Source organism: Antechinus flavipes, chromosome 1 (genome assembly GCF_016432865.1).
Source record: "Antechinus flavipes isolate AdamAnt ecotype Samford, QLD, Australia chromosome 1, AdamAnt_v2, whole genome shotgun sequence".
NCBI classification, from domain to species: domain Eukaryota; kingdom Metazoa; phylum Chordata; class Mammalia; order Dasyuromorphia; family Dasyuridae; genus Antechinus; species Antechinus flavipes.
This window is the reverse complement of record NC_067398.1, coordinates 606,918,746-606,990,834: the sequence shown is the minus strand read 5'-3', so window position 1 is coordinate 606,990,834 and position 72,089 is coordinate 606,918,746.

The following is a 72,089-nucleotide window of genomic DNA, read 5'->3' as shown; positions in this document are numbered from 1 at the left end:
AGAACCAGGAGATAATTATACACTTCGACAACGATATTGTATGAGGACATATTTTGATGGAAGTGGATTTCTTTGACAAAGAGACCTGAGTTTCAATTGATAAATGATGGACAGAAGCAGCTACACCCAAAGAAAGAACACTGGGAAACGAATGTGAACTATCTGCATTTTTGTTTTTCTTCCCGGGTTATTTATACCTTCTGAATCCAATTCTCCCTGTGCAACAAAAGAACTGTTCGGTTCTGCAAACATATATTGTATCTAGGATATACTGCAACATATCCAACATATATAGGACTGCTTGCCATCTAGGGGAGGGGGTGGAAGGAGGGAGGGGAAAAATCGGAACAGAAATGAGTGCAAGGGATAATGTTGTAAAAAAATTACCCTGGCATGGATTCTGTCAACATAAAGTAATTATTAAATAAAAACTTAAAAAAAAAAAGAAACACATCAGTTTCCTTTTTCTCCTCTCTAGAGCATGTGCCTGATCTTTGCTAGTTAGAAATATTTTAATGTTTCTTTAAAAAAATTGTCTACCTTTCTATTTATTTTGTCTCAAGGTTATAATTGTGCCATGATTAACATTAATATTGTTAATCCATGCCTTTGAATTTTTAATCTGTCATTTTTTTTTGGAGTACTGAAGAGAGGGACAATTGCAGAAAAAAAATTAAAACAGTATCTCTTTGTCTCTGTCTCTGTATTTGTCTCTCTGTCTCTCTGCCTCTCGCTCTGTGTCTCTTTTTCTCTTGAGAACTCTCTCTGACTGGAGGCTTAGCACAATAAGAGAAAAAACAATAACAAAAACCCCACTCTCTATCAATTCAATTTAAAACTACCCAGGATAGAGAGATTATTTATATAGGAATCCTTCTCCTCAATGAATAAATGCACTGACTGAGGAGGCCTAACTTAGCAAGGGAGGAGGGGATTTTGCCATTTTTTTCCCGTTCCATTTTTTTCCCTTAGCTTTGTTTGAAAACAAATTAGTTCTCCAATTATCTAGGGTCTAAAGAAGTGGTTGGAGACAGCTCTTGTGCATTTTAACCTGAGAATTCATCAAACTACAAGTTAGAGCTTGATTTATTGTTTCGGTGATTAGTTAGACTTAAGAAAGTGATGGAAAAAAACATTAATAATGGAGATAAAACTTAAAAGTATGTCATGCACCTCAGAAAAATGGTTGTTAACTATTTACCAGTAAACTCCCGAAGGCGTCACACTTGTATTGACTGCCATGATGGTGATTGTTGTTGACTGGCATCACAATTGTTAATGATGTTGTTTTTCTTCTTGGATTTAGGTAATTAAAGAAGATTTAATATCATTTGGTTATTTTTTTTTCACCAAAGAAATATGCTACCAGACAATCCTTGCCTTGGGTTCCCTTCTGGTTTAATTTCCTCTTTGTTTCTATTTTAAAGGAACTAAACAGGGAGAAAAATAACCATATATTATACTTTACAAAATATTGTCTTCTATTTTGTGTTTGTGTGTTTGTGTGTGTGTGTGTGTGTGTGTGTGTGTGTGTGTGTAAATGTATGTTGAATCAAGGAAGGAGAATGAAGAAAATGTAATAACAATTGACATTTATATTGTGCTTACCAACACTGTGCTAAGTGCTTTACAATTATCACCTGATTTTTATCCTCACATCTACTCTGAAAGATTGATGCTGTGTATTATTCCCATTTTACAAATAAAGAATTAGGATTGACAGAAGTGATTTGCCCAGTGTCACAGAGTTATCATATGTCTGGAGTTGGATTTGAATCCAGATCTTTCAGTCTCCATGTTTAGCACATTATCTACTGTGGCATCTAGCTGCTTTTATCCAGTATTCTTCAGTATTCCATGTCTAAAGGTAGATTTGCCTAGTCCTTCTTAAGAGAACAGTCTGCCAGTGTTGTTAGCCCAGAAAAGGAAAGTAAAGCCCTTCTTCTACATTTTTTGTAATTTTAAATTACTTCTGGGAACTTTTTAGTAAGAAAAAATAGCATATGTGGTCCTCTAAGAAATGGACTAGATGTAGTCTAAGGATTTTTTTTTCTTTTTAGCTGAAAGCCTCAGTATAACTCAATTTGATTTTGTACTCCTGGAAGACTCATGCTATAAGAATTCTACACTGGAAAATCTGTTTTACTTAAATCAATACTTAATACAGCACCCCAGTGGAATGAATGTCACATTTTCTGCCTGAGAGGCAGTGTTGTATAGTAGAGGGCGCTATGGACCAGTAAAATGAAGAAGACTTGGCTTTCATTCCCCAAATGATCATTGATCAAAAGAATGTGACTGGGCAATTTTCATAGGAAGAAATCCAATTATCTATCAATAGTCATATGAAAAAATGCTCTCATAATTAGAAAAAAGCAAATTAAAATAGTTCTGAGAGTTCACCTCAGAACATTTAGAATGGCAAAATTGATGACAAAAAAGGAGAATGACAAATGCTAGAGTGGCTATGGGAAAACAGATATATTTATGCACTGTTGATGGAACTGTAAACTGGGCTAGCTATTCTGCTAAATAATTTGGAACTGTTCAAAAAGCTTTTAAACTAGACATAGGTTTTGCCCTAACAATACTACTAGTATGTAATGGGCTGAGGCTTGAGTTGATGCACTGAGGTCCCAAGCACATGAGGCTAAATAGTAATTGGACCATACTCTATTAATATGTAAGCTTGGAGAAAGAATGGCCCCCACCCACTCTTTGTGCAAGTCCTGATGTGTTGTATAGGAAATGACGATTTTGGTGGGTGGAGGCAGGGGAGTGGAAAATGAAGGGGAGGAGAGACTGCTTGCTTTTGCCATTGCGATGACCTTTCTGTTTGTTTGATGTAATGGACTGAGGCTTGAGTTGATGCACTGAGGTCCCAAGCACATGAGGCTAAATAGTAATTGGACCATACTCTATTAATATGTAAGCTTGGAGAAAGAATGGCCCCCACCCACTCTTTGTGCAAGTCCTGATGTGTTGTATAGGAAATGACGATTTTGGTGGGTGGAGGCAGGGGAGTGGAAAAGGAAGGGGAGGAGAGACTTTTTTGGGATTTTCCTTTTCCACTCCCCTGCCTCCACCCACCAAAATCGTCATTTCCTATACAACACATCAGGACTTTCACAAAGAGTGGGTGGGGGCCATTCTTTCTCCAAGCTTATATATTAATAGAGTATGGTCCAATTACTATTTAGCCTCATGTGCTTGGGACCTCAGTGCATCAACTCAAGCCTCAGCCCATTACACTAGTAGATTTATTCTCCAAAGAGAAAAGAAAGATGAAAAGTACCTCTATGTATAAAAATTATTTATAACTCTTTTTGAGATGTCAAAGTTGGTATTTATGAAATGGTGTCCATCATTCAGAGGATGACTGAACAAGTTATTATATATAAATGTGATGAGATATTATTATACTGAAAGAAATGCTGAAAGGCATAATTTCAGAGAAACCTGGGAAGACTTGAACAAACTAATGCAGAGTGAACAAAATCAGAACAATGTATACAATAACAACAAAGACCATCAATTTTGAAAAACTTAGAAAATGAAACCTTTATCAAAGAAACTTTCTACAGGATCCACTCCCTCCCCATTAATTTTTTTTTTCCTCATTTAATCTTAGTTTTATTAGATTTGTTTTGCAAAACCTTTTAAAATCTATGTAATCAAAATTATCCATTTTCCCTTTGGTGAACCTCCCTATTAGTTATTAACTCTTTTCTTTTTCCTTTTCTTTTTTTTTATTATAGCCTTTTATTTACAAGATATACGCATGGGTAATTTTTCAGCATTGATAATTGCAAAATATTTTGTTCCATTTTTTCTCCTCCTACCCCTTACCCCTTCCCCCAAATGGTAGGTTGACCAATACATGTAAAATATGTTAAAGTATAAGTTAAATACAATATATGTATACATGTCCATACAGTTATTTTGCTGTATAAAAAGAATCAAATTGGACTTTAAATAGTGTACAATTAACCTATGAAGGAAATCAAAAATGCAGGCAAACAAAATTAGAAGGATTGGGAATTCTATGTAGTGGTTCATAGTCATCTCCCAGAGTTCTTTTGCTTGGTGTAGCTGGTTCAATTCATTACTGCTCTATTGGAACTGATTTGGTTCATCTCATTGTTGAAGAGGGCCACATCTATCAGAATTGATCATCATATAATATTGTTTTTGAAGTATATGATGATCTCCTGGTCCTGCTCATTTCACTAAGCATAAGCTCATGCAAGTCTCTCTAGACCTTTCTGAAATCATCCTGCTGGTCATTTCTTATAGAACAATAATATTCCATAATATTCATATACCACAACTTATTCAGCCATTCTCTAATTGATGGGCATCCACTCTGTTTCCAGTTTCTGGTCACTACAAAGAGGATTGCCACAAACATTCTTGTACATAGAAGTCCCTTTCCCTTCTTTAAGATCTCTTTGGGATATAAGCCCAGTAGTAACACTGCTGGATCAAAGGGTATGCACAGTTTGATAACTTTTTGAGCATAGTTCCAAATCGCTCTCCAGAATGGCTGGATGTATCCACAGTTCCACCAACAATGCATCAGTGTCCCAGTTTTCCCACATTCCCTCTAACATTTTACATTATCTTTTCCTGTTACTTTAGCCAATCTGACAGATGTGTAGTGGTATCTCAGAGCTTTCTTAATTTGCATTTCTCTGATTAATAATGACTTGGAGCATCTTTTCATATGGCTAGAAATAATTTCAATTTCTTCATCTGAGAATTGTCTGTTCATATCCGTTAACCATTTATCAATTGGAGAATGGCTTAGATTTCTTATAAATTAGAGTCAGTTCTCTATATATTTTGGAAATGAGGTCTTTATCAGAACCTTTGACTGTAAAAATGTTTTTCCAGTTTATTGCTTCCCTTCTAATCTTGTTTGCATTAGTTTTGTTTGTACAAAATCTTTTCAATTTGATATAATCAAATTTTTCTATTTTGTGATCAATAATGATCTCTAGTTTTTCTTTGGTCATAAATTCCTTCCTCTTCCACAGATCTGAGAGGTAAACTATCCTATGTTCTTCTAATTTATTTATAATCTTATTCTTTATGCCTATATCATGAGCCCATGTAGACCTTATCTTGGTATATGGTGTTAAGTATGGATCAATGCCTAGTTTCTGCAATACTAATTTCCAATTTTCCCAGCAGTTTTTGTCAAACAGTGAGTTCTTATCCCAAAAGCTGCAGTCTTTGGGTTTATCAAACCCTAGATTTTTAAAATTATTGACTGTTTTGTCCTTTGATCCTAACCTATTCCACTTATTAACTAGTCTATTTCTTAGCCAATACCAAATGATTTTGGTAACCATTGCTTTATAATATAATTTTAGATCTGGCATAGTTAGGCCACCTTCAATTTTTTTTTCATTAGTTCCCTTGAAATTCTTGATCTTTTGTTTTTCCATATGAACTTTGTTGTTATTTTTTCTAGGTCATTAAAATAATTTTTGGGAGTCTAATTGGTATAGTGCTAAATAAATAGATTAGTTTAGGTAGTATTGTCATCCTTATTATATTTGCTTGCCCTATCCAAGAGCATTTAATATTTTTCCAATTGGTTAGATCTGACTTTATTTATGTGGAAAGTGTTTTGTAGTTTTGCTCATATAGTTCCTGATTTTCCCTTGGCAGATAGATTCCTAAATATTTTATACTATCAGTAGTTACTTTAAATGGAGTCTCTCTTTGTAACTCTAACTGTTGGATTTTGTTAGTGATATATAAGAATGCCAATGACTTATGTGGGTTTATTTTGTATCCTGCAATTTTGCTAAAGATGTGTATTATTTCTAATAGCTTTTTAGTAGAATCTCTGGAGTTCTCTAAGTATACCATCATATCATCAGCAAAAGTGATAATTTGGTTTCCTCATTACCTACTCTAATTCCTTTAATCTCTTTCTTGACTCTTATTGCCAAAGCTAGCATTTCTAATACAATATTGAATAGTAATGGTTATAGTGGGCAACCTTGTTTTACTCCTGATTTTATTGGGAATAGTTCCAGTTTATCCCCATTACATATGATGCTTACTGATGGTTTTAAATAGATGCTACTGATTATTTTAAGGAAAAGACCATTGATTCCTATACTCTCAAGTGTTTTTAATAGGAATAAATGTTGAATTTTATCAACTGCTTTTTCTGATTCTATTGAGATGATCATATGTTTTTTGTTAATTTGGTTATTAATAGGGTCAGTTATACTAATAGTTTTCCCAATATTGAACCAGCCCTGCATTCCTGGTATGAATCCTACTTGATCACGATGAATTATTCTGGGGATGATTTTTCTGTAGTCTTTTTGCTAATATCTTATTTAAGATTTTTGCATCAATATTCATTAGGGAGAATGGTCTATAATTTTCTTTTTCTGTGTTCAACCTACCTGGTTTAGGTATCAGTACCATGTCTGTGTCATAAAAGGAATTTGGTGGAACTCCTTCATTCCCAATTTTTTCGAAAACTTTCTATAACATTGGGATTAATTGTTCTTTAAATATTTGGTAGAATTCACATGTAAATCCATCTGGTCCTGGGGATTTTTTCTTAGGGAGTTGATTAATAGCTTGTTCTATTTCTTTTTCTGAAATGGGATTATTTAAGCAATTTATTTCCTCTTCTGTTAATCTGTAAAGCCTATATTTTTGGAGGTAGTCATCCATTTCACTTAGGTTATCAAATTTATTGGCATAAAGTTGGACAATGTAATTCCTTATTATTGCTCTAATTTCCTCTTCATTTCCTTTTTATTTTTAAGACTAACAATTTGATTTTCCTCTTTCCTTTTTCTAATCAGATCTACCAAAGGTTTATCTATTTTTTTCCCACAAAATCAACTCTTATTTATTAATTCAATAGTTTTTTTTAACTTTCAATATTATTAATTTCTCCTTTTAATTTTAAAATTTCAAGTTTAGTATTTGATTAGAGGATTTTAATTTGGTCTTTTTCTACCTTTTTAAATTGCAAGCCCAATTCATTGATCTTCTCTTTCTCTATTTTATTCAAGTAAGCCTCTAAAGATATAAAATTTCCCCTTAGTACTGCTTTGCCTGCATCCCACAAATTTTGGTATGATGTCTCATTGTCATTATCTTGAGTGAAATTATTAATTGTGTCTATAATTTGCTGTTTTACCCAATTATTCTTTAAGATGAGATTATTTAATTTCAAATTAATTTTTGGTCTATTTACTCCTAACTTTTTGTTGAATGTAGTTTTTATTGCATCATGATCTGAAAAGAAAGCATTTACTATTTATGTCTTCCTGTATTTAATTTTGAGGCCTGTATGTCCTAATATATGGTAAATTTTTGTATAGGTTCCATGAACTGCTGAGAAGAAAGTATACTCCTTTCTGTCACAATTCAGTTTTTCCCAAAGATCTACCATATCTAATTTTTCTAATATTCTATTTACCTCTTTAATTTCTTTCTTTTTTGTTTTATGGTTTGATTTATCTAATTCTGAGAATACAAGGTTGAGATCTCCCACTATTATAGTTTTGCTGGCTATTTCTTCTTGCAACTCTCTTAACTTCTCCTTTAGGAAGTTAGATGCTATAACACTTGGTGCATATATGTTTAGTATTGATATTGCTTCATTGTCTATGCTATCCTTTAACAAGATATAGTTTCCTTCCTTGTCTCTTTTAATTAGATCAGTTTTTGTTTTTGCTTGATCTGAGATAAGGATGACTACCCCTGCTTTTTTTTTACTTCACTTGAAGCATAATAGATTCTGTTCCAGCCTTTTACCTTTACTCTGTATGTATCTCCCTGCTTTAAATGTGTTTCCTGTAAACAACATATTGTAGGGTTCTGACTTTTGATCCAGTCTGTTATCTGCCTCCGCTTTGTGGGAGAGTTCATCCCATTCACATTTATGGTTAAAATGACTAATTCTGTATTTCCTGCCATCTTATTATCCCTAGATTATGTTTTTCTTTTTCTTACCCCTCTTTACCCCCCTTTCCCAGTATTAAACTTATGAGCACCACTTGTATCATGCAGCTCTCCCTCTTTAGGATCCTCCCACCCCCTTTGAATCCCGTCCCTTTTCTTGTTCTCTTCCCTTATTACTCTTTTCCCTTTCCCTTTTCCTCTCCCACTTTTTAAGGAGGTGAGAGAAACTTCTCTGTAAACCAAATATGTCAATTATTATCTCTTTGAGCCAACTCTGATGAGAGTAAGATTCACACAATGTTCCTCCCCCTCTCTAAATTTCCTCAGATATGATAGGTTTCCTTTGCCTCTTCATGAGACATAGTTTCCCTCTTTTTATTTCCCCTTTTCTCTTTTTCTGACATTATCCCTTTTCCATTTCTTCTTCCTTTTTTATATTATATCAGTAAAATCTAATTATACACATAGTCTTTATGTATATCCACAACAGAAATATTGTTCTCAATAGTTCTTTTTTACCTTTTTTCTGCTTCTCTTGAGTCCTATGGTTGGAGATCTAATTTTTTTGTTTGATTCTGGTTTTTTCCTTAGAAACAAATATAATTCATCTATTTCATTAAATGTCCATCTTCTTCCATGGAAGAAAATGCCCAGCTTAGCTGGGCAGTTTATTCTTGGCTGCATTCCAAGTTCTTTTGCCTTTCAAAATATCAGATTCCATGCCCTTTTCTATTTTAATGTGGAAGCAGCTAGATCTTGCGTGATCCTTATTGTGGCACCTCATTATTTGAATTGGTGGTTTGTTTGTTTTTTTGGCTGTTTGTAATATTTTTTCCTTAGTCTGATAGTTCTGAAATTTAGCCACAATATTCCTTGGAATTTTTATTTTAGGGTCTTTTTCTGAAGGTGTTTGATGAATTCGTTCAATGCCTATTTTACCTTTTGGTTCTATTACAACTGGGCAATTCTCTTTGATGATTTCCTGTAAAATAATATCTAGCTCTTTTTTTTCATCATAATTTTTGGGAAGTCCAATAATCCTTAGATTATCTCTCCTAGATCTGTTTTCCAGGTCTGCTGTTTTTCCAAGTAGATATTTAACATTTTTCTAATTTTTCATTTTTTTGGTTTTGCTTGACTAATTCTTGATGTGTCAATGAATCATTTATTTCTATTTGTTCAGTTCTGATTTTTAATGAGTTATTTACTTCATTAGCCTTTTTTATTTCTTTTTGTATATGTCCAATTGAGTTTTTAAATGAGTTGTTTTGCTCTATGGAATTTTTTCCATCTCACTATTTTTTTTTCTGAGTTATTTTCTTTTTCCAATTCATAAATTCTACTTTCTTGGGAGTTCTTTATCTTTTTCAATTCACAAATCCTACTTTCCTGGGAGTTCTTTATCTTTTCCAATTCACAAATTCTGTTTTCCTGCATTTCCTGGGAGATTTTTACCTTTTCCAATTCACATTTCAGTAAGTTGTTATTCTCTTGCATAGCTTCTTTTTCCTTTCCCCATTTTTCTTCTAGCTCTCTTTTAAGATTATTTTTATAATTTCTTCCAGGAGATTACCCCTACCCCCAGTTCACATCAGATGCTTGCCACTTTTTCTAGTCAAGCTTGTGCTGGTCTATTCCTGCTGCTCAGGACAAACCTTTTCTGGAGATCTTCCAGATTATCTTTGGCTGGTAATTGTACTTCCAATCTTCATGGATTTTACCAGTCAAGCGCTGTTTTTGAGGCTGATTTTAATAATTAGTAATGAGGGTATGAGAGAAGCTTAGAAAGTTGTGTGTGCCTTCTTCACCATCTTGGCTCTACCCATAAACTTTTTTCTCATCCATAGTGCTGATTGGTAAATTTTCCCAATGTTTTTCTATTTTTTCAAACGATGTGTCTCTTTGTAGCTAGGGCAAAAACCCATCTGATTCAAATTTATAAGAATGAGGCATTCTTTCATTAGTAAATTGTCTAAAGACATAAACAGTATCAAGGGAAGACTCAGGTTATTTATAGCTATTAAAAATAATCCAAATAACTATTAACTAGAGAAGTGCAAATTAAAGGAATCCTGAGATTTATAATATACCTGTAAAAATGTTAAAGATGACAAAAAAGGAAATGATACACTGCTTTAGGGTCTGTTGATGGACCTGTGAATGGGTATATTCATTTGGGAAAGAAATATGAAATTAGAAACAAAAAGTTATTAAAAAGTTTGAACTTTCTGATAAGTAATCTCAGTGCAAGTCTGTATTCACAAGAGGTCAAAGAATGAGAAAAACCTCATTTATGTATAAAAATATCAATAACTCCTATAGTGGCAAAAACTCCATTGAAAACTAAAAGGATGCCCATCAATTGAAGAATACCTAAATAACTTGTGATATGTGAATATGTTAGAATATTGTGTATGAGAAATTAGAAAATAGATGATTTCAAAAAGGCATGGAATTAGCATATGCACTCATGCAGACTATAGTATAACAATGATATTATGAAAATGAACAATTTCAGGATTTTATAAACTGATAAATAAATGAGGAGGACCAGCAGAACATTTTATGGGATAACAACAATTATGTAAAAGTAAAAAAAAAAAAAAAACCATTAAAAAATCTTTGAAAGCTGTAAGAATTGTAATTGCTACATTAATCATTCATAATTCTAGAGAACTGATGATAAAACATGCTACATATTGCAAGTGAGCGATGGATTTACAATTTGAAATTTGACATTCTAACAACAACAAATAAGCAAATAGCTTAGGACTTCTGATCATCAAAACACAAGCAAACAAAACAAAACTAAACAAGTCCAAAGGATTATTAATGAAATAGACTGTTCATCTCCTGATAGGCAATAGGTTCAAAGTGTAAATTGACATAATTTTGGGAGGGCATAGTCAATGTCAGAAATTTGTTTCACTTGACTATACCTATATAATTGTAATAGGGAGCTATTTTTCTTGTTTTCTCAGGGATAGGGAAAGGGAGAGAAGGAAGATTTTCATTTTAAAAAATGAAGAAAAAGATATGATTTTGATTTCTACATCAGATTCTTGCTATTTGTGCAACTGTAAGCAAGTCATGTACTCTCATTTAGCCTCAGTTTCTTATTTTGTAAAATAGAGGTAATAATATCTATCTACAGGGTTTTTACAATGTTCAAATGAAACAGTGTATATAAAACACTATAGAAATGTGAGCTATCTTTTTCTGAACTCATCACTCATTGCTTTCTCTTATGTTCTGCATGCTTGTCTATCAAGGAATGGCCATTTTGAATTGCCCCATGATGGGGATGAGGATAGTAAGAGAAGTAAGAGGAGGAGGAGGCAGAGGGAGATAAAGTTACTGAAAGCACTCTCTTGCTTGCTGTTTATATATGTCAAGTTAATTGTGTTTTAACCAAAATAATGGATGGCCCCTAGATTGAATGCAATTCTGAAATCCATTCTCAGCATTCTGCTGCCACGAATTAACTGCTTAAATTGTAGACTCTTAGTTTATAGCATCAGCACAACCCCTTTTGTGAATTATAGACTTGTATTCACTCCAGGGCAATCTATTACCCACCACATAACAGAAAATACCATTTATTGCAATTTGTGCAAACCATAAATCAATATATTATTACTTGGAGACATGTATGTGGTGACTCTCTTGCACGTTCCCTCACTTGTGGGGGAAAAAGCATAATCTGAGTCTTACCCTTATCTTCAAATATTTGTAAAGGCTATGATCTTTCTGACTCCTTAAGACTTGAAAAGAGCATTTTTTAGGGAATAGAATGATAGCAAATAAGCTTTCAGACAGCTGACCTTCAAAAATAGGTATTGATTATCCTTTTAGTCAATATCTTCCAACTATGAATGGGGGAGAGAAATGATGGCATCTAAGTTTGTGTGTTTCTTCTGTGCCTCAATTCTCCTCCTTTTTCAATCCATTCTTCACACAATTGTCAAAGATATATTCTTAAAGCACGTTTGACCATTTTGTCCTGCTTAACAAATTCCAGTGGTTCCTTAATACCTCCAGGGTCAAAATATAAATGACATTGGCATTTAAAACCCTAAACAATCTGACTTTAACCTATATTTCCAGATTTATTATATTTTACTGCTCTTTGTGGACTTCACGGCTTGGTCAAATTGGGCTTTGTCTTAGTTCTTAAATATGACATTTTATCATCCATCTCTATGCTTTTGTCTCTTATGTTTGGATTATGTTCTTTCCTTATTTCACTGTCAATCCAGGTTTCTTTTAAAGTTTGACCCAATCACCACCTTTAAATTACATAAAATCGTAAAGTTACTCATGGAAATGTTTTCTTCTTTTTTAAATGTTTATTTCCAGTTCCAAATTCTCTCTCATCTTTAGATTCCTCTCCATTAAAAAGGAAAGCAATGTGAGAGCCATTACACATGTGAAATCATACACAACATTTTTCTACATTAGCAATGTTGCAAAAAAAAAAAAGATAAAGAAAATGGAAAAAGTGCTTCAATCTGTACTCACAGTTCATCAGTTTTAACTCTGGATATGGATAGTATTTTTTATCATAAATCCCTTGTATTTTTCAGGGATCATTGTATGTATTAGAATAACTAAATTTTTCTGGGGTTGATTATCATTATAATATTACTGTTACTTTGTACAATATCCTCCTGGCTCTGCTTACTTTATTTTGTATCATTTTATATAAATCTTCCCAGTTTTTTCCAAATCCATCCTCTTTATCATTTCTTATAGCATAACAGTATTTCATCACAATCATATACTATAACTTCTTCAACTGTTGATCTTTTTGATGTCTGTGTATTCTATTCAACAAAAATCTTCATATTCAAAACAGAGTGAAGATTCAGCTAGTATGAGTATTCTTAACCATTTTCTGTGTCTTGGGTCACTTTCATAGTTTGATGAAGTTTCTGAAGACTTCTAAGAATAATTTTCTTAAAAATCCATAATTGAAGAAAATCTTAAATTCCAGTTACAATTTAGTGAAAATAAAAATAAATTTTATTCTCATCTAAGCTCATGGGCACCTTGAAATCTATTCAGGTTTGGATCTGTAAACCTCAAATTGAGAACCCTCTGCTCTGCAAAAATCTGGCAATTCAGGTCATTTCTTCTACTCAACTGTCTTCTAACTGTACATTCCCACATATACTCCCATGCAACCACCTAAACTTCTGTAATAGCATTTCAAATGATCTTTTAACCATTCTATCCTTTATCTATCATCTAATCTATCCTCTCTCCAATCTATCTACCACATAACTATGTGAATAATCTTGTTGATTTAATGCTTGTTGACTTGACTTGTTGATTTTTTTTTTCTTTTAACTCATGTGATCATATCTCTTCTTTACTCAAAAATTTTCAAGGTTCCTGATTGTTCAGCATAGAAAATATAAAGTTCTTAACTTGACACTGAAGGTCCTTCCCAACTTGGTTCCGACCTACCTGCTCAGTCTCACCTCACATTATTCCCCATCATCTATTTTATAGTCTAGTGGAATTGGAACTGCTCTAAAACTTCAAATTTCATTCTCTTCTTTTGTGTACCTTAGTTGATTCTGTTTCTTATAGCTGAAATGAATGCTTCCTTACCCCATCTTTTCTGCCTGGTGAATTTCCAAATCCCAATTCAGATAGCAGGTTTTTTCCCCAGGTGACCAGCTAAGTGATGTAATAGATAGAGTTGGGCTTGGGACCAGGATGTTCTGAAATTTGTCTCAAGAATCTTGTCTCAGACATTTACTACCTGTGTGACCCTGGGTAAGTCATTCTAACTGCTCAGTTTCAGTTTCCTTAACTGTAAAATGGAGATAATAATAGTTTTTACATTATAGTTTAACAACATAAAATTCTTCATAAACCTTAAGACACTATATAAATCCTCACTATCATTAAGTTTTTCACTGATCCTCCCAGGTGTAAGTTTTTTTTCCCTCCTCAAATTTCTTCTTTAAACTCTTTTTGAAGTCTTATTTGAATTTACCACACTTCCCATTATATCATAGTATTGTATAGTTGACCTTCCCGCCACTGAATTTTAAGCACTGATTGTATACTGAATTAGCATTTATATTTGTCCTTTTGTAGTTTCCTAAGGTAATTAAAACCTCTCTGAAGACAAGGGATTTCTGTTTCTCTCCTTCCTTCCCTTCTTCCCCTTTTCCCTTTCTTCCTCTTTCCTTTCTTCCTCTTTCCTTCCTTCCTTCTCTCCTTCCTTCCTTTCCTCCGTCCTTCCTTTCTTCCTTCCCTCCTTTCTTCCTTCTCTTCTTCCTTCCTTCCTTCTTTCCTTTCTTCTTTCCTTTCTTCCTTCCTTCCTTCTTTCCTTCCTTCCTTCCTTCCTTCCTTCCTTCCTTCCTTCCTTCCTTCCTTCCTTCCTTCCTTCTTTCCTTCGCTCTCCAATTTAGAAGTAAAGGGCCACATATCAGTCCAATCCCCGAGCAGCTATGGTGCTGTCCTGTTTTGATTCTAACTGGTTTGGTTTGTCTTTAAGTATCTTGAAGGACACCCTCATTCCTGGAAGTTCACCATGGTAAACTTAATGAGGACACCTAATATGTATAGCCCACTACAGCTTAGAACTTCCAGGTTCAAGAACTCTATCAGCCTCAAACTCCTTAGTAGCTGGGGTTATAGTTATGTACCACCATATATGTCTCTCTCTTTATTTCTTCCACAATATTACACGAATTTTAATTGTACAATAAATACTGATCTAAAGCTGATGTTAAAGTTGTTTGATATTTTGTTTCTTTTGTACTGTGATCATAGTGGATACTTAATAAATGTCTTGAGAATAATTGAAAACATTGAAATGATTGAAAGTGTTTTTTTGTTTCAAATCAACTATAGAAAGAGAACTGACCACAAAACAGAAAAAACCTGTTTTAGAATGCTGCATTTGGAAATAAACTTTCTGTGAAACTATTGACACACCATTTAATACCAGAGTCAGTCTTCTCATCCTCATACCTTACATGAGAATCTAATGAGATTATATATGGGTGTGCATACACTCAACATATATGCATTATATGCACACATTATATACATGTATTTATATACATTACATATATGTATACATTTTATAAACCTTAAAATTAAAAAAAGTCAACAAATATTTTTAGTGTGCCCCAGTATAGCATATACTTCTTTGTATGAAGAAACCAGTGATAGGACTTTTTGTTGGGAAAGGAGACACATAGGAAGAGAGTATATTTTTAATAGGGGAAAACAGTACTTATTTTGCAGAAGCAGGAAGATGACAAATATATTTGGGGAACAGATAGTCTAATTATGCGATGAAGCACAATGTAAGTTGTTATGGCTTTTTCTCAGATGCAACATTCTATCTTCCATCTATATGTTTTTGCAAAGATTGTTCCTTTGCTTGGAGTCCTCTTTTTTCCTTATTTTTACTTTTAAATTCCTTCAAAATTTAGTTCTAACAGCATTTCCCCCATGAAATCTTTCTTTATCAGCTCTACTACTAGTATTTTGCTTGCCAAATTATCTGGGTTTAATACACATGCACACACACACACACACACACACACACACACACACACACAGTATGTCCTCCAGTAGAGTGTAAATTCCTTGAAAGTAGGATTGGTGTTAATTTTTATATTTATATCTCCAATGTCTTCTACATTGTTCAACACATAGGAAATGCATAATGAATGTTTATTGGTTAATTGATTTATGAAGCTGTTTGAGATATATTGGTGAGCTAGAAATTAAAGTGATTATAGAAATAAGAAAGAAGTAAAAATTGTAAGAGTTTTAACTAAGTACAATGTACTTAATCACAGATAGGTAAATTGAAAAGAGGAAAGACTGCTGATGACCCGAATCCTATCACTCTCTGACTTTTGTCAAATCATTTTATTTTCCTGACCTTTAATTTTCTTGTCTATAAAATGATTATATTCCCAATATCACATAGTTGCTGATAGGTGATATCTATAAAGGAGGCAACATATGTAAAGTACTTTATAAAATGCAAAGTGCTTGCTTACTAAGTATGAGTCATTTTTATCATTATAAGTCAGTAGAAAGAAGTCAAGGTGAGGACTTTTATTAGAGAGGCAGCTAAATATACTTGTTTTACTCGGAATTTATTTGAAAGCATTCTTTCAAGATAAAACTCTGATGATTCAAAATTAATGACACCAATGGAGGAAAAAAGAAAACTGTTGATAGAGAATGATTTCATTGATCAACTCAGATTTTGAAATGACTTGTACAGAAGTGTTACACCACATCAAGCCTGCACTGACTGTGGGGAGAGTCATCACTAATAGCCTCTGCGTTGTTGCTATGTGCTGTGTGCTTTGTGTTCCCATGCTGATGGGTTTGTGCATAATAAGACCCTTGAGCCCAGAAACCTGCTAGCAACCCCCACTTCCCTTTGGTGCTTTTCATCTCCCTTCCTGAGATGTCAGGGAGGGCGTGATTATCTCCTTTTTAGTGCTTTCACCTCCTTTCCTGAGAAATCAGGGAGGGTGTGATCACCTCCCTTTGGGGGCTCTGACCTCCCTGAGGAGTCAGGGATGGCATGATCACCTGTGTTCTAAAACAAAAGAAAGCGGGAGATGTAATGGGCTGAGGCTTGAGTTGATGCACTGAGGTCCCAAGCACATGAGGCTAAATAGTAATTGGACCATACTCTATTAATATGTAAGCTTGGAGTAAGAATGGCCCCCACCCACTCTTTGTGCAAGTCCTGATGTGTTATATAGGAAATGACGATTTTGGTGGGTGGAGGCAGGGGAGTGGAAAAAGAAGGGGAGGAGAGACTTTTGGGATTGCCATTGCGACGGTTGGCTTGGTTCGCGTCGCTCTCTCTTAGCTGGCTTCCTGTCGCAACTGCCTATATTTGCTATTGCAATCTTTCTTGCCTATGTTTGCTATTGCAATCTTTATTCACCTCTTCACTTCAATAAATATTGAAGATTTTCCCCTTAACCTGAATTCCTGATTCCAGCTGATTTTAAATACGCGGTCATTACACAGAAGAGGAAAGCAATAGCAGTTAAGAGTAGATAAATAAAAAAGCAGAGTCCCACAAGAATATCAGGATGCTAATTTCAAAAAGAACTATAGTTTAAAATAATCAAGTAGTCAATCAACAAACATTTATTAAGCACTTATTTTGTGTCTGGTAGTGTGCTAAGTACTAAGGATACAAATAAAACAATATCTTCTCTCAAGATACTTATGCTCTACCAAAGCTCTACCAATATATGTGTGTATATATACTCTACCAATATATGTGGGTATGTATGTGTACATGTATATACACATCCATATATGTTTTATACATATGTTTATATAAGTATAAGAGCTTAGCACAGTGCTGTTAGTATTTAGCACAATACCTAGTATATATTAGATGTTTAATATATCCTTATTGATTGAAGTACAACAAATATACACACACACACAAACCCACTAAATACAAAATAAATTTAAATATATCAAGAGTAACTTTAAAAAATCTTATGAGAAGAAAAGTTAAGAGGAAAAGAGGGATTTGTTCCCCTTGGTTTGGGATGGATTAAAATGATAATAACATATGATGAAAGAGTGGAGAAATTACACAGTTCCAATTTGTTTGTATTTTCTCTATTTAAGAAAATTATCTGAGAAACTTGAGACCTAAGTTCATCCTCTTCATGAGCCTATGGCAACATGGCAGACCTCCACTATGAGTGGGTGCTTTTCTAAAGCTTAAACTGCAGTCATATTGAATCATAAATTAGATTAGCCACATAAGACATTTCTCTACAATATATTTCAAAGGTAAAACACAGGCTGTGGCAGTAGTATTGAAACCTGTTATTTCTGATGCAAATGAGATGCTTGAAAAATGGCCCCTGGCTCCTGAAATAGACAGAAGAATATGTGAATGAACTAACATGGCAGTTATGTCAAAATTGGGAAAGTAACTATATTACAGAATAGTAAATTATGATCATGGTTTGACTGCTAGAGTAGTCCATTCAGGAAGAGAATTTATTTTCTGTACCTGTATAAAATTACACTGTCAATTTTGTTTAATCCCTCCTTAAAATCTGAACATTCATTTTTGAAAATATGTGTGGAACATAAGGTGACATTTGAAAAAACATAATTTTCAAAGTATACTGATCCCATTAGTTCCCATATTACAGATGTGGAGAAATTTAACTTTTACAGGATAACTAACACATGGAAGCAATAAAGTGGACTTCCACTTACCCAAGTTTTTCCACAGAACCATACGGTGGTTCTTTAGTTTTATACATTATTTAGTAGAGTGTGCAGAGGCTTAACATTTTATTTGAAAGAACTTCTTCCTCTATCTCCCTTCCCTCAGTCACATTTATAGCATTAAATTTCTGTTCAAACAGTAAATAAACATTTATTAAGCACTTATTATTTGCCAGACACTGTATTAAGTACTGAGGATAGAGAAAAGGGTAAAAGATAGTCCTTGTACCAAAGGAACACCCAGTCTAATATGGGAGACGATTTTGAAACAACTATGCACAAATAATCCTCATCCATGGTAGATTAGAAATATTCAACAGAGGGAAGATAATAGAATTAGGGAATATTGAGAAAGACTTCTTGTAGAAAGTGGGATTTTAGCTGGAACTTGGAGAAATCAAGAGGCAGATGTGAGGAGGGAGAGTATTTCAGACATAGAAGATGGCCAGTGACAATTCCTGAAGCAAGGAGACCATATACTGAGATCTCATAGTTTCTGCAAGGTTACTATGCAGGGATTGTAGTGGGAGGTTATAATGTATAAGAAGATTGAAAAGTTAGGGAATGGGCAGGTTATGAAAGGTTTAAAATAACAGATTCAGTTGTATCATAATGATACTTGGATCTTCCTTGGATAACAAGCTCTATTCATGTGTAAAAATGGGCTTATGATTTCATTATCATTACTATCATCATCAATATCCATGTATTAAACACTTTCTATATGCCAGGAACTATTTTATCTCTTCATTACTTTATTCTGTGTGTGTGTGTGTGTGTGTGTGTGTGTGTGTGTTTATTGAGTGTGCAGAGGAATATGAATGCTCTGTTCTGTAAGGAATTTGAAAAATAAAACAAGATTCTTAACTTCAAAGAATGTCAATCTTAGTACTGCTAATACTTCTATTGAACATTGGCATAGCTTAAAAACACAGTTACATGCATAATGCGTTATGAAATGTAATGTATAAATGCAAACATTGCAATACAAAGTGCTTTCCTAGATCTGGAGGATACTTTATGCAAAGGCAAAGAGATGGCAATGCTGAATTCAAATAACAACTTATCAGCTAATTTACTAGAATGGAGAATGTAGGAAGATTATTAATTTACTATGTCTGGTAAGATCAGAGGAAAGGGACATCACATTTGGCACAAAAGGCTTCTTGGAGAAGATAGCATTTGAGTTGAACCTTGAAGGATGGGTAGATATTAGGCAGTTGATTCTGAAAGAAAAGGAAATTTCATATAGACAGGAAATCCTGAACCAAAGATATGAATAAGTGAGAAAATACAGAATATGTTCAAATAACAGTAATTTGTTTAGTTTAACTGTAGCATAAAAAATATCAAGGGAAGTAATAATAAATCAAGGTTTAAAAAAGTAAGATGAAACCTTTGCTGATTTTCCTAGCTTTATGGATCTCTTTCATCATCTGCACTTTTATAATTGAATATCTTTAAACTTTGAACTTGATTTTGCATTATTTTAATTTGTATACATGTCTAATATCTCCTAATAGTTTGTACATTTCTTGTAGTTAGATACCATATCATTTTCATCTTTATGTCTTTTTTTTGTGCTTGATACTGTGTCTTACATACAAAAGGTGCTCATTAATTTTTGTTAAATAAATGAACTTTTGAATGGTTACCTAATTCTTGCCAAGACTCTCATTAAATTTAGATTTTTACCAACTTGAAGCCTGGAATAAGGGCTACATTTTTCTCCCAATAAGTTTTACTGTAAAGCTCATTTCTTTTGTTAAAATTCTTCAATTTGGGAGCATTTGGCAATAGGTTTTCTCTACATTGATATGATATATTGCTATAATTCAAGCAACATTTGGTAGAATTTTTGGTTTTAGGAAATGTGGGCATTAAAAATTTGATTCCAAAGTCATAACTATGAGCAGGTATCTAATACAGGGTTAATAATATTTCTTACTTTAATATGCTGCAGAATAACACCTGTTATGATATAAAATACATGTGTGCCTCACTTTATTGAATAGCTATGACTTTGGGGGAAGGGATGACTAAAACTAAAATTCTGAAAAAACAAGAACTTTTAAAAAGTTTTACCATGGAAATGCATTAATTTAAAAGAATGTTGATAAATCTTCTGTAAAGTCAAGGGTCCTTTAATAAAGAAAATAATAACAAGCCAATTTAGCAATTTAAAAAATTTTAGATTTTTGTATATTCCACTTTCAAATGATGTTTCTATCCATTTGGACTATCTGGATTCTAATTCTAATTCTCTTATTTTATAATTTGACCCAGAGCAACTCATGTGACTTTTTTTAGAGCTTGTTTTCCTCTTCTATAAAATGAAGGAATTCAATTGGATGGCTTCAAATATTCCCCAGAGCTCTAGATCCATAATACTATATTATTTTAAACAGATTTATTTAAACTAATGTCCTTGGGATGTATTTAAAGAGCAAATACTCATAATTTTATAGTCCAAAGACATGTTTTTACCATCAATGATCAAGTGTGTTACCAAGACAATTCCCGTGGATTATTAATTTAGTGCAAAAAATGTTAGATTTAGATTCAAAAGAGTTACATTCAAAGTCTCCTCTTATTCTTTCTAGCAATGTGATAAAATTGGTGTCAGAAACTTTGATTTCTTCATTGGCAAAAAGGGGATAGAAATAATTGTACTTCATAGGTCTGTTATTGGGAATGTACTTTGTAAATCTTAAAGTGCTATAGCAATATTCAAAGTACCACAGAATCTAAGAATTGGAAGGGATTATTTCTCCTGTCCTCCTAATAAACTTTATAGGAGTTTTGGCTTCAGTTGGCCACAGGATAATGCTTTTTTCTCTTAGCCTAGTATTAAGGGTAATGGTAGAAAACTGTGTGTGTGGTAAAGGAATGAATTTGATATTGGTAAGTGTGGGTAGAGATCATAGAAATGATGTGGTTCCCAGAGAGAGGACTAAGGGAGCTAAATAGAGCACAACAGAATTTTCACTCTTTTTGTTGTTGTTTCCTTCCATTTGTATACATATATTAGATTTAACATATATTTGAACATATTTATCATATATTGGATTACCTGACATCTAGGGAGAAGGTAGGAGGAAGGAAGGGAAAATTTGGAACTCAAAGTTTTGCAAGGGTCAGTGTTGAAAAATTATCCATGCATATATTTTAAAAATAAAAAGCTTTAATAATAAAAAAAAAAGAAATGATATGGTTCAGTGAACATTTTTGTAGGTCAACATACATCTATGGAGATGAATTTTACTATCTCAAAGGCTAGAATAAGACTATGTTTTTCATACAATAATCTTGACACAGGTTTCTTGATATTAAGCAAAATGAAAGAGCTTAATGACTGCTTGTTGATTGACTATATTTATACCCTTCTCTATTACACCTTTGTGTAACAGTGGATAAGGTATTTCAACTTTTTGGGCCTTGGTTTCCTTACCTATAAAATAAAGGGAGGGTAATTATGAAAAAATAGTAGGAAAGAAGAGAACCAGTACTGTATCTCAAACAATACTGTAAGGCAATAATCATTAAATGATTTGGTGCTGGTTAAAAAGACAGAGAGAAATTGATCAATGTATCAGATCAGGAATACAACAGAGAAAAACAAACAATAGTTTCAAATTTAGCAAAATCATCTGTTTTATTTTCTGCTTGGATCTCTGTGCTTATCTTATTGAGTGGGGACAGGTCTGAATAAGATGAAGTGAAATTGATGCTTTACAAAATTATTTCAAATCAGGTTTAGTACTTTACACAGCTGGAAGAGAACCATAGATATGTGTGACATAGGGACTACTTTCTTGGAGTGATCCATAAAATAAAAGAAAAAATTCCAAATATTTGTAAGGAGATTTTCATTGAGAAAAGAATGCACATGTGTCTCATCTTGTGAAAATTATATGTTCTTTAAAAGTTGGCCATGAAGAAAATATGGTTAAAATGAATTATATTTTCTCTTTTACTTCCATTATAAACTTGGATATCAATCACTTCCTGTTGGGAGGAAAATGGTATTCATATGAATTAAAAATTCTTCTAAAATCAATATTTCCAAGGAAAGTGATTGTCTTCTAGTCAAATAACAGAATCATAGAGTCCCAGTCTTGGAAGAACCTCTGATTCCTAAATCATCTGCTCTAATCTATATGGCAATGAAATCCCTTTTTTAACATCTCTAAAAAGTGATGATTTAGTTTCTGCTCAGAATCTTCAGTGAAAGCAAAGTCCTAAGGAAGCCCAAATTTTTTCCTTAATAGTATTTTATTTTTTTCCTCATTACATGTAAAGATCAATTTTAATATTGATTTAAACATTTTTGAGTTCCAAATTTTCTTCCTTCCTACTTTACCTCTCCTCTCCCTAAGATGGTGAAATAGTTAATATAGGTTATATATGTACAATCATGCAAAACATATTTCCAAATTAATCAGGCTGTGAAAGAAGAAATAGCCAAAAAAAGCACAAAAATAAAGTGAAAATAGTATGCCTTGCTTTGTAGTCAAACTCTATATAATCTTTCTCTGGATGTGTATAGCATTTTTCATTAATTTGGAATTGTCTTAGATCATTGTATTACTGAGAATAGCTAATTCATTCGGGGTTGATCATCTTATAATGTTGTTGTTATTGTATGATATTCTCCTAATTCTTCTCACTTAGCATCAGTTCATGTAACTCTTTCCAGGTTTTTCTGAAATCCACCTCTTTATCATCTTCTAAGGCACAATTTTATTCCTTTACATATGCCACAATTTGTTTAGCCAATTCTTAATTGATGGGCATTCCCATAATTTCCAATTCTTTACCACCACACACAAAAATCCTGTTTAATAATTTTTGTACAAATAGGTTATTTTCTCTTTTTATGATCTTTTTGGTTGCCCATTATTCTTTATTATTTATTATAATTTTTTCTTACATAAAGTATAAAAGTGCCTCATTTCAATTTCCATTTACTGCTACCAGATTTACCTTGTGGAAACAAGCAAACAAGTCTATTCTCTTTTCTACATGATAGCCCTTAAAATACTTGAAAACAATAAACTCCTATTCATCAAATCTCCCTTATCCTGGCCTAAATACCTCCAGTTCCTTCAATTATGCCTCATATGATAAGAACTAGAGGTCCTTACTTAATTTGGATTACCTGTATATATTGCTGGACACTCTGTCTTATTGGTGTTCTTGCTGATATGTGGTATCAAGAAATGACTATGATACAAAATGTGGTCTGGCCAGGTCAGAGGGAAAAAGAAACATCACTTATTTTCTGGTCAACATTCCTCTCAATGTGGTCCAAGATTTTTAGCTTTTTTGCTTGACATGTAAGGCAGTGAGTCTATTTTAGCGCACCAGATCTTTTTCAGATAAGCTTCTGTCTAACCATGTATTTTCTCTTTGTCTTTGTGAAGCTGATTTTTTGTACCCAAGTATAAGACCTCACATTTATTCTTATTAAGTTTCATCTTATTAGATTTAACCTGACTTTTTAACCTCTCAAGATTATTTTGTATGCTGACTATCATCTAGGGTGTTAACTACCTCTACCTCTTTGTGTTAATTGCAAATCAGACAAATGTTATTTATTAAATAAATTAAATGATGATACTCTAAATGCTAATGATACTCAAAATAAATCAAGCACAACACTGTATATACCAATTTTTTAGTCTCTTCCTTTTGATGCAGGCCAGATAGATTAATCTTTGCTCACTATGTGATGTTGCTCTTTCATCTTTCTCCCATACCATAGACTAGTCATACATTTCTTTGATGATATCCTTTAAAATAATCTGTCTTTCATAATTTCTTACTTATAATATGTTGCAGCCTTTAAAAGCACTCTTTCTCTCTAGTATCCTACAAAAATTCTCAATTCTTTGGAGACCTTTCCAAAATTACATGTCAATTTATTTTATTTTAAATCAGAATTGGAGGTGTTGCATGGTGGATTGAGTGACAGCCTTAGAAGCAGGAAACTTTGGGTTCAAATGGTGACTCTGATATGTATTATAGTTGCTACCATGGGCAAGTTAAAACTTCCTTGTTCCTCTTGGCAACTCTATCCAGAGTGCAAGACTAGGAGTTGGGAAAGCCTGAATGAAAATACTGACTCAGACCTGTGTGAGACAAGTCACTTAACTTCTCTCAGACTCAGTTTTCTCATCTTTAAAATTAATTTAATTATAGTATCTTCCTCAAAGAGTTTTTGTGAGCATCAAATCCAGTGAAATAATGAATGTAAGCTGGAGAAGGAAATGGTAAGTCACTCCAATATTTTTGCCAAGAAAACCTCAAAAAGGGATCACAAAAAATTGGATGTAACTGAAACCAAAAGCAACAAAGTATGTAAAAAAGATTACAAACCTTAAAAACATTATATAAATGTCAGTTATCATTTTCTTTATTATTTTCTACAAAAGAATTCCTAACTTGAATTGTTGGAGGAAATTTCCATGCTGGAAGTTCCCCCACTCTGGAGAAATCACAGGACCAGGCCTTCTCTTTACCAAAAGATTTCTGTACCTCTGTCTTCTCTTCTCTTCATTTGAGCCCAAAATTATAGTTTTTGTTTTTATTTTTTTAAATCTTCCTTTGACTCTCATTTGCTTCATATCTTCTTTTTCTTCCTTCCTCAGTGCAAGAACTCTTTTTTTTTTTTTTAACCTCAGGATCTTTACTTTGGCCCTTTTGCTAGTCAGTGAATTTCATTTGTAAGATTATATCCCCAGTAGCAAAAAGCATGTTGGAGGAAGACAAAAAACACTGGGTCCTGTCCTTGTCAGTGCAGGCTTATGAATTTTATAAGGATCCTGAAGAGTCTTCCTTGGATGTCTTTTTCTGTGATAGTTTGACTTCCTTCCTCTGGGGGATCTGATGAATATGCTATCTGGTAATCTTGGAATATCTTGGATAGTCATTTTACCGAGGCAGGAGAAAGCCAGGACAGCTCTGTTCTCCTGTGGTAATGCATTATCCCAAGTGATTCATTCCAAGGTCTAATTTGCTCTTTTGGACTGTCATGGTGGAGCAGCTGCCATTGAGTGCAGTAGGAGGGCTGGGTCCTGTCTGTCACCATGTGCAAATGGTAAAAAAAGAGAGCTGCCAGAAGAGGTTATGAGGCAGGAGGTCATTTCCATCTGAAATAGTTTCAGCCAAAAGGACTCTTCTCAGGCCCAGGGATATTTTTCCCTTAATCAGATTATGTGCCTTTCCTCCTCTGCTTAATGCCAAAGTATGTTCCCCTTGATGAGCGTAGCTTTTTCTCTGCATGCATATAAGTGATTTCACAGTGTTTAATTTAAAAGTGTAACCCTTCTAAGAAATACTTTTTCTTCTTCTTGCTTTTTTTTTTTTTTTTTTTTAATATGGATAAGTTTGGTTTGGATGAGCATGGGAGTGATCTTGGAGGCTACTGGAATAGAATACAGACCTTTGGAAAAGCTGACAAAAGCTCTTTCTTGCCCAAGGAAATGTGACCTCTAATAACCTCCAGGATCTTTTTCTTCCTTATTCTAACACTTTCTATAAGTAGGAATTCACAGATCATTTGTGGGTAAGCTTCATTAGTCTTAATATATTAAGTCTAAACATTAAATACTTTGGGGTCTGAAGGGTGTCTGCACAAGCATTTGGGGCATGCAGCTTCCTTTCTTGTTAGAGATCTGCAATATTTATGAATTGCTTAGATATAGATGTCAAATTTCTGTTGAACTTTGTCTAGTGACTATCTAGTTTTGGGAATCCGAATTGGCTTTAAACTGGACTTTTCCAGATTACTTTTAAGTTTTTACTGAGAATGAATCCTTAGGCCCCTCTTTGGCCTTGAATCACGGGACTGTTAGAACTGGTAGGTACATTAGAGAGCAAATATTCCAACTGCTTTTAAAAAATTCAATTAAAAATTTAAAAACATCATTAAGTGCCTACTATATGTCAAGCAGAGCAATTAGGAGGCACAGTAGATAAGGCCTACTTATCTAGATCTAGAATCAGCAATACTCAAGTTCAAGTCCAACCTCAGACTCTTATTAGCTGTGTGATCCTGGGCAAGTCATTTAACTCTGTTTGCCTCAGTTTCTTCATCTGTAAAATTAACTAGGGAAGGAAATACTCCAGTATTTCTGCCAAGAAAACCTCAAATGAACATAACTTAAATGACTGAACAACAACATATGTCATTCATGGTACTGGACTGTGAGAATACAAAGACAAAAGCATTTACATCCTATTGAAAGGAAACTATGTATACAAATAAATGAATACAGATATTCAAAAGTTTTTATTTTTAACTTTAGATAGTGTCAAAAGATAGCAATCGATTAACACTTAACCTTGCGAATGAAGAGACTGAGCCACAGAGAAATAAAGTAACTAATTTATGCTCCCTACTTAGTCTGTAGCAGAACTAGACCTAGAACAATGGGACCCAGACTACTAGATCAAGACACTTTCAGTGTACTGTGCCATTCCTCTTCTGAGTAAACATTTATTTAGCATTGTTAGGTTTGCAGAGTACTTTACATATATTATCTCATTGATCCTTGATACAATCCTGTGAAGTAGATGCTATTATTATACCCCATTTTACAGATGAAACCGAGGGCCATAGAGCTTAAGTGACTTGCTTAATGTTACACAACTAATTAACATGTTTGAGGCAGCATTGGAACTTACTCCAAGTGTGGTCCTCTGATCACATTGAATCATCTACCTGCTTCATCTACATCTTGGTTCAGGGCATCTACAGCCTATTGGTTTTTACCTGTTGCATAAATTAATTTGATGAGCACTTCACAGTGGCAGGGTTTTTTTTTTTTTTTTTTTTTGAGGCAATTAGGATTAGATGACTTGTTTAGGCTCACATAGTAAATATCTGAGAATGGATTTGAACTCCTGACTCCTCCTGACTCCATGACTCTATCACTGCCATCTAGCTGCCTCCAGGCAGTTTATTTTTGGGATTTGTTCTGTAACTATTGTACCTGCCATTTATCTCTATTGGATGTATGAGTATACTCCTTGTGGACATTGGCATTGAGGCCAGAAACCCCAAACAAACAGTAGAAAAAAGGAAAAAAAATGATATCTTTAGTCTTCCAGGCATAGCACAACAATGACTCAGTTATCCCCTACAAATTGAGAAAGCCTCCTTTTCCTACTGCAAAAGTTTGTCTTGCAATTAAACTGAGAAAGAGTTCTTTCTGAAATGTTGGTTCTGGGACTCTGACTTTCAACTAAAGCCAGTGCTTCCTGAGCTATGAGGATTAATAGTGAATACCTTTGACAACAATTGACATGTCAGGACTCCAAATAAGTTCAGACATATTGCTTTAGTACTCATGGTTTTCAGCAATTATATTACTGAGGGCCGCACAACACCATCCAATCCAAGGTTAGCTAACAGCTGGAATTAAAAACATACTTATCTATTCATAGAGAGGTAGTGTGGTACAGGGGATAGCAATATGTTTCTCAGAATGAGGTAGACTTAGATTCAAGGTCTTCCTTTGACACATATTGACTTTGTAATAATGGGCAATTCATCTAAACTTTTAGGACTTTGATTGTAAATTTCAGAGAAGATGCTGACCTGTACCAGGTACAGATAATTCCCTCATGAAATTGTACCTTCTGCCAATGAATTCACAAATCTAGTCCCTATTCTTATAACTTTTTATATGTAGAAACACATCCCTCTCTTTCTTTTCCTCTCTCTCTTCCTCTTTATCTCTCTCTCTATCTGCCTCTGTCTCTCCTCCCTTCCCTTTTCTCTCTCTATCTCTCTTTGTCTCTATCTCTGTCTGTCTGTCTGTCTCTCTTCCTCTCTCTTGTCCTCTTTCTCTTTGTATCTACATACACACACACACATGTTTATATATAAATGTATATATGTATACATAATATATATGTCTATATGTATAATATACACACATTTATATATAAACATGTGTGTGTGTATGTAGATACACACACACACACACACACACACACATATATATATATATATATATATATATATACACAAATACCTAATGGATTTGTGCAGATTTTAGGGGTCTTTTTTACCCTCTCTTTTTCTCTTTGAAAATGATTTATTACCAAATCAAAAAAGACCACAGTCTGGTTCGAGCTATTGGTGTGCTAAGATTTATTAGTGCTGCCCAAAGTGCAGCTGGTTGGAAGTTTTTAATTTGGTGTGAGGCCTCATCCAAATAACTGGGTTTTGTAAATCTCCATGAGCTTGGTTTACACTTTATTGCAGTGCATTTTTGTTCCCTACCCCCCATTTAATCTGTGTCCTGCTGGGAGTCATCCTAAGTTATAAGATTTTTTTTTTGAACTTTCAACACAGTTCTTAGTTCATCATGCTGTAGCTAAACTAAATCTGTGAAGGCTGATTCATCAAAGTCTTTATGTAATAAATATCCACAAATCCTTGTCTTTCTTTATATCATATAATTTACTTTGTTTCATATAATTATCTTCCTTTGAGAAAGCAAAGAAAAAATTTGGCCAATAATTCTTACTATGGATGTAATCAATACTTAAGACTAAGGTATAGGTGTAAGATATACATACATACATATATATATATATATATATATATATAAATATATATATATATATATATATATAAATACACACACATAAAATCATTTTAGAACTGTGACTATGGGACTCATGTATCAATTCTCATTACTTTCTATTTACCTTTAGAATAAAACTTTCTTGCCTAGATTATTACAAAACTCTCCTAATCTGATTTCCCATCTCAGGACTCTCAACCCTCCAGTGCATACTGCACAAATTTATTTTTGTATAGCAACTTCAGCAGCTTCCTTTTCCCCAGGTAGCTAAGTGACATAGTAGAGGGAACTCTAGTAGAGGGAAGTCAAGAAGGCCTGAGACCAAATATAGCCTCAGACCAAATACAGCTTCAGACATACCTGGTTTGTGATGCTGGTCACAGTTTCCCTCAGTTTCCTCATCTTGTAAAACAGGGATAATAATAGCTTCTACTTCCTAATGTTGTTGTGAAGATCAAATGAAATTTTTATAAAAATGCTAGCATAGGACCTTGCATCTAGTAACTGTCATGTTTATTCCATTCCTCACTCAATGTGGAATCTTTATCCAAAGACTAGCTCTATTAAAGGAATGAGTTCTATCTACACTGACATTCTTACTCCGTAGAACATTCCCAAAGCAGGGGAAATCTGAAGCATAAAGGAGTCAGAAGTAAATAATATAGTTTATAGCTTTTGCTCAGAGAGGTTAGGGAAAAGTTGGTGGAACTGCCTCAGCTATTTACTAGCTGTGTCACCCTGTTTAAATCACTTAACCTTGTTTAATTTCAGTTTCCTAATCTATAAAGTAAGCTGGAAAAGGAATTGACAAAATACTCCAGTATCTCTGCCGAGAAAACCCCAAATGTAGTCACAAAAAGTCACACATGACTGAACAAACATAGAAAATAGTTAAGTGAATTTTCCAACTAGCAAATGGCTGAAGCTCAGTTTGAACTCAGGTCTTCCTGACTCCAAGAACAGTACTCTATCCACCTGTTACCTTGTGATGAGAGAAAAAAATATAACATCTAAGGATACGTGGCTTTGTATTAATATAAACAATGATTATTTCTCTCTCTCTCTCTCTCTCTCTCTCTCTCTCTCTCTGTGTGTGTGTGTGTGTGTGTGTGTGTATGTGTAGAGAGAGAGAGAGAAAGACAGAGAGAGAGAGAGACAGACACAGAGAGAGACAGGAAGACAAAAAGACAGAGAGAGACAGAGAGACAGAAAGACAGAGAAGAAAGAGACAGATACAGACACAGAGAAAAAAAGAGACAGACAGAGAGAAGAAAAAGAAAAAGAAGAAGAAGAAGAAGGAAGAGGAGGAGGAGGAGGAGGAGGAGGAGGAGGAGGAGAAAGAATCATAAAGATTATCATGCAGAAAATGAAATAATGTATAAAGTGTTTATGTATGAAGAACGTGTTAAGATACTTCACACACTTTGATACCATAATTCACAATGTTTTTAATGCAAAAGTAGGTACAGGAATCAATAGCAAGTCAAATTTAACTTAACATGTATTTTGAAGTTCCATCTATGTGCAAGGCACTGTACTAGGCAGTGGTGATGTCAAGGTACAAAATGAAAATGTCCAGTGCTCTCAAAGAGCTTACATACTACTGGAAAGGATGTAACATATACAGAAGTAAGTAAATGTAGAATAAAAATATAGAAGTATATGACTCAGAATCATGAAAGGAAAGTGACCGAAGGCTTATAGGTTATTCAAAAAACTCATTATACCCATGTACCATATACTCTCTCCTTCAAAATGAGAGTCAAAGGATTTAGCATGTGGTAAGCACTGAATAACACATCAAGTTAGTATAAAGGTAATTCAAGAATGTATTAGCTTTTCTGCTCTTCTACCTCTGTCTCTCTACTTTCTCCATAAAACTCTCCCCTGTAATAAACAAAACAATAAAAAAAAAAGCTCTGGGAAAAATTAGACAAACTGAAAAACCTTAGAAAGTTTCCCTCAAAAACTTTTATTCTATTAATCCACAGATACACAGATAAATGTAAACAGTATAATAATTTGCAGAAATTGTATTGAACCTAATTTAGGAAACTTCAGAGCACTTTCAGTGAAGGATCTCAAGCTACTTAGTGCCATAGAAGCCTGTATTTTTAATGCCTCCCTGGACAATTTTATGTTTGTGAATCATAGAGAACTGTTATCTCAGTCTTAAGTTGTAGTTGACTGAAAGCTTGATGAAAAGGTTTGTGGTAGAGTTAAGTTGACTGGAGCATAAGCATATAGTTACTATTGATGGCTTTTGTGTGAGAAATGTTATAAATATAACTTTAATAGGACTTAATTTCCTTATCTTTAAAAACGAGGGAGTTGAACTAGGAATCCTCCAAGGCCCCTTATGTAGAACTCTATGATGCTATGATTTTATTCATTACCTGGCATACCCCTGACATGCCTCACAATGAATGGGGCCAACCAGACAGTTTAAGTTACTTCATTAGTAGGTTTTCCCACAGAGCTAACTGCAGAGAGTGATATGTAGGGAACAGGTCGTAATGAGGCATAACAAGGTGCTAAGCAAAGGGCTATAACTGAGAACAGAGAATATGAAAATTTGATAATCAAGAGCACATAATTAGGTTTCACTGTAAATGAAATTTACTAAAACCCTATTCTCAGAAGGACAGCGAGAGCAGTTTCTTGTAAATGGTTTTTAATGCCCACCCACTGTAGTGGGTTGGACAGACTCCATAGGAGAAACCTATAGAAAGGATCTGATATTATTATTCATTAAATATGAGCTTTTTAGAGGTGAAGTCTCATACAATGGTAATTACACTAGAAGGAAGGGAAGTAAATCTGCTTCTGGCTAAAAATCTGTATAAGAATTAGAACTTTTAGTCTGTCTTCAATGGCCAATTTTCCTTCATCAGTTCTCAGTATATGTCTTAGTAGGTTTACCTATAAAATAGAAGGCATTGTATTAATATCCCTTAAATAGATCTAGGAGAGATGATAATAAAAGAAAAAATGCTTTGTATTTTTCTTGATTATTTAGAATTAGTATTTTAAATAGAAAAGACAATGGAACCCAGGGCTAATTGTTCTAATATGTGTGGCATCCTATCTCTTGCTTCCATACCTACATGGATATCTGCCATGCTTGGAAACTATTCCTTCTTCTTCTTCATTATTTTTTAGAATGCCTCATTTTCTTCGAGTTCATCTCTATGGGAAACCTTTCCTGATGCCCCCAAATGCCAGGTCCTTCCCCATTAAAATCACCTTGCACTAATAAATTGTGCCATCTTGAACAAGTCAATTTACTTGACTTATTTTCTAATTTAAGGACTGTGTGATTTCTAAGGTCTCTTCTAATTATTATTTTTAAGATTGAAAATTCTGGTGACACAAGTAACCTTTCCCTTTTTGGCAGTACATTACTGTTATTCTCTTCCCAGAAGAAGGAAGATTACTAGTCAATTTAAAGAAGGTGACATGAGGCCACTGACAAAAAATGATCTCTTTAAAAAGGTTTTGTACTCTGATACATGTTTCCTTGAATTTACCATTCATTATGAATTGTAAATATTTTTCTAATGAAACTTTTGAGTCTTTCTTGCCTCTGGGCACAATATCCAAGCAGAGCCACAGCAAAACCAGCACGATGGAGATTTCTGACTAGAGTGAAAACTAAAATTATTTTCAATTTCATTAGAAATGTCATAAGAATAGATGCCTGCAATAGCAATTTTGTTTTTTCCCGATATTACTGCCTCATCTGTTCCGTGAATTACATGAATATATAGTACTTCTCATCTTCTCTGACTTGGTCGAATGTTACATCTGTCCTTTTCCTGAGTTTTTGCTAACTTGTGTAAGAAGAGAAGTGTAAATAAGCAATAAGACCTGAACAATGCTAGACAAATCAAAAGAGTTTAGAATCATTTAATTAATCATTTAATCACTTAGAACCACCAGCATAGAATTTTGTGTGCATGAACGGACATCAGAAAAGGAAAGGAGAGAGTATGAGAGACAAATATATAGTCTGTCACTCAAGCAATAGTCAATATGTTAATCATTTAGTGCTAAGAACTGAGATTGCAAATAGAGGCAAAAATAATATACCTGTCCTCAAGGAACTCACATTCTAATGGAGGTGGAGTAAGGAGAGACAAAACAAAACAAAATGTACCTACAAGATATATATAGTGTAAATGGAAAGTGATTGTAGAAGGCAGTCATAGCAGTAGGGAGCACTTGGAAAATATCCTCCAAGAAGGTGAGATTTGAGGTGATTTTTGAAGGAAGCCAGGGAAGCCAGAAGGATAGATGTGAAAAAGGAGAAATTTCCAGACAGTATGTGGCCTTTGAAAAGATGTGAGTAGAAATATGTAGTGCCATGTATAGGAACAATAAATTGACTACTATTGTAGCTATATTGTAGAGCTATATGGAAAAAAGTAAAGTGTAGGTTGAGAAAGGTAGGTCCAGATTGTGAAGAATTTTATAAACCAAATACAGGATTTCATCCTGGGGATAATAGGGAACTATCACTATAGATGAAGCTGGGGCTAGGGTGACAGAGACACATCAGAATTTTAGGAAAACTACTTTGGAAGCTGAATGAAAAATGAATTGAGTGAGATGGAACTTAAGGCAAGGAGCCAAAGAAAAAGGCACTTGTAATAGTCCAGGTGAAAGATGATGAAGATCTGCCCCAGGGTGTTAGCTATGTGAGTGAAAAGTAGAAGACATTTATGAAAGATGCTGAAAATAAAAACACCAAATTTGGCAACAGATTGAATTTGTGAGCTGAGTAAATGAAGTGCTCAATGTGATATCAAGGTTATGAGTATGGGTGACTGGGAAGTTTAAAGTGGGGGAGAGTTTGTGGAAAAAATAATCCATTCTGTTTAAACATGTTGATTTTGAGATGTCTTTGAGACATCTAGTTGGAGATGTTCAAAAGGCAATTGATGTTGGAAGTTGATTTTTTCTGCTGATTTCTTTTCCTTGGTGCCTATATTGTGGTTTCTGTGCTGATATGAGGAGGTAGCAATGCGGCTTATTGAATAGACTGCTAGGCCTGGAGACAGGAAGATCTGAGTTTAAATCTGGCTTCAGATGCTAATTAGCTGTGTGATCCTTAATTCACTGGAAAAGGGATTAATAAACCATTCCAGAATCCTTGACAAGAAAACTCAATGGACTGAAGGTCCATAGGGACATGAAGAGTTAGACATTGTTGCATGATTAAACAATAACAATGAGATGAAGATTAGGAGCAAGAGACTTTCTTTTTTCTTTTTTTTTTAAAGCTTTTTATTTTCAAAACACATGTGTGGATAATTTTCAACATTGACCCTTGCATAGCCTTGTGTTTCAGGTTTTCCCCTATTTCCCCTTTAACCCCTCCCCTAGATGGCAAGTAATCCAATGTATGTTATACATGTTGAAATATATGTTAAATTCAATATGTGTAAATATATAATTCTCTTGTTGCACAAGAAAAACCAGATCAAAAAGGAAAGAAAATGAGTAAGAAAACAAAATGCAAGTGGACAATAACAAAAAGAGTGAGAATGTTATGTTGTGATCCATATTCAGTTACCATAGTCCTCTCTCTGGGTGTACATGGCTCTCTTCATCATCATAGTATCATTAGAACTGTCATCAATTATCTCATTGTTGGGGTCACGTTCATGAGAACTAATTGTCATATAATTTTGATGTTGCCGTGTACAATAATCTCCTCGTCCTGCTCATTTTGCTTTGTCATCAGTTCATGTAAGTCTCTCCAGGCTTCTCTAGAATCATTCTCCCGGTTGTTTCTTGTAAAGGGCTGTAACTCTGAAAAGGTGTGCTCTTTCCAGAACAGCAGAGTACTTAAGGCTAAGTACCTACTCAATGTGAAATAATGGTTCTATAAACATACTTAGATAATATGACCATGTGATGGCTCTCCTCATGATTGGTGCCTACTGAATATGTTGTGGTGAGGTATTTGTAGGGAAGGATTGGAGGGCTGAGGGAGAGAGTCAGAGTCTCTCTGCCACAACATGCTCAGTAGGGAAGACTTCAGGCTCCAGACTCAGAGTCCAGGATCCATCTCTGAAGAGCCATGTGGCAGCTTGCCTGCCTCCTTCACTTCTCCTCCTAAAGACCAAGGATTTTGATTGATCCTGACTTTGACTGATCCTGAGGCCCTTCAGAGAGCAAGCCCAGTCATTATAGTTTCTTATAGAATAATAATACTCCATACACATTTATACATTTATATACCATAACATATTCAGCCATTCTCCAACTGATGGGTATCCGCTTAGTTTCCAATTTCTGAGCAAGGGACTTTCTTTTTTTTTTTTTTTCTTTTTTCTTTTTTTTAAATATTTTATTTTATTTTATAATAACTTTATATTGACAGAATCCATGCCAGGGTAATTTTTTTTACAACATTATCCCTTGAATTCGCTTCTGTTCCTATTTTTCCCCTCCCTCCCTCCATCCCCTCCCCTAGATGGCAAGCAGTCCTATATATGTTAGATATGTTGCAGTATATCCTAGATACAATATATGTTTGCAGAACTGAGCAGTTCTCTTGTTGCACAGGGAGAATTGGATTCAGAAGGTAAAAACAACTCGGAAAGAAAAACAAAAATGCAAATAGTTCACATTCGTTTCCCAGTGTTCTTTTTTTGGGTGTAACTGCTTCTGTCCATCATTTATCAATTGAAACTGAGTCTTTGTCAAAGAAATCCACTTCCATCAGAACACATCCTCATACAATATCGTTGTCAAAGTATAAAGTGATCTCCTGGTTCTGCTCATTTCACTTAGCATCAGTTCATGTAAGTCTCTCCAAGCCTCTCTGTATTCATCCTGCTGGTCATTTCCTTACAGAACAGTAATATTCCATAATATTCATATACCACAATTTACCCAGCCATTCTCCAATTGATGGGCATCCATTCAATTTCCAGTTTCTAGCCACTACAAACAGGGCTGCCACAAACATTTTGGCACATACAGGTCCCTTTCCCTTCTTTAGTATCTCTTTGGGATATAAACCCAATAGAAACACTGCTGGATCAAAGGGTATGCACAGTTTGATAACTTTTTGGGCATAATTCCAGATTGAGCAAGGGACTTTCAATCAATATAGGTGAGTTTCTAGAAGCATGGCTTTGATGCTAATGAGATAACAATCTAGGTGGCTAATAAATGTTTTTTGAAATGAATAAATCGATCACAATTCCCACTGAAAGTTTGGATCCTGTCTATATTCTCCCTAAAAACTGTTTAATCAACCTTTACTTAAAAGTTTCCACTGACAGGGAGCACATGTCACTATGTGCAAGATACTTTGTTCTAGGGGTCAAGGGGTTAAATGCCAAAGGAGAGTCTAAAAACGAGGCAGAATTTGGCTACATAACTCTCCTCCAATTCTCTGCTGGAATTCAGATATACTGCTCTTCAAATCACTGGAAAAGACCATAAAAATGGAGGTGCAACCACGGGAATAGTCTTAAAGTGATATTTGTGTGATATAAAAACAAAATGTGACTTTTTGAATATAATGTTCCATATCCAGAGGAGAAATTGGACTTGAGCAGAAAACTTATTCAGCATACCTTTTTAGTTGAAGTTACATGGGCTCAAGAAAGCATTTAAAATACATTCAAGTATTCTTTATATCTCTTTTTGATTCTGGCTGCTGGCCATAATGAAGGAAGGATTTGAGAGCATCAATATTCCATCTCTAGAGGTGTCAGTTACTTCATCTGTAGGATTATATGCTCACACAAAATGATTTTTATGGATACTTCTAGTACTTAAGACCTGCTCTACCCAAGCCCTTTACTAGGATAAACTGAAGTGTCTCAACAAAAGTAAATATTTATTTGATTTGTTTTAAATTCATTCATCCATCCATTTGTTCATCCATTTATTTTCAATGAACAACTATTTTTTCCCCTCCTTTTCTCACTTCCCTTCTTCCACTGGTTAGAAAAAAAAAAGAAAACAAAATTCTCATAATAAATATACATTGTCAAGTAAAATGAACTCCAACCTTGGCCATGTTCAAAACTGTGTCTTTGTATCAAGTTCATCACTATTCTGCCATAGAGATCATATACTTATTGGATTTAATGTTAAGATATACTTTTGCCTGACTGTGTCTTCCAATTTCACTAAAGTATCATTCTGAGATCCATTAGGAGATGGAAGTATAGTATCTATTCTTTAAGACTGCCAGTATGGAAGAAACCCAATTAGAATGTTTTTAATATAGGCCAGGTGATAGAATAGAAGCCTGTCATCCAAAGACATGGCTAGCTGAAAGAAGAGTGATCAAATTTTATTAGCAACAGCAACTCATGGAAAGGATTTAATGTGGTTTAGAGGGTTTTTGTTCTGTATTTGTGGATGGGATAACTATACTGATTAAATCACAGCTAGTGTTAAGTTTCCAAAACTAGAACATGCAAACTTTTCTTTTTTAATTTTCAAGCTACTAATGTTATTTTATTGATTTTTAAATTATGGCTTTTTATTTTCACAACAAAAACATGGATAAATTTTGACATTCACCCCTACAAAACCCTGTGTTCTGATTTTTTCCCTCCTTTTCCTTCACTCCTTCTCCCAGTCAGCACATGATTCAATATATGTTAAACATGGGCAATTCCTCTAAACATATTTCCACAAATATCATGCTGCACAAGAAAAATTAGACCAAAAAGGAAAAAAATGAGAAAGAAAACAAAATGCATACAACCATCAATAAAAAGAATGAAATACTATGTTGTGGTCCACATTCAGTTCCCATTGCCCTTTCTCTGGGTGTAGATGACTTTCTTCATCATAAGACTATTGGAAAAAAAATAAGTCTATTGGAATTGTTCTGAATCACCTCATTGTTGATGAGAGCCATATTTAACAGAATTGATCATCATATATTCTTGCTGTTGCCATGTATAATGATCTCCTGATTCTGCTCATTTCACTTAGCATCAATTCATGTAAGTCTCTTCAGACTTCTCTGAAATTATCCTGCTGATCATTTCTTATAAAACAATAATATTCCATAACATTCATATACCATAACTTGTTTAGCCATTCTCCCATTGATGGGCATCCACTCAGTTTCCAGTTTCTGGCCACTACTAAAAGGACTCATGCAAACTTTTCAAAAGACACAATAGATTTTTGATGTTTCTATTATCTTTTATCTACTAGTTGTTCCTTTGAAAAGGTGTTATGGCAATATTATAAATTCAGTGATGGACTTAACACTTGGTGTAGCATGACAAATGTTACTTTTTTAGAATCTTGGAGTTTTAGATTGTCACAAGACCTTTTTGCTCATCTTTGAGTTGATTTCAAGTAGTACTGTTACAACATGATAAATGGTATATTGTGTGACTTTTAAAGTTTTAATGTTTCCTGGAAAACTCTCATATACTGTTTAAGAGAAAACAAGATTAAACTTTGAAAAACAGACCCCAAGGGCAAAATATACCAAAGCATAATGTCCCATCTGCTACATGCAAGTTTTCCTTTCAAAGCACAGGGACCAATTCTAAGTTGTTTATTTCCATAATTCTTTAGCCAATTCCCCCCTGTCCTAGAATGATGATGGAAGCAGCAAAGAGATTGAGAAAGATCTAAAAGTTTGATAAAATCTAACTTTTTATTTTGTTTATTGATTGCCCATAGGGTATGTGGCATTATTCTACTTAACTCCAAGTCTCTGTTTTTCTTGTGTTCATGCTTGTGAATTTTAAAGGAATCTGCTATTCCTGAATGATCCTAAAAGTTCACAATAAATGGTATTAAAGAACTTTACTGGTGGAAGAAATGAAAATTTTATTCTAAGTTCAAGAATAATGTAAAACAGGGAACAAATGATGCAAGACTTCTTCATCTCATTGATGAAAGCAAATGAGCAGAGCATCAGTCAGATATTTCATTTAACTTGTCCATAAGTATAAAGGGCTGAAACTCTTGAGTTAATGCACTGAGGTCATTTCGAGCAATTAAGGCTAATTACCGATTGGACAATACTCTATAAGCATATGCTTGGAAAATGGCCCTTCCCACTATCTTGCTGGCTTGATAATTAGTATATACAGAGAATTGTAGGAGGGACTAGAGGATGGAGTAAGACTAGCCAGAATTACTTCAGGATGGGAGAAAAAAAAAAGGAAGGTAGCAGGAGATTCTGCTTCCATCCAATTCAATCCTATCTCTAAAGACCAAGAATAAGACTGAGGACTTTTGCTTATCCTGACTCTGGTTGATTCTAAGGTATCCAGGGTACTAATGTGGTCACACACATAAATGGTCAAGATACTATGTTAGGGACAGTGAAGGATATAAAGGAGTTTAGCATCTCCTCTTGGATACCTTTCCAACTTATCACTCATAGATTTAGTGGCTGAGTGATCAGGAGGAGTGACCACTATTCTCATAGATGCTAATGAAAGACTGGTGTCTCTACTCCTACCACTGTAAATCTCAAGCATTATAGCTCAGAGCATCAATGTGCTTCCCATTAATAATCAGCCAAGAGATACAATTAGATCAAAGCAAAGGCATTTATAAAGAGGGCATAATAGGAACTACTGTTCTTCTTGCTACTAAAACAAAACATTATAACTCCCTTCTCCGCAAACATAGGACATACTCTCACAAAAATACAAGGAGCATTCATGGGAAAAGCGGAGTTAGAATGCAATACTAGTAATGGATACACATAGAGAATCTATGTGGTCAAGATAATGCTGGCCTCTATGGGTTCCTGATCTCATTCTTTAAGGAGTCTTCATGGTGTTACCTTTAGAACAATTATCAAAATGTAACTATTACCAGGAATATCTTATTTTTTGTGAGTAGCTCAGATGATCTCTCTGGGTCTAGTCATTCACCATAGGTCAGCCCATATCTACTAGGGATAATTTTCCATTAAATTCATTGTTGGCTCTCTTCTCTGCTGACAAACAAGAGTCCTACTCCTTGAAATTGCTTCTAGCCTCAATCTATTTTTTCTCTGTGTTTAAGTTTGTCTGAAGAGGATGTGTCTTGGCTCTCTAAATTAAACTTCAAACTTTTTTTTTTTTGCTGAGACAATTGGGATTAAGTGACTTGCCCATGGTCACACAGCTAGAAAGTATTAAGTGTATGAGGCTAGATTTGAACTCGGGTCCTCCTGACTTCAGGGTTGGTGCCAATATCCACTGCACCACCTAGCTACCCCTATCTCAAACTCTTGAACTGATGGACTCTTAAACTGCTAGATAGGTGAGTATCTGTTAGAATCCTTACAAGGCGTTAAGTCACTAGAATTGATAGAAACAATGCTTATGTTTACACCTCTGAGAGTTCACACATTAGCTCATACATTAGTTCACAAGTTCAGGAGATTCACAAGTCAGAAACCCACAATCCCACTCTCTCAGAGGAGGAGTCAACCTTTGGGTTCACACCTTTAAGAGATCATATATAAGAAGCTCTCAGAGCATCAGTGAGAGAGACTTGAAGAAATTGAGTGAGTGAGAAGTCAATTGAGGGGATTGAGAAACCAGGAGTCGGAGCTGAGCTAGAGGCAGAAGCTGGCAGAGGCAAAAGACTAGCAACGAGAGCTCTCAGAACCAAAGAAAGCTAACTGGGCTATTTTGAAGGAGACAATAAAGATATGGATTTTAACTCCTGGCTGCATTTGAAGTGATTATTGATCTGAACTGAAACTAAAGCTGCCTCCAGAAAACCTCCCCAAGAAACCTGATCCCAGAGAATGATCATATTTTAGAAAAAGAAGAGAACACCACAAGTATCTCTGCTTATTGATGCTATGGCCAGTGGCAAGGAGAGGAGAGCCTTCCTCTTTTCACCCTGGCTGTCCTTTGGTTTAGGCACAGGGGTCATAGTTGGCAACATTGCTACCAAAATGTCTCATTTTACTATATGTTTGTCTTTGAAGGACCAACCAGAAGCAGGACCAATTGCCCAAACAATGACCAGTATCCCTTTCTGATTAAATCAAGGAACTTATTCATACTTTGTAAAGGATCACTAGGCATGATCATATCTTGAAGTTAAATTTATACCTCATTATTTGCCTTTCATTGTTCAAGATTATATCCTGGGTTTTCTGGGCTGGGAAGTTGGTCAAAGATCAATACCCCTACAATAGAAGAAGACATTTCTGCTCCATGGAATTTGTGAGAAAAGCAATAGAGAGATATAAGCTTTAACAGGGTGCAACACACTCAAAATAAGGAATCATGAGAGAAGTCATGTAAATGATATCATTAAAAAAACATAAGAACAACATCAACAACAGTAAATTTAAAAAAAAAATGGGCTGTCATGTAGGAGTGAGGGATAAATAAAGAATAGACTGCAAACATGATTAGTAATCTTCAAGATATAAAAAAAATAAAGAAGGATTGGAAAACCATGGGAGAATATAGACAACAGTCACACAAGATATACAAGCATGGAGAAAAAAATCTACATAGATGAGATCACAGTTTCATTTAAATATGTGACAAATGTAAACTCTGACAGTTGTATTTTTTTTAAATTAACTTCAAAACTTTAAATAAGGAAGGCATGGCTAAACAACAGACTATATGGAAAAGAAGTGGATTTCAATTTAAATGTAATTCAGTCAAATTATATGGCATCCCCTCATCCTCAGGAATCCCAGAAAAGAATGACAATTTATGCTAATGGAATTGAGGCTAGAATCCAGGACTAAGGAAATTTTAGTCCCTAATGTATTCTTAAAATTATTTTTAATTATGCTTCATCAAAATCCTTGTGATCAGACTTCAGTCTCTGATACCTAGAACCTATAAGATTGGATTTATATTTTAATATCCACAGAGTAGGTAAAAGCTGAATTATTACAATTTGAGTATGAAGCCAAAACAGAACAAGCAATAAGACTGTCTTGATTTTGACTTGCTGGCCTAAGGCTTCTTGCCCAAGGATAAATGGCACAGAATCTTAATGACCCCAATTGAACCAACAGAACATTTATTTCTACCTCTTTCTTTAGCATATGATTGGATTTTTAAAGATTCTTATTAAAAGATAAAGTTCTTCCTTGCATTAAAGCTCTTGATAGCTTTGCTTTTCATATTAAGCTAATACTTTCCCAAAGTAGTTAACTTGCATTTTAAAATTTTACATGAATTTGATAAAATCCCATTTGTTCTTCAAAGAGACAATTACAATTCATATTTACATTATGATATTTGTACAGTACAAATTGTAAGCTCTTTTAGGGTAGGAATTGTTTCTTTTTTGCCTTTGTATGTGCTGGACTAGTATAGTTCCTGGTAGGTGGTAGACACTTAATAGATGCTTACCAAGTGAATGTATAGTGCTTTAAATTGAAGAAGCATTTTCCTTAAAGCAATCCTGATGTGTTAATTATTATTTCCATTTTACTTCTGAGGAAAGTGAAGCTTATTGTCTTGTTCAGAGTCATACAACTAATCAGTCTCAGAGCTAGGACTTGAAACTCAGGCATTTCTTCCCCTTAAAATCACTACTTTTTTTCACTAGAGTTTTATTGGGAAATCAGACTGAAATGTTGTTATGTCCAATGTATCATTAGTGTCATTAATGTTCACAAATGGTTTTGAAAGTGGATTTGGCAATTTCATTTAGAGATTAAAAATATCTTTGAGCAGAACTGAGCACTGTTGGTAAGAATAAGCAAATATTATAAATACACACTGGAAGTGAAAGAATATTCAAAGGATAGTGATAAAATTGGTAGCTTTGGGAAGAAAGTTTACCTGAGAGTTTACCAGCAAGAAACATAGATCAGGACCAGATTGTAGATGTGCCAATAACTAATCTAAAAACTTGAACCAGTAGGTGCAGGAGTAATTGTTGTTGTACTTCTCAGAGGAAAATACATGATCAAAATGTTGTTTTAGGAAGATGAATCTGTGTTGTGAAGCACAGAACTCAAAGGCAAGGAGAACAGAGACTGTTACAATGGTCTAGAGATGAGATGAGTGTCCGAATCTATGGAAATGATTGTAGAGATAGAAAAGGGTAAAGATGACTAGATATAATAAAATATGAACAAGATTCAGTAATTAGTTGAATACAAAAGATAAGAAATGTGGATGATTCATAGGTAATTCTAAGGTTATAAGGATCGATGACTGAGAAATTAGCTGACACCATGAAAAGAATTGGGAAGCAAGTGGGTAGATACATTTCCCTATATCTGGCTTCTTTTCTTTTCAGTCTATCCTCCAGCTGCCAAAGAGTTTTTCTAAAGAACACATCTGACCATGGCATACCATTGCTAAAGAAGGTCCACTGGTTCTCTATTGCTGTTAGGATAAAATACAAATTTCTCTTTGGTATTTAAACTCCTTCACAACCTGGTTCCTTGTGATCTTTCTAAATTGATTGATTATTTATTATTACTTCCTCTACTCTAACTATACTGGATTATTTATTATTCCTGACACTTGACATTCCATCTCTCACCTCCTTGCAATTGCATAAGCAGTCTCTCTTGCTTGGAAGTCTCTCTTGACTCCTGCCTCTTTGAAATCCTAGTCCTTTTTAAAAGTCATCTCCTTAGCAATCTCTTGCAGACACCCTTCTTGATTCCCCAACATTCTAATTGTCTTTTTCACCTTGCCCACTTTACTTTGTATTTCAAGTGTATCTATTTTGCATTTATTTTTCTTTGTTTCCCTCTGGTAGAAAGGAATATAAACTCCTTAAGGGCAGGGATAATTTTATTTTTGTCTTTATTTTTGTGTTTCCCAGTGCCAGGCACATATTGGTTGCTTAATTATTCCATGTTGAATTGAATTGAATTGGGCATAAGGCGATGATTTTGTTTTTAGACATGTTAAATTTGAGGTGACATTGGGATACTTCAAGAATATCTTAAAGAGCTATGATTTTCTTGGCATGTGTACTCTCGCTACCAGTACAGATTACAGTCCATCTGGGATGTTTTAGTAAACAGTCTTTGAGAGGTGTCATGGCTGAAAAATTTATCACCTTCCCATTAATTTGGTAATGAACTCTCTGTAATTAGACTGCCCTTCAAATAGTAAGCATATACTTCTTTCTTGAAGCATTTCCAGCCTGGCAAGGTCAACCAGCTTTGCTTTGCTACCATGGCCTTTGAGGACTCAGGGTTCTAAAATATTGTAATGAAGCACTGGAATAGGACCTTAGTGAAGGGTAAGTGCAAATGTTTATCAGCCAGTTGAAAATCCAGGAGAAACTGAATATACTTAAGATTCATTTGGATTAATACAGTTATTAAGTTATAGATATGGATAAGATTTCCAAGGGAGAGACTCTAAAAAGTATGTAGAAGGTTTAATATTGAATCTTATGGACACTTGCATTTAGGGGACAAAAACATTGAAGAATAACTCAATGAAGCAGAAGGAATGGTCAACATAAGGAAGGAGACCTATGCCAGATAAAATCAATATAGTTAGAACTATCTTTTCTCTTGAGATGTATGTATATGTATATGTATATAATATGCATATACATGTGCATATTAAATATAACCTATAGGTTATATTTAATATCAATATATATCTATGCATTATATACAAATATAATGATTATTTTACTCTATGACAATTAAAACCATATAATATATTGACTTAGACCTGTTTTTGTAATATAATGATATATAATATAATACATATATATACACACATACAACAGACGTGAACATATCATATATGTACATTTTAGAAGTGTTTCTATATAAATACATGTTTGTGGGGGTGGCGAGAGGCAGAAAGAGAGAGAGAGAGAAGGAGATAGAGACAGCGAGACACATAAAGACACACAGAGAGAAAGAGACAGGGAACAAGGGAGAGAAGGAGGGAGCAGGTCTAATGATTATTTTTCCAGCTTCAAAGTTCTCTTTTAGAGATTTATATGTTTCTGGCATGCTCCACAGATCTTGTCATCCATATCAGCTACTTTCCAGAATTCAGGTGACCTTTCAGGAATGCCAAGTAAAAAATTCATGGAGTTCTCAGAAGGATGTAAAAATTGTAGTAGTCCTAAAGAGAAGCAAGAAAATGCTTCCTTTCTTATTATAATAGTTAACATTTCTTTTCTTCTCTCCTCAAACAAAATAATTTCAATGGCTATTCCTGACTTTGGCAGAAACTTTAATTTTTTTTCAGCATCTGACTAACTAATAGGATTATATAAGGTTTAAGTTAGGAGACCCGGGTTCAAATCAAACCCCTTAGCTCACACATCACTTAAGCTTTCTGAAACATGGTTTTCTTATCTGTGAAATGAAAATGATAACACTTGCTTTGCCTACTTTACAGTGTTACTAGAAGGAAATGAGATCATATACGTGAAATCATTTTTTAAACTGTAACCTTCAGAGTGCTATACAAAGAATGAGTGGATGATTGTATTTATTAAGTATTATGTATTTAATAAAAACTATGTACTTAACTAAATTTTGATTTTAAAAAAATCATGTATTAGTCCTTTGTACTGGGTACCTTCCCTTCTCAACTACTCTTCTCCAAGACAGAGACTAATAATATTATTAATTGATTAGATTTTCCCTTTTACCTGAATTTTCACTGAAGTACAGTGTTTGGCAATTAGTAGAAGCTTAATAAATGTTTATTGACTGGCTGGGCATTGACTCTTCAATATGTCTGGCACTCTCCTAAATTCTGGGGAAAACAATACAAAATTTGGATAATCCTTGCTCCTAAGAAGCCTATAATGTAAGAAGAACATATATCACAGAGGAAATTAGGGAGCAGAGAAAAGAGTTTTTGTTTAGGGAATCCCAGGGATCACGAATGGAGCTTTAAAGCAGTCAATTGTCACTTTCTTTATAGTAGCAATGGTAGCATTAATTTAATTGCTGTAGTTAGGTAAGAAGGGGAAGGGGGAATAAGGACATGGGAGTAATGTAAATGACAAGACGCATATGCTGAATAATTCCTGTTTTTTTTTTTTTTTTTTTGTTTTTGTTTTTTGGTGAATAATTGGATGACATGTGAGACATGTTCTGGGGCCATGTTCTGGGATGATATAGATCAATTGGCACTCATTTACTTTCCAGTTAGGACAGAGGACATGTTGTGAGTTCAAATGTTGAGTTCGAAATGTTGTGAGTTCAAATGTTGGGTTCTTGTTCTTCTCAAAATATTATAAAAGTTCTCTCTGGGTGCCTTCCCTGGAATCAGGATTTTGTCTGTCCCTGTTCGGGCGACAAAATGTGGTGATCTTTTTCTTCTAGCCCAGTTAGCTTAGAGGGCTATCTCTCTGCTTGGTTCCAAGAGCTCCCTCCGAATGTCGCCAAATCCAAGGGTTTTGTCCTTCAGCCTCTGCCTCTGCTTTCTTCAGCCTCCAACCAGCACACAGATGGAATGAATCTCTTGTCTCCTTCACTTGGGGCTCGGCTAACTTTCTGGTGAGTCTTTCAGACCAGCTTGGTCTCAGTGGAGGAAGTGCAGGAGCCCAGCCATCAACTACAGTGGTGTGAGATGAAGATGAATCTGGTTGTCCACTGAACTCTCCACTCGTAGCTTCTTCCTCTGAAAACTCTTCTGCCACCAGCCAGTCAAATGGAAAATATTCTCCTTGCCTCGGAGAGAGGGAGAATTACGCTTCTGGCGTAATTCCGCTGAAATCTGACCAAGAGCCTCTGTCTGTTTCTTTTATACAAGAGGGATGAATTGTGGGATGCGAGAGAGAGGGATTATGGGTTTTCTCCCATAGTGCTCTCTGGCCCTAAGAGCTTTAAGGGAGGTGTGAATTCCCAAAGTTACAAAGTTTACTTTGTGAAGCTGGCATACTTGTGAACTCCAATGAGTAAAGGTGCAAACACAAGCATTGTACTAATTAGTTCTACTTAGTACCTTGTTTCAGGTTCTGCCCAAAACATCTTCTTGTAAGATTAGATCAACTCTAATTAGTTAGCAGTTTGTAAAGATTCCAACAAGGACAGGAATCCAAACTCAATGTATGAACATACTTTGCTGCCTAAATCAAATTAACAAATATTTATTATTTGTGTGATAGGTATTTGTACATTCTTTATCAGTTTTCATCACAATCATACTTTAATGAAGAGAATGGGATCCCCACCATTAGAAGTCTTAATGTTAGGTATGCTGTAGATGGGATTCCTGAGTAATTATAGTTTAGAATAAATGATTTTTGAGATTCCTTTTGTAATTCTGACACTAGATGATTCTGAGCTTGATCTCATCATATCTCATGGATAATTCTTTTATACTTATATTTAATTTGTATTTAATCAAACAATAAGCATTTATTAACTATTGATGTACCAGCACTGCATAGGAACTGTGGAAATATGGACAAAAATGGAAGGATCCCTTCTACTAAGGAACTTGCATTCTGTTCAAGGAGACTACATGTATATAGATATATGCAGAATAAATAGAAAATAAATTTTATATGAGGAGGATTAAAAGCAAAGTAGTTGAGCAGGAGAACACTAACACTTGGAGGAATCAAAAAAGGACTTTTTATAGAAAGTGGCACTTGATGCATCTTGAAAGAATAAAGGGATTCTGTATAGTGGAGGGAAAGAAGCAAAAATGTCATTCATGGGAGATGGCCAGAGAATAGAAAATGGAATAGAGGGGCAGGTATGATCAGAGAGAAGGAAACTTTCCCTGATCTCTCTCATTCTAGTGTCTTTCCTCTGATAATAACATTCAATTTATATAAAAGATGAATTATTATAAGACTATGAACTCTTTGAAAGCTGTGACTATCTTTTGCTTTTGCTAAAATATCTTCAGGGGTTAGCACATTGTTTGGCATGCAATAAGGACTTAAATTATTATTGACTGAATGGACTATAGAATGTGGGAGGGTAACACATAACACATTTGGAAAGATTGGGTAGTGTCTAGTTGTAAAGGAATTTAAAAGCCAAATAAATGCTAAGAGTGAGGGTTCATTTCTGTAATCACTACTTCTGTTGAGGATAAGTCTAATGGATCATTTGAGCTCAGGAATTCTAAACTGTAATAGGGACACCAATGTCGGGACATCCTAGGAGTGAGAGCCACTACATTGCTTAAAGAGGGGCAAATTTATCCAAATTAGAAATAAAAAAGATCAAAGCTTTAAGTTATGATTAGTAGTGGGATTGAGTCTGGGAATGGCCTCTATCCTTGCAGTTGGATAAGATAGGGATGTTTTGTATTTAAGACAAGAATAAAAGGAGGTGGTGGGGGATAGAAATCAATGAGATTATATTTAATTCTTGAAACATAATGAGTAACTAGAATTTATTGAGTAATGGAGTAACATGGTTAGTTCAGGTGGATTAAAGGGAATGTGGTATATAAATCAGAGTTAATGATATTTGTAATACCAAAGAGAGCTGTGGTGAGAATCAAATGAATTATGTCATCTGAGAGTGAGAGGAAAATTTTGGATTAGCAATGAGATCTGTGCCTGACCTCTTGAAAACAGGCTAGTTAAGTGTGAAAAGGCTTCTTAGAAGAAGATTGACCCAATGATGAATAGTTTTGGTTATATCAATTCATGAAATCATTTACCAAGGTTAGGATAGTTTGGTAAATAATCTGGAAAGAAAATACCCACATTTTTAAAATCATTGCTGTTTTGACATGTTACATCCATGTTATGCCATATAAGATTTAATTTTTCTGTAACTTATTATATGGAAATTCCATGAAATTGCCAAGAGACTTCCATTTGCTATATTCTTTTTTTCTTCACAATTAGCCTTGGTAGAAATATAGTATGCTAGGGCTGTTAGATGGCACAGGAGCTAGAGTATTGACCCTGACATCAGGAGGACCTGTGTTCAAATCTAGCCTTAGAAACTTTTAATACTTACTAGCTATGTGACCCTGGGAAATCAGTTAATGTCAATTGTCTTGCCAAAAATTTTTTTAAAAGAATATAATATGTGAATATTCTAGTTAATGTTAACCAGAACTTAGTCTTTTGTTGTAACATATCCATGTCCATATGGATTTAAATTAGATGATTCATTAGATATCTTTAAGCTTTAAATCTCTTCCATATTCTTCTGTTAGCCTTGGGTGAATCCATATGCTGCACTCTCAAATCTTTTAAAATTCATTTTAAAAAGGGAAATAGAGGCCAGGTGAAGCCTTAAGGATGAATTTCTTGAATCAATCCTAATTCTAGTTGGATTGGAAAATAGTGATATAGAGAGGAGAGATCATTCCTGTTTGGGGCAGAGAGACATCATTATGGAAGACATCACTTTTAGAAATGTTTATATTACCATTTGGCTTTTACTATTTACATAATTGCCATTTATTCTTTTGCCCATTCATCTATATTTACACATTCATATGGTTTATTTTATACATTAGAATGCTTCTTTCTCTCTTCCCCCCCCTCATCCATAGAAAAATAAAGTCTGTGTGCCAAATGAAAAATGCAGAAGATTCTCAAAAGGATAATAAATGTATTGTTGGTGGTAGTCATGAAAAAAAAAGAAAGAAAATAATTTTCATATTAGAAAATTTCCTCTTTATTGTTCTCTTTGAAAATGATCTTGAGTATTCTATCCTGACACTAGGCCAGAAAGTTTAAACTTCTCTTTGACAATATGACCATTTAATAGTCTTTGTTGGGTCACTTTGTTGTCATCTTTCTTATATCTCTGGCCAAAATCACTTCTATAGAAAAATGAGTTTAGAATTAAGAGGCATTAGAAATTGCACAGCTAGGAGAATGAAAAACAAAAATGATAATGACTTGCCTTCCCTATATGTTGTCTTTTTGGAGGTTTGGGAAAGCCTAGTATTATGGAAAAAGCACCAAACTTGGAGCTGAAAGACTTGGATTCCAGTGACAGTTCAGTCAGTCCTTTTGGCTCTGTGACCGTGGGCAAATTATTTAACCACTCTGAACTACAGTAAATTGCAGCTAATCATACATTGCAACCCACCTGACAGAATTGTTATGGGATTTGAATGAAATATTTGATAACATTTTTGTAATCTGTGAAGTCCAATAAAATGTAGGCTGCTGTTATTGAGGTGGGAATATTTCCAATTTCTTAAATCCTGGGATAAAATAAATAGTCAGAATTAGCAGTGAACAAAAAACAACCTGAGTAACTGGTCAATCAATCACCAGAGTAGTGAATTACACAGAAATAAGTTTCCATTTTCTCTGATGAATTATCTCTGACTCTGGCTATCTGATTAATTACAGTTTATAAATTGAAACTAGCTCCTTAGAGGCAGGAACCACTAAGATTTCTCTTACAAAGCTTCCAATGAATTCTATCAGTTGCTTTAATCATGGATCACTACTTAATCACAGGTTTCTTCTTTTATTCAGCATCTTAGAAAGGAAGTAGCTAATAACCTGTTAGAAGAAGCTGATGCCATGTATTTCTTAAAAATATCATGCACGTGTCCTCTTGGAAAGTGAATTTCAAATCAGTGACTTTGTCAGCTCTTTTTGATTCCTCTGTTTGAAAAAGTACACTTTCCTCATCTCCTAAGGTTTTGCTTCATGTCTCCAGTGGTATCACCTCTTACTTTGATGCATTGGACCATTTTCTCTGGATTTGGAGAGAAAGTTTCCATAGAGAATCTCTTTTTCTCTTGTTGTACTCAGGATACAGACTTTTAAGAAGCAGCATTATTTTCAGAGTTTTTTTTTTTAAATTAAAAAAAAAACCTCCCTTAATGATAAAAATAAGATTAATAAGAATAGGAAAAATGAAACATTTTAGGTTAAAAATTGTTTTTCATGAAGAAAATCACTTAAATCATTGAATTAACTAATAAAATGCAATCATCTTTTGCAGTAGGATGTATGAGGTTTAGAAAAGGAAAATAAATTATGAAGTTTTATATTGAATTTGATTGATATAGTCAGTCTGCATATTCACTCCAAAAATTCCAGACTGTTTCCTCTTTTTAAAAATATTTTATTTTTAATTTGTAAGACAAAATAAGTATTTTTATAACAGTTGAATCGAAAAAAGATTTCATTTGAAACTTCAAATCTTTTATGAACAACTTGCCATCTCTTTTAAATATGTGTAATAAAGTTATCATATAAATTTATTTTTCTCTTTTTTTCTTTCCTCTCTACTCCATCCAAGATGGCTACATCAGACACAGATATGTATATGTATATATATGAACATTTATATATATATATATGTATCCACACACACACACACACACACATATATGTGTGTATATATATATATATGCATATACATATATATACCCACAATCTTTCTATATATACTTTTATTCTTCAGTTCTTTTTCAGGGATGTCAGGAAATAAAGAGAAGAACTTTGAATAATCCAGACACCATGGTGTATTAGAAAGTTTGGCTAGGATAAGGAACCTATGTTCAGATTCTACCTCAAACACTTTTAAGCTGTATGACCCTAGGTAAATCATTTATCCTGATGATAAATGGAGATAATATTTATGCTGCCTACTTAAAAAACTGAGTTATGGTAAAGAAATCTTTTTTTTTCTACCCTAAAGTACACCAAAATTATATATTATAAGGTTGAGTTGTACTCTCCTGTAATGCTCTGAAGGTCCTACAGGCTGGCAAGCAAATAGGAAATATTAGAAGGCATTTTGGTGGCATAGTAGAAAGCTGGTCAGTGAATCAGGAGGACCTAGTTCAAGCCTCACTCTGACACATGCTTGACACATTTTACTTGAACTTTTCAGTGCATCAAGTAGCTTTCTCAGATAATAAATTGAAGAAAAGATGCAAATCTTCATTGATAATAGGACTTTCCTCATCTGGCAGTGAGTTCTTTATACTAATGAAATAACATATGTGCTTTTCATTATTCTGTTTCTTCCCTTTCTTAGACAGAAACTGTAATTTAAGTCTCTGAAAAAGAATCAAAAGCACTGACTTCTTCTGACCCCTTCCAGATCATCTCCAAGTGTTACTGATCATTTCAGGCAGAACATTTTTTCTTGGAAATGATTGGGTTAGCATCAATCAACAAACATTTATTGAACACCTGTTTTGTTCCAATCACTCGTTGATAAACTCTATCAAATAAGAAATAAAGGCTGACTTTGTATTCTAAATAGGGATCTCAATAACAAAAACAAAACAAAACAAATAAAAAGCACATATCAGTCATGGAACAGAAAACCACTGGCTAATTTCCACAGTGCAGAAGAACAATGGGGATATAGATTTAGTATGTTTCTGTTTATGTGTCTCTTCTAAAAGTTAATTAAAAGACTTGAATATGGTTACCAACTCATGCAAATATTTTATTTTCAGTCATAATGTTTTATTTTATGCCAGGGAACCAAGAACTTATATAACTTAATACTTTCAGAAATTGCCAGTGGTTCAGTAGACAAACCTGAAATCAAGAACACCTAAATTGAAATTGAAATTCCTATATTTATTCTGTATCCCTAGGCACTTGTTCTCTCAGTTTTTGTAACTGTAAAATAGGGATAATAACAGTACCTACCTTCCATGGTTGATATGAGGACTAAATGAAATGATATTTGAAAGTGCTTAGCACAGTGCTTGGCCCATAATAGGTACTTAATAAATGCTTATTTTCTTCTATCCTCTGTTGTTCAGTCATTTCAATTGTGTCTGACTCTTGGTGAGTCTGTTTGGGGTTTTCTTGGCAAAGATACTGGAGAGGTTTGCCATTTCCTTCTCTAGCTTATTTTATAGATGATTAAACTGGGGCAAATGGGGTTAAGTGACTTCCAGCTAGTAAATTTTCTGAGACTGGATTTGAATTCAAGTTATTCAGACTCCAGGCCTGCTACTCTTTCTTATCCACTGCACCACCTAGCTGCCCTTCTTCCATCTTTGTGTCTCTCTTTTTGTGAAAAACTCTAAAGGAAGAAGTCCTTACTTAAATACACATATAGCCTTGAAAATAATGTGTGTTTATGTCCTAGTTAATCTATACATTAACCAGAGGCTAGTCCTTAGTTATAACATATTTATATATACATAGGAATTGAGCTTGATAGTCTATAAGGTACCTTTCAGTTCTATATCCCATTATCTACACTGATCCATAGCAGCACAGATTGACACGTACACAGGCACAGGAGAAAGAGAAGATTATAGGCAATGAATGTAGGACATTTGCTTTTTATGGTAGTTACAAACTCCTAATTATTAATCACTCCTTTCCCTAAAGTTCTGAATGCCCAAAAATCTTTTTAAAAAAAAAGTTGTTCCCATATCCTTTCCAAGAAGAACATCTCATTTACTATCGCCTTGCTCCATATTGAACATAAGAACTGTCTTAATGGTCATTCGAATTTATAGTAGATGTACATATGATGTATACAAACATGTTGAGTGAAAGGTTTAGTGATGGAGAGCTTTGAATTTTAAGCTTAGGAGTCTGGACTCCTGGTTATATTCTGCAAGCTACAGAATTCTAATGAAGGTTAATGCAAGTCAGTGACATGGAGAAAGCAATGTTTTAGGAAGATCTGTCTGACTTCTGTTCCTAAGATAAATTTTACAAAGTGGGATGGGGTGGGGTGGGAGACAAGGAGACCAGCCAGGAAACTATTTCAGTAACCACTTGGAAAAAGAACCAACAGGAAAGGGGCAGCCATTGAAATGGAAAGGAAGAGACAGATTTAGGAGATAATTCTAAAGGTCTTGGTGGATAATTAGAAACAGAGAGTGGAATGAAAAGGTTAACTATGAGAGCAAGATAATGCAGTTATGACTTAGGATAATGGTGGTTTTGTTTAAAGAAACTGGGAAGGATGGAGGGACACCTGGGAGGAGATAATGAATTTGAATATAGAAACTTTGGATTTCAGATGCAGTGGGACATCCATATGGAAATATGTGATAAGCAGTTAGAGATAAGGAGCTAGAAGTCCTTGGAGTTATAGATTTATACAGATTTTTTTTGTGAACTCATAGAGGCATGTACATAAAAGTTAGAGTTAAGGATACAGCAGAAAGATAACTATGGTAGAACTAGATTAAAATGTAATTGGAAAATTTTAAGAAAATAAATAAAAATATAATACAATAATACAATGTGGTTTTCTAAGCCAATATGCTAACAATTCCATTATATCTGAGTTTGATATCAGGAGACTACAGATATACAAGAAGAGAGTATGAAGAAAAAACAGAGAAACTAAGGATTTAGCCTCAAAGAATGACCAAAGCAAAGAACAGGAACTAGAAGTGGTACGTTCCATAAGAGGATCCAGGAAAAGCAATCAAAGAATAGCAAAAGGGAACCTTGATAATGCAGCAGCATGGACACTAAGAGAAGAAGAATTTAGGATGAAAAGTATATTCAATGGAATGACTACTCAGAGTTTTGGGGAAGGAAAAGGATCATGAGATTGTATATAAAAAGCTAGACAAGATCTCAGAAGGCCAAGTCCAACCTCCTAACTTCATAGATTAAGAAACTGAGGCTCAGAGAAATTCACTGTCTTGTACAGGGTTATATAGCTAGTTAAATGATTAATTTAGGTCTGAATACAGGTTTTCCTAAGTGCAAGTTCATTATCCTATCCACTAGACCATGCTGTCTCTATTAGGGTGATAATTTGGGAACTCTCTGTGATAAATCTATGAGAATACATGGGTTCTCCAAAGAAGAATAGAGACAGAGAATCACAAAGATTTGAACCTTAAGGAATTTTCAATTATGAATTAGGAGGAAGAAAGAGGTATAAATAGAAGTAAGAAGAGGGACAGAATAGTTATCATTGGAGCAACTAAGTACCCTAGTAGATGGAGTATCAGAGAGGAGTCAGAAAAACTCCTTTTTGTGTGAGTTCAAATCTGGCCTCAGACCCTTAATGGTTGTGTGATGGTGGACAAGTCACTTAACCCTCATCTTTAAAATGAGCTAGAGAAGGAAATGACAAACTACTCCAGCATCTTTGCCATGAAAACCTCCAATGGAATCATATCAAGTTGGAAATGACTGACAGACAAACTTTGACAGTCATTTATGCTTTTCTAAGTGTTTTCAAAATATCACATTTACCTCATTTTTATTCTCTTCAATTATTTGTTCCTTTGCTCATTTCTAATGAGATAATCTTTTTCTCCATCCTTTTAAACTCAACTCCAATCCTTTATCCTCCAGAAAGCCCACTGGAGTTTGGTCTCAGATTCAAGATAAGGGTGATTATGCTGAAAGTATTTACTGATCTCTTCTGTAGATGTTGTTTCATGTAAATTAGAGTTCTTAGATACTTATCCTTTTTGTAGATAAGTGAACTTAGTCATGGAGACTTTTATAATAATCAATATGGTCTCATTTAAAAGACTTTGGCACCCATCCATCAAATTTACACAATTCTAAAGTCACATTCTTCCTTGTACTTACTTTCCTCCATCCATAATTTCTGTAACTTAAATCTGCTTTCAGCTTTTTCCCTTGAATGGGTCACACTCAAATTTATTTCTCTTAAAGAATTAAAAAATATCTATTTCAATTCTGTTCACTTTTATGGCATTTAGTAGTCAAATTTGGGCACCAAAGATTATCACAGGCCTCAAATTCATTCATATGGGAATTGGGGTTATACCCCAAAGATATTCAACTTAAGGAAAACAGGCAGATTATGATTGCTGATTTCAAGTTTTTGAAGGACTGTCACCTGAAAGAGAAATATAATCAAAGAGCCAAATAAGGCATAAAGGTGAAAAGCAACACAGAGGCAAAATCAAGCTTAATGTAAGGAAAAAAATCCTTCCAACAATTTTTATTGTTCAGTCATGTCTGACTCTTTGAACCCCATTTGAAGTTTTCTTGACAAAGACAAAGGAGTGATATGCCATTTCCTTCTTCAGCTCATTTTCATAGTTTAGGAAACTGAGGCAAACAGGGTCAAATGACAACTATTCAAACAGCTAGTAAGTATCTGAGGCCAGATTTTAACTTGGATCTTCTTGATTTTAGGCTTGACACTCTAACCACTGTACTACTTAGCTGTTCCAACAATTAGGGCTACTTAAAAATGCAAAGAACTATCTTGGGAACTGTTGGGTTTGCCATCATTGCAGAACTTAAAGAGAAGACTGAAGTACTACGTGTCAGGGATTTTATAGATCACATTACTTTTTCAGGTATGAATAGCACTAGCTAGGCTTTGAGGTCATTTTCATCTCTGAAATTCTATGATTTTGTCCCTTTGAAAGCACTCTTTCCCCCCATAGCTTTTGTTTTCTCTTCTGTTGTTTCTCCAACATCTACAGAAGAGATCAGGAAATACTTTCAGCATAATCACCCTTATCTTGAATCTGAGACCAAACTCCAGTGGGCTTTCTGGAAGATAAAGGATTGGAGTTGAGTTTAAAAGGATGGAGAAAAAGATTATCTCATTAGAAATGAGCAAAGGAACAAGTAATTGGAAGTTTTTCTTCCATTATCTTTATGCCCATTGGATTCTAAGGTCTTCAAGAATAGAGACATTTTATATATCTGTATTCTCCATAATATCTCAGCACATCAAATTATTTACTAATGTGATTTTCTTCCTTTTTGTCACTCAATAATAAGTTGTAGCTTATGGTTCTTCCTATTGGTAGTTTCCATCTGTGGAAAGATTTAATGAAGTTCATGTAATAAACATATCTTCTCCATTACTCTTGGAATTGATGGTATAGTCTAATCAGAACACAACAGCCTTGGACAGACATTTTGTTGAAGACTTCTTTTCCTCTTGTCAATCTACAAAAAAAGAGGTTTGGGGTGGGGATGGGAGGACATATGCAGTCCCTCTGGGACCAGTAGAAGTAACTAGAGTAGGAACTGGATTGACAGCTGTCCCTGTTTGACTGAGGATGACTCCTCTACTCTGTTCTCCTCCCTTCCCCACCCTCAACTTTTAATTTTGACTACCTAGGAAGTAATAGCTGAGAAAGCAGATGAGTAAGGGATTTTATGATTGGATTAAGATGCTCCTAGTTCTTAAAAGAGAGTTAGTTTAAAACTAAGATACTGTGAGTTCTGATGTGCTCATTAAGCTTTGGTCAGTGATGTACTAAGTTGGAGACTCCTTCAAAGAAGAATCACAAAAGAACCGTGGGAAAGTTGGAAATGAACTCTAGTCCCTGTAAATAGGAAGATTTTAATCTCCCATCAAATAAATATAGTGTGATAATAATATAATGATACCTTGCATTTATATGGCATATTTATTTTTCCCCAGGGCCATTTTTCAAGTACTTTAATGTAATATATCATTTTTCTCCCTATCATTGAATTATAGATGACTGTCGGCAACCACATTGATGGTGATGGTGGGAAGCAGAAGAAAAGTGGAGAAAATAAAAATTTGGAAGTATTTTGATAGGTAAATTCTGTCTTTAAATTGAACAACCTCTTCTCTCAGTATATGGGAGAGCCACTAAATAGATCTAAAGAGCTAGAAGGTCCTCAGAGGCCATCTAATTCTATCTCATAGATTTAAAGTTGGAAGAAATCTTACATGCCATTAAGTCTAATCTCTCCTTTTGAGGATGGAGAAAATGGGGCTGAGGGAAATCAAGATGGACACACTCAAAAAAAGCTTGCTGGCAAGCTTGTCCTTAGGGCCTTTCCTTAAAGGACATTTAAGTGATACACTGTCTAAAGTGTTGGACCCAGAGTTGGGAAGATCTATTTTGAATCTTGTCCTGGACACTTTACTGGATTGATGTCACTTGATGCAGAGTGATAAAACTAAATATCTGAAGCAGGTCTTGAACTCGGAAAGGTGAGGGTCTTCCTGATTCTAAACCAAATATCCTTTGGTTTATCTAGCTGACAGATTCCCATGCAAATTAAAACACTTGCCAAAGGTGATACAGTTTCCTACTTCATTAATGGTTGAATTTGAAGTATGGTCTTCTGACTTCCTTTTCTTTGCCCTCATGAGATGTTATTTTCCCTCCCCTCCTATTGCCGGGTGGTGGTGCTAACAAGCAGTGAAGAATCTGTGAACTCTAAGATTGTAGGAAGAAGAAAGGGCCCTAAATAATTTTCAAGCTGGAAAAACTGCCTTCAGGGTCCTCTAATGATTGAGTGTTTTCAGTGTCCATACTGTGTGTTTGACTCTGAAGGATTTCATTACCATCCTTGGTAATGTTAAAAAGGCAGTCTTTTCTGAAGAAGCATTGCAGGGCTAATACTGAAATAGCCCTTGAAAAGACCAGAATTCAGTGCCCTAGAGGCATTTCATTTGTAGAAGGATAAGGAAGGTCCACTGCCCTATCCCCCTGACAAAGACTCCCCGATGGCTACCCATTTGTGCAAATCTAGGAGATTTTCTGCACAACTGGGAGTAGGGTGGTGAAATCTGACATCTTTGAGGATGCCCTCAAAAATAAAGGCATAACAAACAATAAACATTGCACAACTGGGTTAATTTGTGCCCCAAAGGGAAGAGAGCAGGAATAAACTAGTGTTTGCCAAATGGAAAAACAACTCAACTGGTAGAGACAGAAATCTTAATTCAAGCTTCAAAATGATAAAAGGCTTGTTACAAACAATGGGAAGAAGGGGGTGTCAAGGATGTGCCAAGTCCTGCCCTCAGATATGTGTGGGCAACTCCCACTAGGATAGATTCTTCATTAGTTTCTTCATCTTAATGATGTGAATTTGATTTCAGTATTTCACAGGATTTTCTGTGTGAACATTCTGTTTCTGGTCAGTCCTGATTGCTATTTTACTGATGAGACTATATGGAAAGAGGTTAAATGCATGAGCTAAGCTTGTACAGGGAATCAATGACAGAAATGAGATTAAAGCTGTGAACTGTTGCTCTTGCTCAATGTAATGTTCAATGCCCAAAGCCAGGCTTCTTCTGTAAAGGCTCAAGGGGAGTGAGAAAGATACAGAATAGCTGACCCCATTTGGGGCATCTTTGTAAACTATTATTAGGTGCCTCTGTTCTCCATTGTTACCCCAGGAGCAATCTGTCATCAATTATATCTTCAGTGTTTGAAATTATTCAGGACAATGTCCAATTAACCACCACTGCTGAACAACTTTTCTTCAAAGCAAATATGATAAGCTTAGGCTGCATGGCACCACCCCCTACACAGAATACTTGATTGAGGTTGCTTAATTTAGTAATTTACTTATTTGCCTAAATGATCCTCATGGTTTTCACATTTGTCAACATCCATTTTTGTGTGTGTGCTGAGGCCAGAATCAGAATCTTATTCATAGAGATAATTGTATCACAGAGATGCATCTGCATATGCATTTAGCATCATACCCTGCGGGGATATAGTGGAAAGGGTTGGCCTTGGATTCTGAGCAGGTCTAGTTTTGAATCTCAGCTCTGACATCTAATTGCTGTGTAACATGTGTAAAATTGCTCAGTCTCTCTGAGGTCATGATACTTAAAACAAGCTTCTTCAAAGTTATTGTGACTTATAATACCTTGATTACCTTAGAACAGCATATATGGATGGGTCAAAGCATTAGTCAAATGGAGAATTCTCCCTTTTTCTAAATTGGATTGTTCTTATACTCTTATCAAAGGTTATAGTTGCATTGCCTCTTCATCATTTTATTTGGAAATGTTTTCTTTTCAGTTTGATTTCATTCTTCTCCAGGGGCAAAGATAGAACATGATGATGGTTTCAGAGCTAGAAAAGATGTTAGAGGCCTTTTATTCCAGTTCCTTCTTTTTATAGATGAGGAAACAAAGTCTCAAAAAAGATTAAGTGATTTATCCCACACCAAACAGTTAGTAAATGTCTAAGACCAGACTTGAATTTAGTTTTTCCTGATTCCAAATCCAATGTTCTATCTATTGTGCCACTTAGCTACCTACAATGAGGATACTTCTTACTAGAGTTATAGAATTCTGTGTTCTAATCCCAGCTCTATTATTTACTAATCTATATGCAGTGCAGTATAGAGATACAAATACAGGATTGGGGGTGAGTAAGGTGAAAAGGAGAGAATAAAACTTCCTCCTTCAATTTGTTTCCTCCCCTATAAAATTAAGGGATTGGATTAACTGACCTTTTCACTTTTACTTCTCTGGGCCTCAGTTTCACTTCTGCCTTTATTTGGTATGGTTTCCAGTCACTAACTCCCACATCACACAACAGGTCTTCCCACTCAGAGATATGAGAAGTACTTTATTAATGAATGAATAAAAAAGTAGAGAAGAGAAAGAGAAAATAAGGACAATATGCCCTAATAGTAATTTGGGGAGACTTTGACAAAATTTTGTTGAAAGATGGACAAACTCAAAAAAGATTGCTGACAGGATTATGGTTAGGGTCCTCCTAAGGGGAAGCTAGATAGGCTGAAGTATTGTACCAGGAGTTCTGAAGACCTAAATTCAAATCCTGTCTTAGACCTTTATAGACTTCGTGACCTTGGGCAAGTCATAAACCCTCTAAGGCAGTTTCCATATCTATAAAAATGTAGGTAATATTTGCCTTAGGGCAGATAGATGGTACAATGCATAGAGTGCTGGAGACAGGAAGATTTTTCTTTCTGAGTTCAAATCTGACACTAGTTATCACTTACCCCTATTTGCCATAGTTCCCTTATATATGAAATGAGTTAGAGGAGAAAATGGCATATCACTCCAGCATCTTTGGCAAGAAAAATCTCAAAATGGGTCATTAAGAGTAAGCTATGACTGAAAAGTGATTAAACAATAATTGCATCTACCTTATAAGGTTGCTGTGATCAAATAACACACATACAAGTATGTATATGCATGTATGTGTGTGTATAATTTTACCAACCCAGAACACAATCTTAGTGCTAGCTGTTATTATTGTTATTGTTATTATTATAGTTAGACACTCTTGGATTGGTCTGAATTGCTTATCTGATATTAAGACTATTATTTCTATGATCATATCTAGGAACTGGATCAAAGCAAATGTTTTACTGATTGAAGGAGGGGAGAAGAGGAGTCTGTTGACTTATCTTCATTTGCTTCATTTTTCTTTAGCCTTTCAGGAGCAATTGGTCTTATCCAGGCTTTGTAGATCACCTCTGTGTCCTGTCCTAAGAAAAAAATAAAACTCTTTTTACTGATTTTTTTATAATCTCAAACATTCACTGCCAGTGTTAAAGGGTGACTCCACCCTACTGCCCTCCCACTTTTTGTGTGTGTGTGGTTTTAGGGTTGGTCCACAAGGAAAAGAACAGAGAAAAATCCATGTGTACATTTCAGTCTTTGTTGATTGATTATTTCAGAGTTGTGGGATGATTTTCTGTACCAATTATGTCTATGCAGATGACAGAAGCCATTTAGTCTAATGGCCATAGTAATTAATTTTCATTACGAAGCAGATTAGTTAATGATGTTAAAGCCTAGATTTCATTATAGAACTAAAACACAAGACTAACATCCACTCCCAGAACATAACTTTCAAGTGTGCTATCTGAGATGGAAAATTTATTCAGTTCTTCTCCTTAACTATGGTATTTGAGGTTAACTGGACTAAAAGCAAAACTGTGAAAGACTGGTTGCTTTCTCTCTCTCTCTCCCCACATATATACATACATGGTTATATGTATATGTGTATACATTATATATATATACTCATATGCATATACATATATGCATATATATGCATATACACACATATATAACTATAACTATATCTATATCTATCTATCTATCTATCTATCTATCTATTTAACTATCTATCTCCTCATTTTAACATTTGATGACCAGGAGAACAAAGAGGAATTTAGGAAGTAATCACAAGGCTAAGTTTCTATCATACCCCAAGTACTTTGCTAAGTGCTGGGAATACAAATATAAATAATAAAACAATTCCTACTTTCAAGAAGTTTACTTTCTATTTAGTGCAAACAACTTTTCCATAAGTATACACAGAATAAAAGTATACAGCACAAATATAAGGTAGCTGGGGAAGCAGTTAGATGGTGCAGTGGATAGAGTGCCAGATTAGGAGCAGGAAGACTCATCTTCCTAAGTTCAAATTTGGCCTTGCCAAGGAAAACTCCAAATGGGATCATAAAGAAGTTGAACATGACTGAAAATTATTGAATAACAACAAGGTGAAGGAGAAAGAGAGACAGAATTCAAAACATTGGGAGAGAGGATATCAGAAACCACTTTTTGTAGAAGGGTGGCATTTGAGTTGAATCTTGAAAGAAGAGAGACTCCATGAGGTCAATGTGAGAAATGAGTGCATTTTCTAGGTATGGAGGCCAGCAGAATTTGAAGTCATTGATTTCAAGTTCTTTTTATCTAAAAAATTTTTAGACTTTGGACTTTGGATATCATGTAATTTATTGTTCTTCATTTACCACTAAGGAGCCCAAAGCAGGAAAGTGGTCTGTCCTAAAGTCACATAGGTGACAAGTAGCAGAGTCAGACTTTAAATAGAATATTATGTACTTGGACAAATTTTCTGAATTTCTTGAGTCTTAGTTTCTTTACTGTAATATTGGAAATAATCCAATATACTATCTACCACAGACAGATGTGGTAAGAATCAAGTGGATTAATTCATTGGATTTTAGAATAAGGATAGGATAAAGAAATCTTAATGGTCACCTACTCTAATCATCTTATTTTATAACTTCTTTATTGTATTTTATACTACTATTAAGGAGGTGGGTAAAATCTTTACTTATGACCCATACTGGAACATGAGAAATAGAGGAAACCAAGAAAAATTATGCAGAGAGCAACCCCCCTCCTTTATTTCCTCTTTTGTCCTTGGCAATTGGGCTCCTTCAGGAATAATAGGTCTCCAAGGAATATATGGTTTTAGGTAACAGAATTTAAAATATTCTCTGGATTTTATTTCTTTGTCCCACCTACTACTTAGGACAAATTTAGAAAGTTGCAGCCAGTCTCTCACAGTTGGTAAGTTCCTGGGGAAAGCATTGTTTTGAATGCTCACATGAGTATGAGACAGAACTCATATAAGGCAAGCACTCACGAGGTGGTTAGAAAAAGTGAAACAAGGATACTCTCAAGGTCTATTCTAAAAATTTTAGAATTGATTCTATGACATGGGAGACACTGGCATAGGACCACATAGCATAGCATGCCCTCATTAGAGAAAGTATTGTGCTTTATGAGCAAAACAGAGGTGAAATAGCTCAGAAGAAACATGAAATGTACAGAGTTAGAGAATCTATTCCAAATGTTCATAGGGACTATTTGTGTCTGACTTGTGGAAGAGCATTCTGAGCTTGTGTTGATCTGATCAGCTGTTGTCCAACTCACTATAACTTAATTCTAACATAATGATGTCACTTTGGTCCTCTTTGAGAAAGTACAACAGCCTAACTTGAGTATGAGACTTCAATGATTTCTCCATTGACTTTTTTTTTTAAAGAACTAACTCTACTTTATCCCTAACTCCCATCAATAACCACAGAACTAAAACTAAAGCATTAAAAATATTTTATGTATTAGAGAGAATGGATCAGAATAGAAAGGAAGAAATGAACAGAACATTTGATGAAGGGGAAGCTGATTGATACAACGGATACATGGCAGCCAATGACTTTCTGACTACCAGCAGCAGAAAGGAATTCCTGTTGAGATTCTAGAGAGGAAACAATCCACCAGCACCAACTTCATGACCTTCAAACCCTCTGCACAGAGCAATGCACAAGGAAGCATGTGTCTAAGGGAATACTTCATCCAAACCAAATTCAAGACAGCACAAAGATTATTTTTCTCAAGGTTGTGGCTATAGAGATTTTTTTGGTAGTTTTAGGGATGTTTTTTATGGGTAAGAAATAAGTTAGAGGTACCAATATTGTTCCATATATCTGCCTCTAATACTAATAAATTTCAAACCTGAGATTCAAACTCAGATCCTTTGGTTTCAAGTCCAGAGTTGATTCCACTGAACTATGCTGCCTCTGATTCAGTTCAACAAGTTTATTAAGCTTCTATTATGTATATTTTTTAAAATGTAAAACATATAAATGAAATTTATGTGGATGACAATAATCATTCTTCATTTGTGATATTTGGATAATCTGGGCTGTCTTTCTACTTGCATCAGCAGATATATTATTGTCCTATGACAATTTATTGTTTTATAAGTAACATTATGCTCTTTAAGAAGTTTCTAAAGTTGTAATCATGGATGGAACAATTACCACATGATCAAAAAAGATAGTCAAACTAGATAATTTTTGGGGAAAATGTTAGAATTCACATTTTTTTTCACAAGAAATATAACCACAATGTGAATGACAAATCATTTAATGAGGTGATATTTTGACATATTTTATGAGGCAGCAAAAGTGGGACAGAAATTCTTGCTAGTAAAGCTTGAAATAAACCTTTATGGACTATCCCTTGGATGTCAAGTTCAAACTTAAATGATAAAACTGGGAAGTAATCAAACTAGCCCGAGACAAGATGTAGTTCAGATCTCAGAGAGTAGTTATTTGCATTAGATTTGGCTAAACCCTAAGTAATGAGTGAGCTTTGTTTACTTGATTATTTTAAAGTGGGATGATTCACTTCCAATTTTAAGATAAGGCAATTTACACAGACAAATAAAGAAGTTATAAGTCCCTAGTTCCATTGCTGAAATCCTCAGGGGAAGAAGTTGAAAAAGGCTCTCAAAAACAGGTGGTGTTCTAGGAGAGAGCTGTCAAATTTTTAAGAAACCAAGCTAATTAGGCAACTATCAGTGGAATGCCCAGAATTAAATGCTTTTTCTTATGAATAAGAAAATGATGAGAGCTCACATTTAAGTAGCTTAATCACCACCTCCACTAGATCCTACTCTGATGCCTCATCATGACATGGTGATCTCAGTAAGTCAGTCAGTCAACAAATATTTATTAAGTACTTACTATGTACTAGGAAATGCATAAAGAACTAAGGATGTAAAGAATGATTGTTTTCAAAGAGGACCAATGACACCACAGGATGATGTCTTAGCTTGAAGGTGAATTGGATTTAAGTGAAGGAATTTCACAAATTTGGCAGCCTTACTTCCTCTTTCAGAGCTATCAAAATCCAATCGCAAGACTAAAGTCAAGATGAATATTGAAGGCCTGGGATGCAGTAGATAACCTTGGAATCTTTAATATCAAACCCAACTCCTAAGCACTCCACAGTGTCTGTTTCAGAAATTGTCTTCAATTGCCCATTCCATCAGGAAAGTCTTCCCATGTTTGGGGTAGACATCCTTGATTCATTGACAGGGTTTGAGACCTGGTTTATCACTTCTGTCTTTTAATAGCAATACCCTTTTTAATAGCAAAGCCAACACTATTCTTGTTCATACAAGACACACACACACACACACTATATACATATATATATATATATATATATATATATATATATATATATATATATATATATATATAGTAAATGGGAATCTCAGAGGGAAGGCATTGGGTGGGAGATAGGGAGACACCAGGAAAGGTCTTTTGATGAAGGAAAAATTTGACCTGAATCTTGAAAGAAGCTAAAGAAGCCAGGAGGCACAGATAAAGAGAGAAGGAATGTTAGTCATGGGACATATGCAGTGAATGTATTCTGAGTGGGGAGAGAAATGCAGTGTTCTGTGTAAGGAATAGCAAGGGAAATGTTATTAGATCATGGATCTTAAAAAGGGGAGTAAATATAAGAAAACTGGAACAGTGGGAAAAGACTAAGTTGTAAACGGCTTTAAAAGCCAATAGGAAGATTTTATATATGATCCTGGAGGTAACTGGAAGAACTAGAGTTTAATAAGTAGAGGATTGATATGATTAGATAGATTTGAATTTTAGGAAAAATCACTTTGGTATTTAAATGGAGGATGAGGTAGAATGGGGAGACACTTGAAGCTATCCCGAGTTGAGGGGATGAGAACTTTTATCAAAATGCAACTCTGGGCATAAAGAGGAAAAAATGTATACACAAGGGACTTTGTGAAGGTACCAGTGAGACTTGGCAGCAGATTATATATGTGGCATGAATGTGCCTGAGGAAAGTGAAGGATGGCACAGAGATTGTGAAGCTGGATGACTGGAAAAAGAATAACACTCTTGGCAGTAATATGGACATAGTGAAAAGGGAAAGTATTAAGGTGAAAGATGAATTCTGTTTTCAACTTGTTGAATTTGAGGCTTTTATGTTATATTAGCCTACAATGTCGAGTAGGCAGTTAGTGATACAAATTAGAATCAGAAGAGAGGCTAAAGCTAGAGAAATAGATCTGAGAATCATCTTCATAGAAATAATAATTGCTTGGAGAAAATCCAAGACAGAATCATGGGGGATACCTCTGTTTAGATGGCATGATGTGGAGGAAGATCCAGCAAAGGAGACTGAAAAGGATGATTAGACAGGTAGAAAGACAGCCAGGAGAGATTCGTGTCACAAAAACCTAGAGAGGATGGAATATGAAATATAAATGAGAGTAAAATTGAAGACTTTTTTACCCATTTTTGGAGAGTGGAGCTAGTCTTTTAATAGTCTCAGTCTCTTAACAGTGTGTGTGTGTGTGTGTGTGTGTGTGTGTGTGTGTGTTTTGGGGGTTACAGCATGGAGGATGAGAAGTAGTATCTGAGGAATTAAAAATCAAACTACAAAAATGTTTTGGCAAAGTCAGGGAGGAGGTGAATAGAGCTAAAAGGGAAGACCAACTTGGGGAAAATAGACAAGATTCGCCATGCAATCCTCGGTGAAAATGAAAAACAGTTTCACAAGTAAATATAAGTTTCACTGAAGCAGGAAGAAAAAGAAAGAAAATATGAGAGGAAACTCAACAATGAACAAATTGTATTAATAAAATACATTTTAGGGGATGTATCAGAAAAAACAGAAAGCTTTTATACAGAATTCAATTCAATAGACATTTATTGTATATCATTTGCAAAGCATTGAGCTAGTAAGCTTTGAGGATACAAAGATGGGGAGAAGGAATAAGGAAGGGGAGGGAGTAAGCATTTACATATTGCTTGTATATTATAGGCACTAAAATTATCTCATCCAGTCCTTACAAATCTGAGCTATTAGGCTCATTTTACTGTTGCAAAAACTGAGGTGTGCAAAGGTTGACTTCCCAGGGTAGTCAGTAATCAGAAAGCTAATAAGTTTCTGAAGTCACATTAAAACTCAGATCTTCCTGATTCCCACTCTAGGGCTCTATCCCCTGTACCTGGCTGCCTCAAAGATTAAAAAAAATAATAAGTCAAAGACTTTGATCTTAAGGAATACATTGATGTTTAACATAAGTTAATCAGTCAATGAACATTTTCTTGAGTGCCTCTTTTGTGCCAGGCATAGCACAGGGTGAATATAGAGAAAGGCAAAATAAAGCCACAATCTTCAGAATCTCATGGTGAAATAGGGAAGACAACGTGCAAACAACTATGTACAAACAAGCTTAAAAAGATTAAATTGGAGATAATTCAGAGATGGAAGTCACTAGAATTAAAGAGAAAGGAGAATGGCTTCCCAGAAGAGGTAGGATTTTAGCTGAGACTTGAAGGAATCCAGGGAAACCAGTAGGTTGAGATGAGAAGATTGAACATTCTAGTCATAGAGCAGCTAGTAAAAATGTCCAGGGTGGGCAGATGGAATGTCTTGTGAGTCAAGGTAAAAATAGTTATTGTGTCATACAAATGAGTTGAAGAGGAAGAATAGACACAGAAGCATTAGAGGGGGGAGGAAGACTCCCTACTCACATCGGGAATGGATTAAATAGATAACACCACATATGTATCATGAAGGGCATAGCACCCTCTAAAATCTATAAAGAAATAAGTGGGGAGGGATGGGTGGATGAGAAAGTAAAGGGTGAGGGAAGAAGACAAAGGAGGGATTCTTGGGTGGGGGGGGAGATTAAGTAATAGACAAATTAGGAGCAGAATTAAAGTAAAGGCTCAACAGGGATAGGAAAGATACATATGTGTGTATGTATATATCTACATATGTATGTGTATATATATATATATGTGTGTGTGTGTGTGTGTGTGTGTGTGTGTGTTCTTAACTATAGCTTTGGGGTTAGTTAACCCCAAAAAGGAAGGGGTTAGGAAAAAAGGAAGAAAATGAAAGGAAGAAAAACAAAGAATAAAGTAAAAAAGTTGTATAGTAGAGAACAAAAAAAAATTACAAGGAAGTAAAGAAAAGATGGAAACTCATGAATATAATTTCTTCCACATACATATCTATACACTTTCTTGAACTGGTATTTGTTACATATTTTGAATCCTATGACAGTGTTCTCTTTTGTTTTGTTTCATCTTATTTTGTATTTATTTTGTTTTTTTCCCTTTATTCTATTTCTTTAAATAAAATTGGAAAAAAAGAGAATATATTGTTTGAGGGACCTAATAGGGCCACTGAAGCTGGCCCTTTGACAGTACCATGATACCAGGCAATTCAACATATCTGTCTAGGCATTTCAACAGTATTAAAATGTTCAGATTGGATTCTTTCCAGCACCTGCCAATTATCTACAATTGGATGTATACAGAAAGCTCTTGACAAGCCAACTTATGGAAATTAGGTCAATGTAGTCAGTGAAAAGTTAACATTCATTCAACTCAATGAATTTTAATTTCTGTAGGAAGAAATATGACATTTTATTCTAGACACAGGAGACCAATGCCATTCAGATATGGGGCAGAATAAAATCATTATAGATATATATAATGAACTATGTGAAGTACACACAATGACCTCATATATCTCCTGCCTTAGGGCTATTAGGGCTTCATTTTCATATAATCTGAAACTGTAAAAATTAAAGAAAAAACAACTTTTCTGACACACGCCTCAAATTCATCAGGTGAGGTAATTATTTTTTATTAAAATTTTTTTATTTTCAAAACATATACATAGATAATTTTTCAATATGAATCCTTGGGTTCCAATTTCCCCTCCATCCCTTCCCATAAATGGCAAGTAATCCAATATATGTTAAACATGGTAGAAATATATGGTAAATCCATACATATTTATATAATTACTTTGCTGCACAAGAAAAATCAAATCAAAAAAGAAAAAATAAGAAAGAAAATAAAATTTAAGCAAACAACAACAAAAAGAGTGAAAATGCTATGTTGTGAACCACACTCAATTCCCACAGTCCTCTCTCCGGGTGTAGATGGCTTTCTTTATCATAAGATCATTGAACTGGTCTGAATCATTTCATTATTGAAGAGAGTAATGTCCATCAGAATTGATCATCATATAATCTTGTTACTGCCATGTACAATGATCTCCTGGTTCTGCTCATTTCACTTAGCATCAGTTCATGTAAATCTCTGCTGGCCTCTCTGAATTCATCCTGCTGGTTGTTTCTTACAGAAGAGTAATATTCTAAAATATTCATAACATAATTTATTCAGACATTCTCCAACTGATGGGCATCCATTCAGTTTCCAGTTTCTGGCCACTACAAAAAGGGCTGCTACAAACATTTTTGCACATGTAGGTCTCTTTAAGGGAAATATTTTTAAAGGTATTAGGAATTCAACTATTAATGAATCTGATTTTTGAATTCTCCAAGTGGAAGAAAAGCAAGACTAGTACTAATGAAGCTCATTTTCTACAAATCAAAGTGAGCTTCATTAGTACTAGTCTTGCTTTTATATAAAAATATGTATATATTAAGCAGGTAATCCAGGCAGTATTAGCTTTACAGTAAGATTCTTTCTTTAATTAAAGGTATACTATGCATTTAAAGTATGATTTGATTTATAAAAATTGATTTACACTCAAGTTTTTACAATACAGCAGTTGCCTATAGGGAAGTAAGCTTATGCAACTAAAAAACAGATGTTCCAAAACAAGAAAAGTTTTTAAAATTATACAGGGACAAAAATTACTACCAGAATTTCCCAAGTACAAACAAAATTTTCTCCAATAAAATTATGGGATGTTAGAATTGAACAAACCCTAGAAATCTGTTAGTTCAGGGATTCTTAACCTGGGGTAAGGAACTGTTAGTCTGTAGAAAGACTTCAGAAAGTATGTGATTATTTTTAAATTCCTTCATAAGTATTTCAATACAATTGGTTTCCTTCAAAATTCCCTGTGTTTATGAATTTACAAATATTATTCTGAAAAGGATTTATGGACTTCACCAGATTATCAAAGAAGAAATCCATGACAAAAAAGATTAAGAACTTTGATGATGAGGAAATCGACTCCCAAAGAGCTAGATAGATTGCCATATGTCATTCAAGAGAGGCATTTCCTATAGTATGGTTTACTGATTTCATGTTCCATGTTCCATGAGCAGCTATAATTTAATTTGAAACTTATTTCGTTGAGATGTACTCATACCTTGAAATGTGGAATAATAGCAGGGTCCATTTCTTATCCTACCACACCTTTCCCCCATCCCACTCAAGGATGAATCATAATAACCCATAATAACAGATAAAAGAAGCAGGAGGAGTGGCACTATATTGCTTTATGATGATACTGAAATGGACCCATAGATCCATATAAGTTCCATTGTAGAACCAAACAGACTGCTGTTGGTGGTGGAACCATTCAGATATGGCCTTCTACATGGAAGCATAAAACATAGGTCTCCCGTCAATATAGTCATGGAGATACCTTCTAAAATGCCTCCTCTTTCTTCTTCAAAGACAATGATTCATACTTGAGAAGGATAGGGGAAAGGAGATGTAGGGCAGGATGATACTGGTCCAGGAGACACAACCATATGATTTTGTCGTGGGTATGAACCAATTTGTCAAGAAAACTGAGCACTACCAATGTCTTCTATAGTTGATAATAGGACATGCCCCAAGAGAGCAGGGACACAAAGCCTATTTAGGGTGAAAGATTTTTAAGAACAAAGATCATTTCCTCGATTTTATTTTATTATCATTATTATTTGCTGAGGCAAATTGGGTTAAGTGATTTGCCCAGGGTCACACAACTAGGAAGTATTAAGTATCTCAGGTGAGATTTGAACTCAGGTCCTCCTGACTTCAGGGCTGATTCTCTATCCATTGTGTTACCTACCTGACCCTTTCCTTGACTTTATAGTCAAGTAATATTATAGTGTTTGATACATCATAGCCACTTGATAAAAATTTATTGAATTGAATTGAAAGGCTAATTTCCATGATACTATTAGTTACTAATAGACAAAATCAAGTGTCATGGCACTCTGTTTCTTCCTCTTTAAAATTTTTCCTTCAGAATTAATTGTAAACTTAAGAGCTTAAACTTTGAAAGTGCCATCTTCTTAATCTTAGTTTCATTTTTAGCCAAATTCCTTATATTTCTTCTTGGCTAATATCTTTCATACATCTTCACAGCTTGGATTTTTAACTGTGTTTTCATCTGGTCTGGTAGATGCTGATGTTTAGTCATTCAGTCATTTCCCACTCTTCCTGACCTCATGGACCACAGCAAGTCAGTGTTGTCCATGGAGTTTTCCTGGCAAAGACATGGTAGTGCTTTTCCATTTTCGTCAGTATGAAATAGAACTTCCCTGGAGTCAGATAAGTGTCTGAGGCCACATTTGAACTCAGGTCTTCTTGTCTCCAAACTCAGCATTTTATTCACTCAGTCATCAACCAGGCAGGATACCTATTATTAACCTTATTTATAGAGGTGGAAACTGAATCATTGAGGAATATTGGTCACTTATAAAGTTTATGGCAGAAATTGAAACTTCGAAAGAAACTCAGTAGCCAACTTATTGTCAAAACGTATCCCCCTACAATATTCCAAACAAGGTAAGATACAACTGTAACAATTATTTCACCAACTCTGAACCACTCCCCCAACTTTCATTCATACCCATAGCTGCTATTCCCACACTCCAGATTTTACATCATTGGGTCCAACCTTCCAACAGCACTACTCAAGAGCCCTAACATTTGGTGTGCTTACCCTCAAGGGTCATACTTATTCACGTAATTAGCTCAATCCAAAGGCATTTATTACAATGGCACAGTAGTTACAAAACTTCCTGTTCTTCTTCCCTACTTTTAAACCTGGAGTTCACTAATCTCACAATTATACAGTGTCCATAGGAAAAATGAACTCAAACTTTTGTAACTTTCTTTGATTCAAAGAAAAGGGAAGGAAGAAGAAAGAAAAGAAATGGGAAGGGGGAGGAAGATGTTACTTTATTGAGTGTAAATCTAAAAAATAAGTTTTTACATGATATATTTCACCTAAAATGTTCAAAGTACTAATGAAATATTTCTTGGCTCTCACTCATATCCTCACTTGATAGTTAAAGAAACCAAAGACCAGAGAAGTCA